This window comes from Mytilus californianus, unplaced genomic scaffold (assembly GCF_021869535.1).
Source record: "Mytilus californianus isolate M0D057914Y unplaced genomic scaffold, xbMytCali1.0.p SCAF_8, whole genome shotgun sequence".
Taxonomy (NCBI): domain Eukaryota; kingdom Metazoa; phylum Mollusca; class Bivalvia; order Mytilida; family Mytilidae; genus Mytilus; species Mytilus californianus.
The window spans coordinates 45,214,171-45,286,259 of record NW_026262734.1 but is presented as its reverse complement, the minus strand read 5'-3'; the positions used below and the strand labels follow the sequence as shown (position 1 = coordinate 45,286,259).

The 72,089-nt window shown below is 32.3% G+C and overlaps 2 protein-coding genes across 7 annotated transcripts in view; one reads left to right on the top strand and one right to left on the bottom strand.

Moving 5' to 3' along the window:
- Positions 1-19,395, top strand: part of LOC127711603 (uncharacterized) — a 29,847-nt gene extending 10,452 nt beyond the window's left edge. The window contains exons 4-7 of one of the 2 annotated variants that reach the window (XR_007986804.1): positions 5,261-5,326; positions 6,172-6,258; positions 7,961-8,022; positions 18,246-19,395. Coding sequence is in view for 1 of the 2 variants with exons in the window: in XM_052217704.1 (XP_052073664.1) it covers positions 5,261-5,326; positions 6,172-6,258; positions 18,246-18,269 (177 nt within the window). In the remaining variant the exon portion in view is untranslated. The remainder of the gene's footprint in view (positions 1-5,260; positions 5,327-6,171; positions 6,259-7,960; positions 8,023-18,245) is intronic. The other variant, XM_052217704.1, reaches the window with a different exon arrangement.
- Positions 19,396-35,007: 15,612 nt separating this feature from the next.
- On the bottom strand, positions 35,008-68,114 carry LOC127712709 (thiamine biosynthesis multifunctional protein ThiED-like). 5 transcript variants are annotated; one of them, XM_052219308.1, is made up of 6 exons: positions 67,889-68,114; positions 49,839-49,989; positions 39,448-39,676; positions 37,495-37,621; positions 36,618-36,810; positions 35,008-35,288 (listed from the first exon to the last, which is right to left on the bottom strand). In XM_052219308.1, the coding sequence occupies exons 3-6, from the start codon at positions 39,644-39,646 to the stop codon at positions 35,100-35,102; spliced, it is 708 nt and encodes a 235-aa protein (XP_052075268.1). In that variant the 5' UTR covers positions 39,647-39,676; positions 49,839-49,989; positions 67,889-68,114; the 3' UTR covers positions 35,008-35,099. The 5 variants fall into 5 exon arrangements, with proteins under 5 accessions (XP_052075268.1, XP_052075269.1, XP_052075270.1 ...); XM_052219309.1 differs by lacking the exons at positions 39,448-39,676; positions 49,839-49,989 and adding an exon at positions 65,176-65,404 and having other exon boundaries at positions 67,889-68,112; XM_052219310.1 differs by lacking the exon at positions 39,448-39,676 and having other exon boundaries at positions 67,889-68,111.
- Between the last annotated feature and the right edge of the window lie 3,975 nt (positions 68,115-72,089).

Sequence of the window (72,089 nt, the reverse complement as noted above, 5' to 3'; positions counted from 1 at the left end):
AAATTTTAGTCAGTTATTAAGTTTTCTTAAAACAAACTTAGCGACTTAGAGGTGTATCAACAAGTATTCGCAATAGCTCCTCTTGATAATTTGTAAGAGTGGTTTCGACTACTCTAAGCTGCACATTCACCTGTTAATAATTGATTAAAATTGCGTTGTTACTGTATGCACAACTTAGACGAGGTGTAACACAGCAAGAGTTCACAAGAAGATTGTTCAGGGATCGAATAAATCCATTGGATTTTATGACAAACTCGGCGCAGAAGATAAAATATAGTATGAATTAGTTTTACGATTATTTTTTTAAATCTAGAATAAAAATGAAGATGCAGATACAGATAATCAAGATTTTTACGAGCTTATTATAGAAAAAAATGATAATCAAGATATTATAAATATTCTTAATCGAGGTATTTCGGAAGAGGAAATTTTATCAGCCGTTAAAAAATTAAGCAATGGCAACGTACATAACCACGTTACAGTTATAAGAAAAACTACAACTAGATGTAAAGCAAAATGTTTTTTATTTTATTTTGGCAGTCTATGAAAAAGTTCTGAAGTCAAAACGTAGAACTTGAGCATTGTCTTTTATTAATCGATGTAAATTCATTTTTAATTCATTGTCCTTTAAATTATCGTTGTTTTCAAAAATTTGAGTGATGAGATAAAATAAATTATCTTCCCTCGTATTAGCTAATCAAAATCTTGCATTTTTACGTGCAGCTTAATAAATGAAATTGTTTAACTTAGTTTTTAATTCAGGTATAATACATAATTCATGGTTAATTGGTGTAATATAGATAGGGATTATAACAGGGAGGATTTCGTAAAGTCTACTCTGTTTAAGACAGTATTTTTTATCATGCTCTTGTTTAACTTAATTTGTTATCGAGTAGAAACATTATTTTGGTCATTCGTTGATTTTAAAAGTGCCTTGACACGTTTTATCGTTCATTAAAATATTTGTATGATTCATTTAAGGCGATTTTAATCTTTTTGCGAGGAACCTAACACGGGGACGCCGGAAAATGATTAAGAACTAGTAAATTGAAAACTATTACGCTGCAAATTAAGGGGAAATAAAACCGATCTACGAACAACCTGAGGTAGCTTTGATATACACTCTTTGAATGATCTTATCTTCTCCTTAATTCAATACTTACGATCACTTTTAATAGAATTTCTTGTATCCGGCCCGGCCGGGGCCGGTATCATGAATTCATCGTAGTGCTTAAGATTATCTTAAGAACATATTACATGCTGAGATATATCTTGAAGTAATCTTAGAATGATTAACAGTCATTAAAATTCATGTTGGACTCGCAACCCTAAGAGTACTCTTTATCCTTCTCGGAACGCTCTTTTAGTTTAAATCTTATCGATTGGGTATCTATAATAATTAAGTTAAAATTGTCTTTGATTACTCTTAAATTTTTCTAAATGTATCAGCATTCTTTTTTACAGAAAAACCTAACAGAATATTCTACAAGTGGTCTGGGGCAACCCTATCTCTCTCTTAACTGATGGAATGTCGCTTTCAATCTTCTTAAAACGTGCGTTTAAGAGAGCAAAAAGAGTTATCCTGAAGGATTTTTAGATATTTAACAAATCCATTTAATTAAATATACGACTTAATCGGATAGCATTGTGTTCTGCTAAATAGCTGTTAGCATTGTTTCCAATTCATCTTTGTAAGAATTGGCTTTTCTTATAAAAATAAGGAGATATAGTATAATTGCCAATGAGACAACTATCTACCAAGTTCAAATGAAATGGATGTAAGCAATTAAAAGCCATTCGTACGGCCTTCAACAATGCGACATGAAAAATATCAAACAATTCAATCCAGAAAACAAAAAGCCTTATGAATAACAACGAAGTACAAATATGACAGACATGAACCAACGACAACCACTGAACTATAGGTTCCTGACTTGGCACAGGCACATAACGGATGTGACAGGGTTAAACATGTTTGTGAGCACTCAATCATCCCCTAACCTAGGACAGTGGAGTTACAACGCAACATAAGAACAAACTATAAAAATCAATACAAACTAGTCAGATCGGTACAAAGCAGAAAAAAAATACATCTAACAAAAAAGGCAACCGCACGTGGCAGAGTATGTATACATCGATAACAATTAAAACAACGAAAACAACACAATGTACAGATCTGAGAGTACTCGCAGTTACTGGCAGCTAGGCCAAAGCCATTAACAACTTATAAAAAAAAATGCATCTAAGACAAAAGTATCAATCGCACCACATTCAACATCCAATGGATTTAGTGTAAAGACGGTTTTAGCAGTCAGAGTAAAACATGACTTTGTACAATGCCAAAATGTAGGTATCGACAGATTTTAGTACCGTGAAAGTGCGATATGTCTATAACAAAAATATTTAGTATGGCTTTAATGTACTGATTCAAAATTTAATATTTATACCAATACAAAAAAAAGGCTTTAACTGTTTGTGGTAATTAAATCTATGACTTAATAATTTACTAATAACACATAGATTACGATTAGATCCAAAACGTCAGACACGGGCATACCGAACGAGTTGGGATATATAAACACAGCAATACGGTGCCAAAGGAATATCTCCGTTCAAAAAAAGGAGAAGGAAAAAACATGTCCCTTGTTTTCTTCGGAACCGTTTAGAGCACTACTAACTATCATTTTTGTTTTAATTCAATAAATATTCCTTCAATAAAAAAAAATAAGGAGATAGTGTATGTATGGCAATAAGACAAATATTTACAAAAATTCAAATAAAATGGATACAAGCAATACGGCCTTCAACAATGAAAAAACTCATACTGAATTGTCGGCTATAAAAGCTCCGAAATGAAAAATATGAAACAATTTAATTGAATAAAGTAACGGCCTAATTTATAACAAAACAACTTATGAAAAACACATTTGACGGACATGAACAAACGACACCTATATATATGGGGAGAAAAAAAAACCCCCACAACTATTCAATTACAGGTTTGAGACAGGCAAATTTATAATGTGGCGAGGTTAAAATGCTTGAAGCCGCAAACCCTCCCCTAACCTCGGACAGCGGTGTGACAGTTAAACATAAAATTAGAAAAAACTACTAAAATCAAGTATTTTATTTTAGTATGTTTTTCGATCGTTCTATTTAACAGACAGATGACTTTTACTAATGATTTTCCTGTGAATTCTAATATTTTCTTCAAAAATCAAAGGCGGTCACTTCGGAAGAGTCGTTAAAGTGCTACCTTAACTCACATTCGTAAGTGTATACTAAGATAGCCGTAAAATTGTGAAGAGTAACCTACGAAGGGATTGGAGATACGCTCTTAGCACCATCATAACGTGCTCGTAAAGCGTTCGTAAGTTTTCTCTAATATAAAACTTTACATAGGTTTTCATGATACTGACCCCAGGATAAAAGAATTGACAAGGTAACAATAAAAATTCATAAGACATGTTAGATATTGAAAAAAAAAAATTAGTATAAAAGAAATTTTAATTGATAGCTAAACTTTTAATCTAAATATAAATTGACAAGGATGTATAAATATTTCATTATTTGTCATTCCATTTAGTGCTGGTTATTTAATGTCTAAGGTAATTAATTAAAGGTCACATATTATTTTTGATATTCAAATGTTTATTTAAGTTATTTTGCAATTGAAAAAGGAAACAACATATAATAAATTTCATACTTTTGAAGCATTTTTATAAATTTATCTTTAACAGGAACGCAAAATCCGAATATTTGAAAATATATGTAAAAGGACTGAAACAGTTGAAGCGCTATATTGATTAAAAAAATGACATAAAATAATGATCTCAGGTCAATGTTGGCAACAAATAATATTTAACATTTATAATTACAAACTTAAAAGAAACAAAACAAATGTAAGTGTCATGTCGTTAGTTCTTTTGACAGTTATGGTCCCTTAATACTGCGAAGTTATGGTAAAAGGTACTCACAATAAGTTTGCATTACATGAAATGGTTATTGAACCTATCACAATTTCGTTGATACATGATATCTTCTAACAATGAAGCTATTTAACCAAGCATTTCAAGTTATAAAAGATAAAATCATCCCTTTGAAATTTTACCGACGCCATCACTTAGTCTAGTTGGTTGGCCGTCATGCAATATCTTTCGCACATATACAGATGGCGACGGGTATATCGTCCCATTTTTCTCTTTTCCTCGATTATGACATCATCGAAGGATTCTTATCATCGGGCGTGTACTTGCATCAGCATCACGACGGAAGCACATATGTAGCGGAAACTGCTTACCCTACCGAAGAACCTGATTTGAGTCTTTTTTTTGTTGCTCAGTCCTTAATTTCCTATGTAGTGTTTTGGTGCTTGTTGGTCTCCTCGTTGTGTATCATTGTTTGTCAAGCCATTGTCAATAATCTTCAACTTATGAGATTCGAATGACCCCTTTATATCTTTTAACTCGTTTTTTTCTTCTCTTGGAAATACCTCTTGGTATATGTCCAGTCTTTCTTATGAGAGCTTCGTTTCACCTGATATTTATACATTAGGAATAGTAATTTGCAGAAATTACACCAAGATAGCTTATTACAAAGAATATTGTAACACGTTATTTAAATATATTATAGAAGATTATCCTCTGAATCTTCTGGTTTAGCTAATTATATAAAAGACTAACATATCGAGGAACCCTATTTTGTTAAGTTGTACCATCTCAGGTAGTTGTTAAGGTTTAATACCACCATTAATTTTCCCCTATTAGTCTTTGTTAAAATTTGCACGTTTCAAAAAATTGTGCAGAATTTATATTTGTTTCAAATAAAAAAATACTTGGTATGAGTAAATTTTAATCCTGTCCAGTACTATAGACAAAATTTCACATTACATTTCATTGCATATAAGAAAATAACCACCACTGGAAGTTAACCAATCAAATTTGCATTCCTATTTTCCATGTGTACAAGCTTTAGTAACCATGTAAAGTTTCTAAAATATTCTTTAGAACCACCAAAAAAAAAATAATAGTGCTTTGAAACACTCAAGATATATGTTTATGCGTCAGAAATTTTTTAATGCAATGAAATGTAGGATTAATTTCCTACAACAAATTAAAAGGAATATTTTGTTCGACCCTTTTTCGTATGCAACCGGATGTGACGTACTATTTTGGTGGTATTACACCTTAACAACACTTGATAATGTAAAGAGTTTAGTATTTGTGTAACCAAACAATTTACTAATTTTTATGTCTCGTAGAAACTTCAAAATCAAATGGACATTTTGAACAGAGAGCTTAAGGACCAACATAAAAGAAGTGACGAGGTAACCGTTAGACGTCATATGTTTTATTTTCTTATTATAAAAAAAATGTAAGGACCACTTTAATATCATTGAGTCTTGATTTAAAATCAGTAGAACTCGTCTACGAAACTTCTTTTGGTAGTGATTTACAAATTATTATGTTGTTCATGTTAAAATGTATATTAATGGTATTGCTTAATACTTTAACAGCTGTCAAGAAATCAGTGTAGCAGCTTTGTATATTTTTTTTGAGAAATACAGGAATCATGTATTGTTGGATGTTGTTCTTTCTCTCAACCTTAAAAGAGACATTATGTTATGTCTTAATGCTGCCGAAAGCGAAAATTGTTACGATGCCTTTATTTCATTATTTTGTTTTCAATTTTTGCTTTCTATTTTAGATGTTTTAGAATTTTTCCTTGGTATTCTTGCATTGACAAAAATACTTGTATTCGGATGATTACGGTCGTTTAAGAGATTAAATGAATTTGATATATATCTATATTTTTTTAGAACAATGGGGAATAAACTCGGTCTTCACTCGAAAAAAAAAACACACAATCGTAATCGGACATTTTACATACCGTATTAAATATGCGACAGTCCAATTGGTGGACGGATGAATCGGTGGCCGCACTCATAACACGTTTGACACACACAATCCAGTGATTTGAACATTTGACATCGAACAATATTTTAGATCACTCATAGATAATGCATCGGTCCGTCAAATGGTAATCACTAGCATTTCAAGTACAATCAAATGTGATTTAATGAAAATTATTTATACAAAAATCCCAGGGTATTTTAAAAGAGATATTTTGTTGCATATGTATAATAAAAATGTTATTTCATTTCAAATAAAGATGTTGAAGATGATCAAAGAAAATATGAAGATAAACCATGAAAATATGAAGATAAACCACAAAACTATGAAAGAGATAAAATCTATGGTTTGTAATTTTCGTGTTTGAGCAAACACTCATAAAAGGGATTCACTACCTAACTATTTGCTATTTGTGTACGTAGACTATTGTTTCAAATTTATTTTTACGACGTAGTTCAGTTTCATATGTTGTGTTCTAATTTCTAACAGTTTTTGTTTTACCCTAAATATCAACATTAGTCTTGTTCGGTAAACTATGATGGGTAGATGTGTATATTCATTACGCAGTCGTTGTATGACGACTATGTTAAGGTGAGAGGTACGTAAATGAACGCCTCTAACGGAAAACGGGAAAATTTGCGTTCTTTGTTATGAGAGTTATCTCCCTTACACCAGAAAAATATCGGTTACCCACTTGAATTTTCGATTTTTCTTTGTATTTTCAAAAATTCTACGTGTATACAATTCCTTTAAAAAAATCTCTGGACAAACCATTTACGTACCTGTTACCTTAAACTATAATTGATGGTTACAATACCTGAGCTTCTTAGAACCATAACATGTTTAAATCAAAGTAACTTCAGAAACCACTAAACGTCTTTGGATTTAACATCAAATTAATACAGTTCTAAACAGTAAATAGAAAGAAGAGGCAACTATTATCTATAAGCCCAATGATTGCTGAAACATTTGCTTTAGACGTTCAGTTTGATATTAGTAAATATAGTTGTAAACAAACTACGTCCTTTTTGGAGATATAATTAATTTTCATAAGTCTTTCGGGTTCTCTAAAACTACTGGTTCCCAGATATGACTCCTATAGTTAATCGTGTAGAGAACACAATAGGAAATTTTACAAATATAAGTCGTTGAGCTAGCGGTCAAAATCAATTCACAAGAGGACTAAAAGAAAACGAACGGGTATAATCAATTTTTACTGTGAGCTTTAATTGAAATTAAATGATCAAAGCATATGAATATTTACAAATCTGCAAAGAAACTCTTAATGACTTGACGTTGCTAAAATTGTACATGTGAACTTTTCCCCAATGTCCCCTACAAGTAAAAAGGCCAAATGGCACAGTTTGAGATATCCTACATTTGTCCTATGAGAAATGTCATTATATATATTACACAGGACTTTATTCCACTTTTAAATTTCTTGAATATAAGTAAAACAGCAAAAAATAACGTGCCATATAGCTTTGAAAAAAGTATATGCTTGTTACAACAAAATATCAACTACAGCGTAGATGATATGAACATATCGTTTTGTGAGATTGTTTTCAATATTTCATTTTACTAGATATAAGAAGATGTGGTATGAGTGCCAATGAGACAACTCTCCTTGACTCACACCGCACAGCAAGCTATAAAGGGCCCCAAAAATTACAAGTGTAAATCAATTCAAACGGGAAAACCAACGGTCTAATCTATATTAAAAACGAGAAACTCTTATGAGATTCCTAATATATATGTGTCACGCACGTTCAATTTTGACAATTTTCTGATATCACACTATCATAAGCAATGTCGTTTCTGTTCTAAAGTGACAAAAGAGTAATCCTGATATTCATTTGTAAAAAACATAAACATTTCGTTTTGTACGTATTGTACTATTTTAGGCTACAAACTACTCAATCGAGTGACGCTAGTTAATCACATTCCTTAATGGCAAACATGTTGATATAATGTTAATAAAAGCGAATTACAAATCAGGTTTGTTTCCAGAATTTAATTAAATGAAAGGCATCAATTTATTGCTACAGATAAAGGCACAGTTCAAGCGCAACACGGAACAAGGTCAGCCTGCATCAACTCAATTTTAAAAGTGAGATATTGTTAGCCTTTATGATGATGAACCGCGCATACATGCCATTTACAAGATACTATAAACAAAAACAAAAAAACAGTAAAATAACAATAAAATACCGAACTCCGAGGAAAATTCAAAACGGAAAGTCCCCAATCAAATGGCAAAATCAAAAGCTCAAACTCATCAAACGAATGGAAAACAGCTGTCATATTCCTTACTTGGTACAGGAATTTTCTTATGTAGAACATGGTGGATTAAAACCTGGTTTATAAATTAACTGTTTACAAAACTTTGAATTTTTGAAATACTAAGGCTTTTCTACTTCAGGAAACGATTACCTTAGCTATATTTGGCAAAACATTTAGGAATTTTTGGTCCTCAATGCTCTTCAACTTCGTACTTTATTTGGCCTTTTAAACTTTTTAGATTCGAGCGTAACTGATGAGTCTTTTGTAGACGAAACGCGCGTCTGGTGCAAATATAAAAATTTAATCCTGGTATCTATGATGAGTTTATTAATAGCTAAACCTCTCACTTGTATGACAGCCGCATAAAATTCCATTATAATGACAACGATTTGTGAACAAAACAAATAAACATACTATACGTAATACATCGTGTTACAGCCATAGATTCAGACGTTGAAAAAAACATCAAACTCTAAAGATATATGTTATATAGATTAGGAAGCCAAGAGTACTAATGTGGTTACCATTGCAGACGCGTTTAGTCGTTAATGTCATAAGAGCTTTAGGTTAATCATTAAATTATTTATTATAAAATGCTTTAATTGGTAACTTTAGATCTACATTTTTTTCGAAAATTGATTTCTTAACCAGGAATTCCCGATTCAAACTTTATAAAATTATTATCTAAGCTTGAAGTAGTAAGGGGTTTTGCATAACGTATTTGATATAACCAATCTGAAAAAAAATGTTTATCATGTTTATTGCATATAAGTAGCATGGCCAATCAGATATGTAAAAAACAATTGATCGAATAGCTTTTAAAAAAGTTCTCAAATTAAAAGGCAACATAAAAAACAATTTTAAGGACTTTCAATGATTTTCGAAATACAAGGATTTAGCATCATACAGTATTGTCAAATACAGGCATTAAATTATTTATCAAAAAAACATTTCATTTACATCAATTGTTTGTAAATACAAATCTTACATATGATTTATTTCTTAGGAAATTGATAATGAATATAGTACATGACTAGTGACATTCTTCGTATGAAACCAATTAAATCAGTTTTGCGCCATTACATGTGATATGATATCATTTAAAAACTGATCGCTTTTTCTTCTCTACTAATAAATCATCGGTACGTATTTAACAAATCCTTCCCTTTTTCACGACCAAATGTTTCATATTTAATTAGTAACACTTATTCCAGACAAAGGATAATTAAAATCGATATATAAACAGGAACGACATAAATAAAAAGAAACAAACACTTACAAATCAACAACACATCAATCTAAGGAACTTGCAACGCAAACCCTTTCAATAGAACAATGGTTAAAAATAGAGAATAAATTTGAGGGAATAAAAAATTGTAACGTAAATTATAAAATATACATATGGTAAGAAAGACACTATGCAACACTAATTAGTATGTTTATGACGGTGAACACGTAATTCTTGATATATTTCATTTGATGATATCTTAACTGAAACAATAAAAAATGATGAATTTAGACAAATGGAAAAACGTCCGTTGTCATACATGTATGTGACACAGGTATCCAACCAAAAAACTAAATAATTAAAACTCTATAGTTCGTTAGAAGATGTGACTTTGGCTCTACCATAAGAAAATACAGGTCTAATTACTGGAAGAATGAAAAGAAGATATCATCATTCATTACATTTTTTCTCTGTGAATAGATAATGTCCTCTCACTAAATAGTTAAAATTGTGTTACTAACTTTATTGTATCCATCGTTTTTTTGTTGTTGTTTTTTTTGTTTTAATTTATCATATTTAATGAAAACTGTACATTTGTTATTTATAAAACATCTAGTACCCCTACCTTATCCCGGCCTCGTTAACATTAGTAAATAACATATTTATACAGCTGTTAGTATTTGCTAGTAATATACATACAATTTTCCATACTTAAAAATTATATACCATGTCAGTAATATCAAAAAGAAGCTTACCATTAAGATTATCAAACATATAATTATCTTATATAACAAATGCACAATTAAAAGTTGTTTTGGTTGTTTTGGTTATTTATTGCACAGATGAACTATGTAGTATATAAGAGCCAATATAGTATATGACAATTCTATTTGTACTAATTTATGTACACATATACATTGTAAAAAATAACTGATCATTTACTGAAAAGAATGGCAAAAGCATTCCAACTTTTGTCTAAAATATCTTCTCTTTTATCTTTAACAGCAATTAATTTTTCAGTGCTGTATTTTACTTTGCACTGCCTGCAATGTTAACGCTTTCTTAAAATTTTTGCAGTTGAAAATATATATTGTTTTATTTGCAAATAAATAAAATTTTGAGCATTCCCCCTAAATGATTTTGTAATATCCCCAAACAGATTTTTTTTTAATGGTAAATGGAACACTTATACCATTAGACAAAAACCAAGAGTCAATTTCATTAATGAATGTTTGAACAATCTCACAATTCCAAAAGCTGACAAAAAATCTTTGGACTCTTTTTTTAATTCAGTAATGAAGATAGTTGATATACGTATACTACATTTTAAAGAACATTTCACTCTTAACAACAACCATAAAAATCCTATTTCTCGTATCAAACATAAACTAAAAGAACTAGTCAAGGAATTTGTTTTTGTCCCGGCTGATAAAGCTGCTAATAATATCATTATAGTTTGACGTAAATTTTACATTGAGGTTCTGCAAAAGGAAATCACCAATTCACCAACATTCCAACTGACTTCATTTTCAGAAAACGATATCTGTAACAAAATAAACTATTAGCTACTTCTTTACAAGCAGAACCAAATACAATGAAAGTCCCAACTATGTACTGGCTTCCGAAGCTACACAAATCACCTTACAAATATAGATTTATTGCGTCTTCAAGTCATTGTTCCACTACTAAATTGTCTATTCTACTTACTTGTACACTTGGTACAATCAAAAACCTGATAATAAATTGTTCAAATAAGGCCTTTGAAAATAGTGGAATTAACTACTTTTGGAGTGTCAAAAACTCGTTGGAAGTACTTGATGAATTGCATGCATATATTGGTGATTTTGAATCTGTTCAAAGTTTTGATTTTTCTACCCTATATACCACTTTGCCTCATATTCTTATTAAGGAAAAATTCACACACCTAATTAAATGGGCATTTAAAAAGTCGTAATGCGAATACATATGTTCAAACTCTTTTAGGTCATTGTTTAGTAGCAACAAACAAAAGAGCTATGTCAATTGGACATGCTTTGATACTATATCTGCTCTTGAATTTTTACTTGATAACATTTTTGTTCGCTTTGGAGATTCCGTATATCGTCAAGTTATCGGAATTCCAATGGGAACTAACTGTTCACCACTTATTGCGGACCTGTTTTTGTATTGTTATGAGTTACAATTTATGACTAAAATCAGCAAAGACCCATCAAAACAACATCTGATACAAAAATTTAACAATACTTTTAGATATTTGGATGATATATTGGCTCTCAATAATGACGACTTCAGTATGTATACTAAAGAAATTTATCCAGTTGAACTTACTTTAAATAAAGCTAATACTAACAATGACCACTGTCCTTTCCTCGATCTTGATATCTATATCATTAACGGGAAGCTAAATACAAAAATTTATGATAAAAGAGATGATTTTTCATTTCCTATCGTTAATTATCCATTTTTAGATGGTGACGTTCCCTTGTCACCATCTTATGGTGTTTATTTATCCCAACTTGTCCGATTCGCTCGTGTATGTAACAACGTATTAAATTTTAGCGAGAGAAATGTATGTATTACTGAAAAATTATTACACCAGGGTTTTCGATATCATAAACTAGTCAAAACATTTACTAAATTTTATCATCGGTATAAGGACATCATTCGTAAATATAACTCAACATGCAGACATCTTATACGTTCGGGTATTTCACATCCAATCTTTTATGGTAATATTCTTTATCAAGCACAAAAATGTCAGTATTCACCTCAAAAGCTAACAAAACCTTTAAACAGACTTATTTAGAAGGGATATAGTTACGATACTGTTGTCAGGTCATTAAAGATTGCATATTTTGGCTTTAATATTGATTCACTTATAGGGTCTTTGCATCGGAATTAAACATATTCATTCTAAAACCAGTTGTTGGCATGACACGGGTTATGTTCTTCTCATATATTTTATGATGGTATAATACTAAACCACTAACAGGAGGGATTGTGCCTGATATTCATATGATGAAGACATAATGTTTCAATCAGTTTAATTGAGGTCTGGAGCTGGCATGTCAGTAACTGCTAGTAGTCTGTTGTTATTTATGTATTATTGTCATTTTGTTTATTTTCTTGTGTTTCCTATTCTGACATCGGACTCGGACTTCTCTTAAACTGAGTTTTACTGTGCGTACTGTTGTACGTTTGTTTTTTCTACATTGGCTAGAGGTATAGGGGGAGGGTTGAGATCTCAAAAAACATGTTTAACCCCGCCGCATTTTTGCGCCTGTCCCAAGTCAGGAGCCTCTGGCCTTTGTTAGTCTTGTATCATTTTTAATTTTAGTTTCTTGTGTATAATTTGGAGTTTAGTATGACGTCCATTATCACTGAACTAGTATACATATTTGTTTAGGGGCCAGCTGAAGGACGCCTCCGGGTGCGGGAGTTTCTCGCTGCATTGAATACCCATTGGTGGCCTTCGGCTGTTGTCTGCTCTATGGTCGGGTTGTTGTCTCTTTGACACATTCCCCATTTTCATTCTCAATTTTAATAGTTTCTACTTCTTCTTGGCAAAAAGTACAATTTGGATTGTCAGTGACATTAATTTTATTCAAAAATTTATTTGTACCTAAATATGCTAATTTATTCTATATTGTAACCACTGCAGTTTGGTATTTATTGTGACTATAAAAGGTAATTTGAAAATTAATCTCCATTCTTTTTCATCTGAATTTAAAATTTGATTCCATTTTTTCTGACCCGTTGAAACTATATTATTTCTAATTAATAGTGAATACATGTCTTTAGTTCCCCTTGAGCTTTTAAAAAAAATCTTGGCAAATGAAGGAATAAATGGAGTGACTAGTTTATAATTTTCAAAAACATAGCCCTTTCTTTCATTTTTTACAGCAGAAATTATGCTGTTATATTTCATAACGTTTTTTGTCAATTTTGAATGTTGCTTCTAACTGTTCCAAACTGAGAATTTTCCAGCATCTGATACACTGTCATTAATAAAAAGTATACCTTTATTAAACCAGTTTTTGTAAAATACAGGTTTATTTTCTATTTATGTACAATTATTCATCCACAGTCGGCTTGACAAAAAAATATTCCCACGTATTGTTTTCTTCTTTATCAACAATAATGTCCCATGCATGGAATACATCATGCCAAAATTTATTTTTCATATTTCCTTTGATGTGTGACAGATAACCATTTCCAAGTTTAAATAATTTTTCTTGATTTATTATGGAAAATAAAACATTTCTCCATTTATTGTCAGATTGAAAAAGTTTTCTAACCCATGTAGATTTGAGGGCTGTGATAAAGGAGCTTAGGTTGATCATTTTCAATCCACCTTCACTGTAATCCTTTTGCAATAGCTCTTTCTTGACTCTATGAATAGGTGATTTCCAAATAAATGTAAAAATAAGCTTATTAATCTTTTTAACAAGTTCTTGATTTGGATTTGGCAATGTAATTATAAGGTGATTAAGGACAGGTAAAATCAGAGTTTTCACAACTGCAATTTTACCTATTACTGTAAGATTTCTTAATTTGATTTTTTATCTGCAAAATCCTCTCATTATAATTAATGTTAATAATTTTCTCAAGATCAACATCGGAATTACTACCCAATAACTTAAAAGATGTTGTACCCCAGGATAAATTTCTGTTTGGACAAAGTTTATCACTACAATATTTTTTACTCACAATCCAAACTACCTGTGTTTTAGAAAAGTTTATTTTTAGCCCTGAAAGTTTTGCATACCAATTTAATTCATTTAAAGTTTCATTTAAGGATTGTTCACTTCCATCTAAAATAAGTGAGGTATCAACTGCAAACTGTGATAACTTATGTTCTATCCTAGTCACAGTTATACCAGTAATATTTCTATTCCCCCGTATCCGAATTGCCAGAATTTCTGCACAAAGTATAAAAACGTACGGTGATAAGGTGTCCCCTTGTCTACAGCCACGTCCTATTTGAAAAAAGTTTGAAAGATTTCCCCCCTGAATGACTGTAGATGAGATATTATTATAAAATACCTTAACCCAGTTAACAATAGATTCACCAAATTGAAAAATTGCAATACTGATACCAGAAAGTCCCAAGATAGAGAATCAAATGCTTTTTCAAAATCAATTAAAAGCAATAAACCTGGAATGTTATGTTCTTCTGTATATTGTAAAAGATCATAAATCAATCTAATGTTATCCCCAATATAAAGTCCACTGATGAAGCCAGTTTGATCTAAATCAATCAGTTTGTTTAAAACTTTTTTAAATCTACTAGCAATAACCCCTGAACCAATTTTGTATACAGTATTCAGCAAGGAGACATGTCTCCAATTTTTGAGTAAATGTCTTGGTTTATTGTCTTTTGGTAAGCATGTAATGATTCCCTGCCTTTGGGTCACTGATAAGTGTCCTAAATTTGACCCATAATTTAAAGATTTAACAACAAAAGATTTCAAGTCTTTCCAGAAAAACTTAAAAAATTCTGTTGAAAAACCATCTGACCCTGGTGATTTATTATTATTCATTTTCTGTAAAGTAATGCTGGCTTCATTTATAGTTATCTCCCCTTCTAAATTCAACTGTTCATCCACTGATAATTTACTAAAATTTAAATCTTTCAAGTCTCTTCCTAAATCACTCAGTTTACACCCATTGCCATATTTATCTCTATTTTTGTATAAATTTTCATAAAAGTCTTTTGTCTCCTTTAAAATATCAAATTGGTTTGTAATAATTTTCCCGTTATCCTTTTCTACTTTGAGAATTATTTTGCTTGTAAATTTTTTGATTCAAGACCACAAAAATACTTTGTAGATTTTCACCTTCTTCAATCCACTGAACTCTAGAGCGTATAAATTCCCCCCTAATCTTTTCTTTTCTTATACTTTCTAATTCTTGTTTTTTAATTTCTAAGCTCCGTACTAAATTTTCTTCTAGTGCAGGTTCTAATATTGCAATATCACATAATAAATCTTTTTCTTTTTTATCCCTTTGTTTTTTCTTGTAGCTTGAATAAGAGATGGTTTTACCTCTAATTTCTAACAACAAAGTTTCAAGAAACAACTGACTATTTACAGTTAAATGAAGATCATCATTACAAATCTCATGTATATTTTCAAAATTATAAACCAATGCACCATACTGTTTTTTAACATCTGAAATCTTATCTTTAATAACATTTATGTATTCAATATCATAAAGTAATGAATTATTGAATTTTCATAGACCTTTACCTCGAACAAGAGGATTAAATTCAAATTCTAAAACTACCATGGAATGATCTGAACGATAACTCAGTTCAATTTTACAATTTCTTAAGTTTGTCAACATACAGTCTGGAATAAGAAAAAAGTCAAGACGTGCTTGTTTGAATGGTGATTTTTTTCTCCAAGTGTATCTGTGTAGATCAGGAAACAGTTCTTTGAAAGGGTCCACAAGGGACCAGTGATCTATAATTTCAAGAACTTTATCTCTGGCATTGGGATTATTAACATGTAAATAATTACAGTAATCAATACATGGATCTAATACTAAATTGAAGTCACCACAAAGTATGTAACTTTCATTTCCAAAATCTTCAATAACATTCATAATCTGATCATAAAAACCAGGACTATCAACATTAGGTCCATATAATGACAAAAGTTTAAGTTTCTGTTTATCTATTATAACATCTAATGCTAAGTAATTGCCATTCAAGTCTTTTTTCTCTTTTAGCACTTCAAATTCAAAATTATCATTAAACAAGATTGATACGCCTCTTGAATTAGAGGAAAAAGAAGAAGAAAAAACATACAAAACCCCACATGGATCTGACAGCATTCTCAATTTCAGTAGTAAAATGCGTATCTTGTAAGCAGTAAATATTATAATTTTTTTGTTTTCAGTAAATTAAACACATCTTTTCTTTTTACACTATCCCGCAAACCCTGGCAATTTACTGTTAACAGTTTCAGAGACCCCATAATAAGGTAAATACATTTACACTATGCATGTACATACTAATATTCACAAAATATTGAAAACACAAATTCATCAGGCAAACAAACAAATGCTTTTGAAAACTGTCTTTAAATAAATGTTGAAATACTGAATAAAAACATAAATACAAAACTAAGATAACTCGCATCATTTTATACTTGAAGTAAAGTACAATTTTTGCAAATTCTAGAGTTCTTACTTCCTTTTTTTTTAATTTATACATGTACAAAGTTAACTTTTTCAAATTTTTCTTAAATTTACATCTAATAATTGTCAGAAATATTTTTACCACAAGAGTTTATGCCCAGACCTTAATTGTCTGAGTCGAAAGTTGATGTCTTCATACCTTCCAAAATTTATCTGTGCACCACTTTCTGTTCTACCATATACACCCCAATTAAAATACCAAACCTGTTTAAAATGATTGCTCTTCTCTAGCCGATGAATAAGCTCCATATTTCTTTGTGTGACATCGTTTTAATGAAGAAATAAAGTATATAACAGATACACTAATGTCTGCTTCATATCTTTTTCATGTAAAATTGACAATATGGATCAGGTGCCAAATTAACTCTTCCAATGCAAATATGATTTCAATTTTTAATTTGGCAAACTTTCCAGTTCTCGGTAGCAACATTCCGTCATCATCTGCAGATGATCACCTTGTTGATATGACATTGCAGAATTTGCGTTTCCTAAGATGATGTTTTTTAATGAAGATAAAGTATAATATGAATAAAAAAAATTATGAGGTAAACGTAAATGAGACAGCAATCCAACAAATACAAATATCAAAATGATTGTAATAGAACAACATACAGTCTTAAATAATGGGCAGTTGTCGATAGGAACATCAAACGATTTAACTAGGGATCTAAATAGTGAAGGAGAAATCGTCCCGTCGAAAGTTATACGGACATCGTCCCGATTTGGTTGACCATGATGGAATATCTGTGTTACCAATGGCCACGAATATATAATATTTGTCGTTGCCAAAATTCCGTCTTCTTTTCCTCAATAATGACACCATCACTGAATTTATCATTTCAATGAACAACACGAAAGTGTCACTAGGAAAACAAGAACTGCACACCCTTCTTGGAGTTCTGAGTTTATCCCCGGTTTTAACTGTGACCCAATCTAAAGTTTTAACTGTGTTTTTTTTAATGACTAGTTGTCTTTCGTCGTTTTATTTTTGTCATTGAATGGTCAGTTTGTTTTTAACTATGGTTTACCCTATTGGTATCTTCTTTCTTTCTTGTAAGCAGTTAATCCTCTTTTAAATAATAACCATGATCGTTAATGCAACCAAAAGAATATCATATCATTTTTAAATATTTTATCCATGCACATTCACATAAACTTTGAAATCCCAGTAACAGGTTATACAGATAATACATATTCTGAATGATATTTCGTTGAGTGTTTTGCAGATCAACCATTATAACGTAAATATAAAGTAAAGGGAAGATTCAATCATTTCTTTTTAATTGAATTCCAAAAGGAATATAAAATAAACTGTGATTGTCCATGATTTCCTCTTTAGGAAATCTCGTTATAGTATATGTTTGGCAACAAAATAAGGTGTCAATTTCTAGTTATTTTATCAAACAGTTTATGAAAAGTAATTTAAACAAAAAGCGTTTATTGTTTTATACTTTTGTCTTCGAGAAAAACAGTTAGTTCGTCAAGACAGGTAAATATTACTTAAGTGATAAGAACAGTGAGGTCTTTAAAGTACCGAAAGAAAAAGAAAAATATTTAATGGTTGTATAATAATAAATACATTAATGATAATAATAGCAAACGCATTTTTTCTGTAGAATTCAAAGTTGTGTGATAAATGAAAACAAAGAAGAAATGAAACCACAAGTTGTATCATACATTGTATAAAGTTATTTTATATGTTATCAAATTATATTTATAGCATGTATCTAATTTGTATTTTTGTTTTTATGTCTTTTTAAGTATTTTGAAATCGTGTGATGAACTCTACAAAGCATTTATTAACAATAAACTATTTTATCTTATTTTTTATAATTTATTTATCTATTTACTTTTTATTTATTCATCTATTTATACATTTTTATGGAAAGGGGGTGGGGTATTTTTTTATGGCGGGAGAGATGGGCTATGTAGGTTGATCATTTGTCTTTATGGTTTATTTTCACTTCATTTTGAAATGACTTTTAGATACAGTGGTAACAAGTGTCTAATTAATCAACGTATTAATAAATATATATTTTTTGGTATTTATATTTTAATCGTATTTAGTAAGATTCGTTAAAGTATATGTTTTGGTAACAAGTAACATGTTAATTTCTATCACATTTTTTAAATAATTCTAAAATGTTATAAACACACAAAACATTTTATGTTTGATGCGTTGTCTGTAAAAACAACAGTCTATGCGTTTAAACAGGTTAAACAGATGTATTGGTTAATTTGACAGTGTGGTATTTAAAGTAGGAAAGGATTAAGGGTTTTATTAATGTATGATTCTGCATTATATCCTACATTAATCTCAAAGAGACATTGTTGGCAAGTAATGGTGTTTAAATAGAGTCATCGAAACATTTCCCAACTTTTAATAGAACACAATTTGTTTTTTCTGTAACCAAAATATCTCTACGGGAACGTTATGTCATATTTCAACAAAATCAAAATTAACCATGATGTAGATATCAGATTTTAATAAATGATAATGACCAACGAACTACAACGTATCATATCAACACTGTTGAAAATTAAATTAAAATTTAGAATTGTTATAATAATAGTAACTATATTTAGAATATTAATAATATTAATAATAATGATAATCGCAAATACATTTTTCTTAAGAATATAATTTAGTTTCAAAGATGAGTATATGTTGTATATATGTTGAATCTAATATCTTGTCTTGAATTATTACATAAGTATATCAACTAATATGTTTATCATTTACTGAATATATCTAGATGTGAATTATATTTAGTTTCTTTTTCTGATCACACTTTTGTGCATTTATTTGCAATACATAATTTCATTGTTCACCTGTTTGAAAAATCTACTAAACTCTTTTTGTTTACATTTTAATATATATAAAAAAAATATATTGACACATAAATTACCACTGAAAATTGAGGATTCATTGGGTAGGTTTAGGCAACAGTTATTATGTTCAAATCTCATAAAATGATTAAGAAGACAAATTAATGAAACCAACAAAAAGTAATGGGATCAAAACAGATGCGTCGATATAAAGATATGTTGATAGGGAATAAAATTTAGCCTTGTGATAGGTCAAATACGGATCACTCCAAGGGCGGATGCATGAGTTCTAAACATGCAGAGTGCATGCCAACCTTTCTTCACGAGGCATAACATTTAACGTCCCTATTCTGATCGTATTCGGCTGCAAATTTATATATACAGCACAGCCACACGGACGCCTAACTTTGGCACTGGTCTTATTGGTAGTCGGTGGAAAATTAAGGAATGACCATACGTCTGTACTCTAGTCAACCCTTTGGGTAACAATTTTAATACAAGTATCACTTCAAAATTCATTTCATGACTATCATTGTGGACAACAATAGTTTATAGATATTCAAATCTGATCAATCGATTAAGACGTAAAATCAAGGCAGCAAACAAAATCGACAGGCTAAGCGTCTCATATAATGCATGCATCACCCGGCATGCGAATCCACATTTTATCAAAATGTCACAATCAGTAAAATTACAGACTAGACAACTATTGAAGTGTCTAAAGATCTCATATTGCGAAAACATGTTGCTAGTGAGTTGTGACACAGATATGTCGTATCGGTCAACTAATTCGTGATGGTGACCGTAACACTTATGTTGTGGCGATATCAGTCCTTCTTCCTCATAAATAATCAGATTTGTCATAAATACTAGTTTGAAGTTGTCCATCTGAGTTGATATCTAGGGAAAAAAACAAGATATGAAGCAGAGCTACTAGGTTCTTTTGATTCTTAAATTTCTGAATTTCTGTGATAAATGAGATACAAGCACTCGCTAAAATATGGTATTTAGGTGACAGGACATGATCGCTCTGAAAATGAAATTTAAACACTTTTGAAGATATTATTTATGTTTGTATTTCTGTAGATTTTATATGAATTCTGCTTCATATACGTACAAACACAAGTCTCCCGGCCTGTAAGGGTTCATAATAATACCAATAAAATACCGACTGGATGTTGAAATATCAATCCACTAAACTCAACAAATAAAGGTGTATTTGTTTTGGAAATAAGTGTGTTCTTCACCCTTTTTATAAAATATTTTGCTGGAAACGATTTGAGAGCTGGTTGGAAGCAAGGGACAGCGAGAGGTGGAAGTCAGTGTGTGAATTTTAAGAAACACTTTAGCGAAAATGGAAATAATACCTTCGATACTCCAGACTTTTGTCGACTAACACATCGCAATATTTGTTGTTAAAATACATGGACACTCAATTGGACATGAAAACTGGTTTATTTCATATACAAGAGATCTAATTCATAATGGTTTGTCAATCATTCTCGAATCATGGTCGCATTTTTGTCTTTCGCCGGAATTTTAAAAATTTTCTCAATGGGAATATATAAATCTATTTTGTTTGTGTTATCATTTATATAAGAATTGATTATGTTTCTTAAGGTTTGGCTAAATTTTTCTATCAGACCAATTGATGATGGTTGATAAGGAGTCTATTTCGTTTGATAGATATCATGGAGCCTACATTAGTGAAATGAAATTAATCTATTGATCTGTATGGATTTCCAGCGGAATTACAAACTGTTGAAATCTCGTTAACGATTTTCTCGGCAATGTTATGCGCATATTGATTAGGTAATAGAAAGGCTTCCATCCATCCGGTAAAAGAATCCCCGATCACTAAAATAAATATGTTGTCCGCTCTGACTTAGGAAATGGTACCATATCATTCAAGCCTACTCTGCCCATAAGAAGCCCAACACGATAGTTCTGTAGAGCTTCATGACTCTTTTTTGATTTCCGTAATTTACATCAGGAAAGGGCACTGTCTGATATGTTGATTTATAATCACCATGATTTTGTACCAATTAAAATATTCTTTTATCTGCATTTTAGTCCGTTTAATACCAAAATGCGTAATTCTTAGTTCTTTGAATGGTAGGTAATTGACGATTTCCGAGCAATTTTTTTATATAAAATGTTAATTATTGCACGAACATCAGTACAACTGATAACGATTTTTTTTAGGGTATTGAAATTAAGATTTACTCAAAATTAAACACGATAATTTCAAACCTTAAAGCTGATACAGCCATGAAAAAATTTGAAATAATTTAAACAAATAGCAAAGGTGTGAAAATACTGAAACTGTAAAACTAAAAACTACATCAGCTATCACAAGTAAGGAATAAATGCTACAGCAACAATTCAAATATCGAAACTAGAAGCAAACGAATTCTTTGCACAGTTTTTCACTACAAAATTGTGATTTACAACCGAAACTAAATACGCTTTGAAAAGTTTTGAAATAAAAAATAATGCTCAGAAGAGTGGAAAAAGGAGGGGGCAAACCAAAAAAAAAAAGAAATGCTTTGAAAGTATAAATACGCGTGAAACGCAACACAATGGACAATGTAAGAGATTTAGTGCAAAATACGCTTAAAATGTCTCGAAATCTAAGAGGACACAACCAATTCAAAAGTCAAAGCAACTTTAGTAAAATAACAGAGTTCCAATGTCCCCCGCGTTGCACATATTTTATCATGGAGCAATATAAAAAAAAAGACTTTTATTTTTTTGTTGTTCTTTAAAACAATTTATAAATAAAGAGCGTGCGCGGGGGACAAAAAAGTTTTTTTTATTGTATACTAAATATTTCAAACAGACCATAAAGGGCATTACTTATAGTATACTATAAGTTTTATAAAACAATGTATCCGTGAGAGCGCTAACGAGGCCATTTTTCATAGATTTAAGGGTCATAACTCTTTTAAAAAAAGTCGATCGTCCACCATAATAGAACTTGTCAGAGATAGTGCCTATATTAATCTATAGTATAATTTTTTTATAAAAATCTGGCAAGAATTGTACCTGTGAGAGCGCTAACAAGACCGGGCGGACGGAAACACGAGCATACACACGGACAAACACACGGACGGACACATGGACGGACACACGAATGGACACACGGACGGACGGATGCCCGGTATTTCCATGTCCCCTGCAACGCGTTACACCGGAAACAACAAGATTTGAATTTAGATGAAATTTTCGAGAAGATTCGGATCAAAGATAGCAAAAACAAAAAAACTGAAAAATGCTCTGAAAAAGTTATTCACTTTCATATTAAATGACTTATGTGTTAATCCCAACGCTGTCAGAAAAAGAAAAAAAAAGCAATCAAAAATCATAATAAAACAACAACTTAAAAATGGATAATTATATATTTGTTTGTTCCATACTTTTACTGTATTCTTTAAAGTTTTAGGCCATTTGTCTCTATTTTTTATATCTTAGAATCTCATTATTCTCTTTTCTTTATTTTTTTTTCCATTTTTTCTATTCTTTATATGTATTGCCCATTATTCTCTATTCTGTAAACCCCCAATCCACACCCTCATAAATACGATTGATATTTTTCTACTGAGAGTTTCATGGGATCAAAACAATTTCAATATTGCATGTATTATATGTTTGTTGTCTCCTTTTTCATAGGTCTTAAATTAGTTGTACCAGGTAGTTTATTATTTGCTAAAAATTGATAAAAATCAATAATGATTAGTTCTCTGTTATAACTTAGATTAAAACTTTAAAATTACCTGTAACTGAAAGTATAATTCCAAATGAACAACAAATTATGCTGATATGGTCAATTATCGGAGACCTTTCATTTATTTGCTCCTTCTCTCTGTGGCAGTTAAGACACTACCGATGTCCTTCTGTCTCTTTTGTAATTTTTGTCCACAAAATGCGCGGTACAATCTTGAAATAGAGATTACTTATCTGGCAGGAGTCGTCATTCTATAAAAACTGCAGTTTAATCACTCTATTTGAAATAATATGCGTCTTCAAGGTCAAAAGAATAAGTAACTTCTTGTGCTTTGGTTAAAAATTGACGTGTCATAATCAGTAAGTAGTCAAATTTAAAAGAAATAGTCATATCTAATGAAGTAAAACAATACCATCAATGATTATTTGTCAGCAGACACTTTGATATCTAATTTAAAAATTCTAGAATGCTTACTTAGTGGAAATAACTTATAGGGGCATGCGATTACCATGAATGTGTTTATTTAGTTATAGTTCATATTCTCCTGAAAAGTATAGATAAAAATTTGTTACAGTATTTATTATCAAATTTACAATTAACTGAATATGTTTTTCACTTCACTTTTCAACTTATCTTTCCTGTCCGCTTCCTCTGCAGCCTACCTCAAGGGTGACTGGGGAATATAAATATGGTCAGTCTGGTTGTGTTCCGACCGGCAGTAAAAAAAAAACCCTCGCCGAATAAGGCGTCCGTTTGACTGTACGGGATGTACAAGTACGCACCCACGTCCGATCAGAAAGGGGACGATAAATCTCCGATACCTCATGTAGAGAGAGTGTCACGCTCTTTTCACGTTAAGAACCCTTGCAACAACTGTTTGAGGGGTCCGTAGGTGGCCTGTTGCAAGGCAAAACTTTTGTCCCTATCCAATATACCCTCATGTTCCAGCGGCAGTCCAAATTCCCCCAACCTTCATGCCGGACGGCCTCGATTACAGGACCTACCTATTGTATTTATTATGAATTTGTTCTCGTCCTGAACATGCATGACATATTCAATCGTTTCTCAACAGTCTCAATACCTTCACCTGTTGACTGTCTTTCTTTCTGACACAACCTTAAAAAGTATGAGCTAATTTGCTCTCCGGATGAATATTCATGTCGAGTGAAGTTTCTGAATTTTTCTTCTGCTGCAATATTGTGTTTGCTATTGTTGAATTAATCAACCATTCATTTCTTTTGACGATCATTGACCTTTGTTAGAGCCTTTGAATATGATAAAGTCCATTCCAAATCTAGCTCAATTTCATCTCAATGTGTACAACTACACTACAGATTAACAAAGGCTGTTTTTTGAGGAAATACACATTGCATTTTAATGCGTATAGTATTTGGTTTGTCCATATGTGTATGCCCGCGAAAACACGCCGCTGGTGAGTTGATACACCGACTCATCGCATCGGTCAACCATTATTGTTGTTGATCTCAAAAACATTAGTGCAAAATTAAGGTGATTCACTTTCATTTGTATCATATTAGTTTGAATAAATCAAATTAACCAAAAAAAATCTCAAAAATCTGAATGACAATTGATTTTACTTGAACAATTGGTGTACTTGCACTAAGAGTATGAACAACATTTGTTGACAGTATATTATAAAAATTCTGCAGTCAAATTATTATGACCTCTTCAAATATATTTTGAATTCTATTCAAACAGAGAAGGCTCAAAGACAAATACAAGTTTTTGTTAGTCATTCTAACATCATAAACAAATTTTGAAATTCAAAATTGAGGGTTTTTTTAAACCGTGCATTATTACTTGCAAAATCACAATTTTTTTAAGACTGTTGAACATGATAAATACTTGTATTATGTAGATAATTATCATTACAAATTACTGCATTACCCTCACCTTTCTAATAATTATGCAAGTTCTCAATTCTCAGGTCAAAAATGTTAAATACATATTTTTTACCTGTAGATGTTAGAACATTCACATGGAAAACAAAATGAAATTATGTTATTTACAAAATATGCAAAGTATACATTTAAACTTTAACATAAAACCACCTACTGAAACAAACAACACTATTTTCAACGTTAAAGGATTAACTACGATTTTGACAACAAATTAAAATACAATTTTCTTTGTTTCAAACATTCATGAAAGCGGAATTGCGAAATAATATTTCGCTATTAGCAGTCAGTTTTATTTAATGTCGTCAAAATAAGCTCAAAACATCGTTAATTCATAATTGGCTTGCAAGTCAATAATTCTACTCATTTAAAGACGTAATCATTCGAAATTCAATTGAACATTAGCAAGAGTTGGGTCACGCATGTGTAAAGCATGTTCAGTTATTAAAAAGATAAGAATGTCAACATTGGAAAGTGAAACTAGGGAGCTACGGGGAAGATTCATTTTGTTGACTGATTCTTATTCAGGTAAAACGATGATTTACATATTTTTAAATCATTGACATGAAATCAAACAGACCTAGAAAAAACCGACGTTATACGATTGCTCGTGTCTGTCGGTGTACATGTATTAGATACACCTTGAGGGCGTAAGCTCGAATGGGTGTGTCAGATTTACACCAAGATATTATTGTCAATGCAAAATGATAGTTTACAATAATTTAGAATGGTGTCTTTCAGCGATTTGATCATATGTTATTGAAAAGCATGATAAATGCAGGGTATCCAATTTCAGTTAACGATATCTTGGTGAAGTTATTTATGTTAATGCTTATATCGAATCAAATGACAATCGGCATCCTTTGGAGGTCATCTTGATGGTTACTGAAATTGCGTTTATTGCTGTTCCATTATAATGAGTCCATGAATTGCAAACTGCTCCAAAATGTGAATGGAAAATAGAAATATGGTCACACTTGGTCTTCGTCCGACAGGCAGTAAAATCCTTGCCAAAGTTGGGCGTCCGTTTGGCTGTGCGGGATGCATACAAACGCAGCCAAGCCCGGTCAAAAAAGGGAACTTTAAATCCGATGCCTCGTGTGTAGAAAGTGCCACACTATGTACGTTTAGAACCCTTGCAACAATTCCTTAAGGGGTCCGTAGGTGACCTGTTGCACGGCTATATTGCTGTCCCTACCCAATATACCCTCATTTTCCAGTGGCAGTCCGAATGTCTGAAGAGATCAAGTTAGCAATAAATACAATAGGTAGGTACTATAAGAGGGATCGTCCAGGATGTCCTGGACGATCCCTCTTATAGTACCTACCTATTGTATTTATTGCTAACTTGATCTCTTCCTAAACATGCATGAAATATTTTCCACTGGAAGTTTAGCAACCAACAATCAATCAATCAATCATTGTAAATTGTTTCTGTGGGAGTTTTTATAATTTGAATATGTTCCAGAACATATGGGTATTTGGACCATACGCGTATGGTAATGACCATATGCTTATATACTCATATGGTCCAACCATACGCGTATGGTCCGGGTATTTAAGGCGATAAACGTTGAAAATATAACCCTTCAAGGTGTCACGAATGAAGTGTTTTTAAAATGAAATTTTGACTTATTTAATCATATTTTAATTTATTGTTATATAAATAATGAAGTAAAGTGAATTTTACTTACAAATTAAAATTATAATAAATGTATTTTTACATGGTCATTATCAAAATACTTACGAAACGAAATATGTCGACTTCGAAATATATCTTCAAGACATATCTAAATGAATCGTTAAACAAGAAGCCAACATTACTATTTAACTCACAGGCTCTTGGGGGCATTATACCTTCTTTTTTATATTTATTTTTTTTATTTTGGTGTGTTATTTTGTTTTTAGTAAATTCAAATTTCTTAAATATTTCATTTTTTGTTAGTAATTTAATGTGTTCTAGCTCGCTCCTATTCATTCGATCCTACAATAATAATAGATGATACGTGCTGTCCTTCTATTCTTATGTGGAAACTAAGTTTGAGGGACAGCATGAATTTCATACTGTTATTGTAAGATCGTATAAATAGGAACAAGAAAATAACAATTAAGTGAAAACAAGTTAAAATTAGAAGAAATTAAAAAAAAAAAAAACAATCTAAACACCGGAAAGGAAGATTCATGTCCTAAACGCCAGAGGTCATTCGTCACAACTCGGCCGATTCCGAACCTTCATAGAAGGAGAGTAGCGGATTCACCCTAGGATTGCCGATTGCGCCAGAGGTTTCACTTACATATGAAAAGGTTGACATGATTAATGCGCATTAAATTGACTTTAGCGAAGATATCAAGACAATATGTCAATGATAAAGGATTTCAGTTAGAATGTCAAAGATACAGGATTTAATGTATGCTGATTTTGGTTTGGAGAGCGAGATGTGCGTTCCTGCGAAGGAAGTAAGAATCCATTAGAGAAACACCTATATGGTCTAAATGCTCATTTGTCCGGCATGTTTATAACCAAATGAGTATTTACTCATATGGTCCGACCATACGCGTATGATCGGACCATATGAGTATACGCAGATGGTCATGACCATACGCGTATGGTTCAAATACTCATATGGTCCGGAAAAGATCTGCGCTTTAGTACGTTATAAATCAAACATGAGAACTGTTGTCAATTCGGGAAACACGAATTTGACAGCTAACGCCCTTTCAAACAGATTATACAATATACCCAATAAAACTTATCTAAGTCAAACTTAAATTCTGGAACTGTTAAAAATAGTTATTAAGTCAGTTTCTATTTATTACCTTTATTTTTCTGTTCCTAATCGATTGATGAGATTAAACATCGGTAAACTACTGTCGCTTTAATTGATCAAAACAATGGGCAATATGCCAAAATATTAAAAATCTTAATGACTGTTTTTTTACCTGAACCAATGTCAAATGCTCTCCACAGTCTATACCATATACAAAGTTGTATAATTGAGAAATGGCAGGACTGTTACTTTTCTTCACAGAAACGTTCAAAACGATGTCGTTTGTTTGTCCATTCAATTGCCTAAATACAAAATAAAATAAGGAAAATAGTTACAAACGTTGGTTTTATATAGTTTGTTTTTTAGAACAAAAATTTCATGCTTCAGTATATGAGGCAGTATTTTCAGAATATGGTTGTTTTTGGTGGTGTTTCGGGTATTGACTTATTCACATCAACCTATGGTACAACTGATATAGCACTAACTTTACTTTCCTATAATTATTACATTTATTAAGTTGTATGGTGAATAAATTATTGTAATTTCCAAGTAAAATAATTACTAACAATTCAGTAAAGTAAAATAGATCATAATTTCACGTGCAATTCAGTTTTATTGAAACACACGATCTTGTCCTGTTTTAAAGTTACAAAACTATCTAGGCTTGCTAACGCAGACAATATAAAGTCATGTAAAGATACAAAACTAGAACATAACGTTTTAGATTTTAAAAATGACTGTATAAATGTGCATTGTGCAAAAAAAGTTTAAGATGTATCCAGTGCCTCTACAATGAAGATTTTAGATTTTAATTGCAAAGGGGGACGAAAGATACCAGAGGGACAGTCAAACTCATAGATCGAAAACAAACTTACAACGCCATAGCCAAAAATAAAAAGACAAACATCGTGTTGCTTATGCAAACATATATTGACCTGTGGTCCACTATTTAAATAGTTAGAGAGACAAATTGATATATTTCTTCTTCAAGAACACTGGTTATATGACTGTCAACGCAATATCCTTCAAGAACTACATAATGATTTCACTGGAACGGTTAAAGCATTTGATTGATGGAAAAAGAATCTTGATAAACTTGCTACAACCTTACCAATTGGAAATTAGAGAATACAATGTATTGAGTTGTCTAAAAAACAATATATATAATTGTATATATATATGTATCTTCCCTTTAAATCTGCGGATAATCATCTAAATAACATTTACGAATTTATTGACCAACTACATGAAATCATGGAGGTTTATAATGCCACTCACAAGATTATTATTTGGGAGATTTTTCAATTAAAATATTTTTAATAAAAATAATTCTAATAGAAAAAAGTATATACTTAACTTTATGTCTGATCACAACAATTTGACAACCACAGAAGTAGGAATAACCTATGCACATGCAAGCGGCAACTCATCTCCAGATATAGATTACATACTCTTTCATGAAAAATGTAGAGACTGTATAATACAGCTAAAGTAGAACCCCAGTGTAGACAGTTACTATATGATTTGCATAATTAACGTAATGCCTTTATTATCTAGTCTCGATAACAGGCAGTAGAAAAAAATCTAATTTCTAAAAATAAAACTTCATATAAGTAGCTTGCATGGGCACACACGGTCGTAGAATCATTTAATTTTGTATTCAAAGAACGTATAAGTCCTTACCGCCGAACGATTTTAATAATTTAAATATATTCGGGAGTGTATTCATTGTAGTGGTGGTGGAAACTTTTATAGATACATATATATATATAAATATATATATATATATATATATATATATATACAAGTCTAAATTGAAAACGACGTTCAAACCTATCATTGCGTTGGATAAAAACCGCAATTTTTATACGTGTGCATGCAAAACAAATTTCTTGGTAGAGGGGTCTAAATACAGCACAAACAACATTTTCCAATAAACCAAAAGAGTGAAAAAGTATATTTCAACAAAACGCATTTGACTAACAGGTCGAACAACTGATGTTCTTAAACCCTGCTGACTGCCATTGGCGATTGCCAAATAAACGGATCACAAGATGTAACAAAATGGATCTTTAAAAATTAATAATCTAATACCAAACAGAAAACAATAAACTTGCGGAAAAGATGGTATACCGCAAACAAAAGGTGCAAAGGTTTTTGTACACCATATCCGGATTTCGACAATTAATGTCTCTTCAGTGATGTTAGGGATCGAAACAGTATTTGGAAGGCCATAAAATTTACCTCAATTTAGGATAGACTCTTGAATTTTAAAGAGTCGAAATAGGATGAACGGATCATATAAACCCGAAGGAAAATATAATACAAGCCCAAACGAAAAAATATAAACAAGTCATATATACATGTATATATATCAAGTGGTGATAGCCGTATAACATATTGATATTGTGTATTTACATTATCCGCCGAGTGTTTGGGGGTGTGCCATGTTTTGAAAAAAATCGTTTACAGATTACAGATAGTTGAAAAGAGGAAAAGAAATATAAAGGTTCATAGAAAACAATATCAATAAATTTAGTTGGCTGTTGAGCCTGGTATGCCAGCTAGCTTATTTTGTTGCTCTACAATACTATTAACAGATAAAATAAGCTAATATGTCTTAAATTTTAAACAAATTAATGTTATTCAGAATGAGCTTTGTATACAGTTAAAAAAGCAATTAAAACTGTTAAACGTGTTATATGACTAATAGACATTTGCAGAAACTAGGTCTATACCTAGGATTATACTTAGACTGACGATTACAGTTGACGAAAGACAAGGGGTAATCTCAAAATTTAAAAAAAGCAACAATAGAGATACACAGTCTAGCCAAATGATTTTTTTTGGGGTTATGTATATAAATCTTTTCGACGACACACTAATGCAGCGCAAATGGTCATGACAGATTTGAATCGCTGTATTGGATGTCACCTAAAAATCCTCATAATTTTATATTTTTTTAATTCTCCGATGGCGTGTTCAACGTTTATTCTATGGTTTGTTATAAGTCTATTTAATTGTCTTCACTTCCTCTACATATTCTGGGGTTTTTCGAACAATCTGTTGTCTTACATGTATGACGTGTCAATATTGTATGTCTGTTTGGATATATTTTATCGCCCACCAAAAACAGCAGAGAACCATACGCGTTTCCCGAAAAACACAGTACATCTTTTTATGTTATAATTCCAAAATTGTGTCTTACCTTAATTTAGTATAGAAAAATAAAAAAAAAATCGTTAAGAGGGTACTCTACAAACGGTGTACTTGAAAATCACGGGAAATGGTATAAGCAAGTTACACAATTTAAATATTAAACCCGCCGCAGGGCAGTGCTTTTGAAATATTAATGTCCTTCGTTTTCACAATTACATCTTTGTATCCGCAACTGCTCCCTAACCGAATTAAATAGTGTGATTTTTTCAACAATTTCTTCTCGTCTGACATACCTTTGCACCTTTAATCCCTTTTAATCAACGGTTTGATTTTGCAGATAAAATTTGTGTGACCGTCATAAGTGCACCATATCGTACAATTTCAGGAAAACTGTACCTGTCTCGGATCATGAGTTACTGATCTTGCTTCGAGCAGTCCAGCCCCACCTATGTTCATGGTAGAGTGTTATCGACACCGTGAAAAAAAAACTCGTCCATACTCAAATGACTCCCAAGATCTCTATAAAAGCAAACAACTCAGAATCCGGTAGTCATTTTTTACCTGCGTCGCTGAAGGCGAAAGCAGGTCTAGTAACCGCTCGACCCTGTCTGTCCGTCCATCCGTGCGTCCATCCGTGCGTCCATCCGTCCGTTCATCAGTGCGAAAGACCTTTGGTAGAAAACTTTCCTCAAAATATTTTTTCTTGGTTTCTATTGAAGGGAATGATTTTATATTTAGTCTGTAGCTTAATAATTACGAGTTGCAGCGTGTAAGCTATTTTTACATCTGTCGTGCAGCCAATCTCCGGCGCAAAGTTCTTATCCGTTCCGTTCCATACTACGTAACACTACACAAATATTAAGTGTAGTATGGCGGAGCATGTACGGAACGGATATGAACTCTGCGCCGGAAATTGCCGTGCAGCTACTTCCTGTTTGCAGATAGTTTGAAATTTGATAATTTTCACTGCACAAGAAAAATTTCGTTGCTTGTATTAAAAGGTATGATTTCATATTTGGTCTGCAGCTTCATAATGATAAGAAGTAGCATGTATGCAATTTTTACATCAACCATGCAGCCGCTACATGTTTTCCAGTAGTTTAAAATTTTACAATACTCATTGTAAAATGAGAATTCTCGTCAAATTTTTCTTGCCTTCAATGAACGGGAATGATCAGGTATGCTTCAGTAAACCTCCAACGTCAATAAATAACATTCAGCGACGCAGGGACAGACCCGGTATTTAATTTGAAAAGATAGATTGTAAAATTCCAACTATTTTAGTACACCTATTTTACATTCCAACAGAGTCTGACGAATAGTTTAAATTATATATTCAACACAAAGATGTTCATTGATAGTAGTGTTTTTTTTTCGTATATTTTTGATTTTTTTTAAACCAAAAAAGTGGACAAAAGTATTTGACCAATTCAATAAAAAAATAAAAAATAATAAAAATATACCGAACGGCAAGTTTAATGCCATGAAGAATAAACAGTTCTTAAACACCCACCCGCTGTATCCCCTCATTCTCTTTTAAAAAATGGAAAAAGTATGTCTTAGCATAGAAATTTAACATTGTAAACATGCTCCTGAATTGATCGCCCAGTTCTTAACACCAAGTCTTGCTGAAAATAATTTTGAAATGTCTTGACCTAGCCAACGTCAATTGCGATTTTTTTTTCTTCATGTCGCGTGTACAATTTATTAAATTGTGTTTTTTCCATTCTATCATACGCCGTACATTTACAGCATGTTCAACCTGGGTAACACCATGTGCAATAATTAATGAGTAAACATTACTACTTATATTTCTTTAAAATCCCCGTTGTTCAGATGTATGAAATTATCATACGAGTTAGACTTTTTTTTAGAACGACGGTTTATAATTACACTTTGAGACGACCCAAGATATAAATGCTACCTGTAAGTGTAATCGTTATCCTAATCGTAGGTGTATGACAGTTTCCGCAAATGTCTATTTACATGACTTTTAGTTTACCCTTGTTTACCTCTGTTGCATCTTCAAAAAAATGATGTTGAACACTAATATACAGTATTTGTCTTTGTAAAGTGTCTGCTTGATTCTATATCTCTTTTCAAATCTCGAATGTTGTATCGTCAGTTGAAGATTCATTTTGTGATCTTACTATGTTATCTCTCAAAAGTTCTACCTCTCCAGGACATACAGTGAATAATATGCACACATGCCGTGGGTTCACTGGCATCTCACAGGGGTTAAACTTTTACAGGAATTTCTTCTGGTACTTAGGCCTAAGAAGAAATTCAGTACTTTCATTTTAGAAAGCTTAAACACTGATGCCTCTTATACATGGCTGTCTTGACTGTACTAATGAGTAGACAGTGCATCAATTGTCTCCTACTGTACAGACTGAAATTATATTCATGTGAACAGAAGATATTAATAAATTACAAAAGTAAAACAAAAAATATTTATCTGAAAGAACATATCATGGCAAACCATAGGAGCATAATTGAACTGATGCCATACAACTTTCTCTCTGAAAAAAAACGGATTTTGGATAGCCAATTATCCGGATACCTATGCTGAGGTAATTTCTCAAATCCAACGAGAATTCTCAAGAGGATATGAAGGCAAAGATCGAGGTACTCAAGATTATCAACAGAGTAGGAAACAACAATAATGCAGGAAGATTGGATACTTGGTTGGAAATGCCCCAAAGAAATGGTTAAGAGAACACAAAAGGAGGAAGTTGAGCAAGAACCAACAATCCCTAAACGAGACCAACTATTTATGAGGGATTGGCTTTACAACAACTTACGTTAGGATTAAGAGACTCAACTTCCATATTCAAACTGGATCTTGGTGTATCAATCAACCTGAAAGACAATGTCCTGAATGATCACAAGATTCGGCAGCTTTGATTAGAAGAATGACTGCACTTGTAAATGTAAAATACATTGGTGTGCATTCCTTCTCTACCACGATAGACGGGGAGTTGAGGTCAGTCATAACAGCAGGAGTGGCTAGAAAAATTTATCACCGAGAAGTATATTGCAGGCATCAAAACTGATGAATTATTTCTAGGAAAACAACAACCAACAACCAGTCCAAATCCATTATCGCCTTCAACATCAGGAATATTGTTAGAGGATGACAGCGAGGAGAATGAGGAACAAGAAGAAAATAAGAAAGTAACCAATCCGGAGAAAAATAAGAAGACAGACATTGAAGGACAGAGATATTGCTTTTTCGAGTGTTGATCAATTTTAAAAGAAGTATGCCGTTATAATATATATTCAAATAAGTAAATAAGTAAATACCAGGCCAAACGTTACAACAAAATGAAATTTACAACATTTTCAGCAATTTTTCATCTTTGGCAATAGTTTAAAAGTTCCTTTCTTTCTTTCTTTCTCACGCCTGACTCGCGTTTCGTCTACTAAAGTCTCATTGGTGACGCTCCAATAAAACAAGTTAAAAGGCAAAATAAAGTACGAAGTTAAGGAATATTGAGGACCCAAAATTACCAAAGGTTTTGTTAAATACAGTTAAGGCAATTTATTCCTGGTGTAGAAAATCTTTAGTATTTCGAAGAAATGAAAAGGAATTCACCATAAGTCTGTCACTCAAGTATATTATACATACACAAAGTACTACCTTTACTTATTTTTGCAAGCTTATGTGCAAATAATGTTTTGTTAATGTGAAGCGGAAACAAACAACCCTTTGTACAAACCAGGAAAACTGACACTTAATGAAAGTAATCTAATTTTAACATGTGATGTTTGATATAAATTCATAACAAACAATGTTTTTATATTGACAATTACATAGTTAAAAACATAGGAATGTGAAAAAGTTACTATTTTCCTTGACAACTATTGTACTTTTCTCGATGACATTATATTTTTTTCTTAACACTAATTATTTGTATATTAAACACCTTTTTAGCATTAACCACCCAACATATGCAATAAAAAGCAACGTATATTATACCCTAAAGTCTTTATTGTATAATTTGATTTGAAATTTCTTTGCATTCTTTTTCGTTACATAATGAGTAAAAACCCAGCTAAATGTCTTCATATCGGTACTGAACCAAAAAAGCCAGCTTCTCCATTCATGCATTTGGAATAGATACTCAGAGCTTTCTTTTCATCTATTTCCTGCTTTGAGAAAGCAGCATTCACACGGACCTCCAACTTCTTATATCCTTCAGAAGAAGGATTAAAATTTGAATTGACCCAGTCAGTGTATGCCCCAAAATCATCCTACAAATAAAAAGAAAGTATAAAATGTAATGCATGATTTTGATAATGTTTAAATGATATTTTGATAATATAGGAAACATTATCATGTGATACGACATTCCACATTAAATTGTTATAATGATAAAATTTAATAGTATATTTTATCGTAAGTAATAATTACAATGTAAACATAGAAAGCCTTTTTTTCTTTTCATAAGGCAGTATAATTCAATGTAAATTGGCGGATGTAGAAAAAAATAAAGAAAATCATTATTTAATGACATAACTATGTACGCGTACATCGATAGTGTATGATAGAAACAATGGAAGCGATTTTTAAGAGCAGTAAATGGGGAAAAACCCATTAAAATTCAAGTATGCATTTTCAATTCGATAACTCTGAAAGGAGGAAAATAAATTATTCCAATATAAGATAATTTCTGGATGCATAATATTATACACATGAAGCAATAGGACATCATCAAATTATTGAAGAAAAGATTTTTCAATCAGCCCTTATGATACTTTAACACTATTTATAGCAACAAGATCAAGGAGCAAAGTCATGTCTATTGTTATAAAAAAGTCTCTACTATGTCAAAGATGAATTTTGTTTTTTACCTAAAAAGGGTTTTAGTATAAACAAATTTGCAAAGTGTTATTTTCAAATTGACTATATATCAACTTTAAAGCAACCAATATCGGCTATTTATACCGTTTATCACAATCTGTTTAAAATAATAAGAATCTTTCTGCGTCTTTTCTTCTTTCAAAAAACTTATTTTCGATAAAGAAATATTCCAGACTATCGCATTATAATTGATACTTATTTCATACATATAATATAATAATTGATTTGTATGATGTTTTCTCTAGAAGTTTCTTTTCGGTGGATTAAATTTTCTAGATATAAACTTAAGCACCAAAGAATGACAGAGAGTTCACGTATACGTTAAAATATGTCATATGAATAAAAGGAGATGTAGGGTATACGCGAATCAGTTTATTTAAGGTGGTACCCAACACCTTGACTAAAATTAATTTGGCTCGTTTAATTTTCATAAAATTTTGACATAATGTTTACTTTGACCCTTTGACAAAAATATAAAAACTTCAAAGAATTTGAACCAACCACTTTATCAGAAAAATTTCGTTGGTTATATAGCAGTTTGACAAACACTAATTTTGATCATTGAGAAGCGTAATATTTCCTTAACAAAACAACGTGATTAAAACGTTTAGCTGATTTTTACAGAGTTATCTCCCTGTAGTGTTAGGTACCACCTTAATATAGAAATAAAAATGAAAAAGTAAACTGTAAATTTAATAGTAGGAATACACTTTACATACCTTTGCTGCAGTCAGTTGTTGTCCAAGCCATGGCCACAAACGTGCACATGGAATCAATGCCACTAACATGTAATATGCATCATCCTTAGATGCCACATCCGCCACAGTATCAACATATTCTTGACATTCTTTTCCCAAGTAGATGGCCTCTCCATCTCTTATATGCCATTTGTCAAATAAATCTTCGTAATAGCTGTAATAAAAGCGATTTTAAAGGAAGCTTGCCATGCCACTAAGAATATGACAAGTTGCAGTATAAACAAGTAAACATGGATATGAAAATAATAGAATTTTCGTGAATTTAAAATTGAGTGGGATACCTTAAAACTTAACAAATGTTTGCATTTTTTAAAACATTAAATAAAAGCCATCACCTGTACTAAGTGAAATGAGACCTTTTGCTCTAAAATTAGGTAACAAATTTACATGAGCAACACGACGGGTGCCACTTGTTGAGACCACCCCGGTATTTGATTAGGTTCGTCTTGCTCAGTCTTTTGTTTTCTGTGTTGTGTTTTGTGTACTGTTGTTTGTCTTTTGGTCGTGTTTCTTATTTGGCCATGGCGTTTTCAGTTTGTTTTCGACTTAAGAGTGTGAATATCCCTTCGTTATCTTTCATTTCTCTCTTTTACAAAGTAATGAGATACGAAAGGGCAATTTAAAGTTTATTTGTATTTGGCTCAAAACAGGACAGAAATGTTTGACAAAGTCCTGTGTTCAACCTGTTTTTAAGCATCGTGAAAATATTATATTTAAAAAAAATATATATTATATATAAAATAATTGTTCCATATTTGCTTAAAAAATCAGACTAATAGCAAAGTAATAATTTTTTATGAAAAGTTAAAGCTAAAGTTAAGCATAAATATAATAATACCTTTTGTAATCACTCGATTCATGTTCTAAAAATATTTTTAATGGACTCATTTCTGCTCGTTTCGCAGCCACTGAAAGAGATTCGTGTGCTTTTAGGCAATAAACTGCATCTTGCACCATGTAAGCCCCTAAAAAGAAATTACACTTAAAACAAAAGAAGAAAACAAAACATTGACAATTGTAAATTCCCATGACAAAGACCACAACTTTCAGTTATAAGAGGGCATTTCATGAAGATATACACAAAATGTTTATGTCATAGAGTATTCGAATCCCTAAAACCTAAAATATGTATAAACCTGCATATACTCGTTTTCTATGTTTGTTTGCTTTTTTTTTCAATACATCTTTCTATTTAGCATTGTTGTTCTAGATTCGTTTTGTTCTTATTATGTCATTTTTGTGTAGGATTATTGCGCATAATATACTCATTTGGGATATATCTTGTGCAAGGCATTGAGGTCTCCTGTCAACAGGATTTTGGTACGCCAGACACGCGTTACGTCTATATAAGACTCATTAGTTACGCTCGAATTAAACTCAGACGTAAGGCCAAATCGAATGAAATAATGAAGAGCAATAAAAACCGAAATTCTGAAAAAGGTGTGAAAAAAACTATCAAGGCAATATATGCCTGGAGTAGAGAAACCTTAATGTTTCCGATAGTTCAACATCTTATAAACAGTAAATTTACAGAAAATTATCATTATTTCATGTCAACACAAAAGTACTGATTGCTATGCTGATGATACCCCGTGACTAAACATCTACCACCAGTGACATCGTCCCAGTAGTTGCTAAAACTGTTCAAAGATGCCCGGTTTATAATTTTTGGAACGCCAGACACTTCGGTCTACATAAAAAAATCAGTTATCTAATATTAAAACTGCAAAAAGCATTGATTTATGATTTATATTTCCTGAAAATCCATCATAGCAAAATCAGCAATAAAATTACGATACGTGTTGCTTGCATACGTATACGTGATAGCTGGAAATTTTGTATATGTCCAGTGTGCAGATTTTACCATTTATGATTGAACAGCAAATCAGGCAAAATTTGATGTCCGTATACAACTTTGGTCTCAACCTGCAAAATCCTGCTAATTTCAGTGAGGAATGCTAGGTAAATTTCAGGAAAAAAGAATTTAATTCAGTGAATCAGAACATTGTCTTCACTCATACTTACCATAAAATTTCAAAATATTTTTGTTAGCATATGCATAACCAGAATTTCCCCTCTTATTGGTCAAATATGTTATTTTGTTAAATAACAAAGAACGAACAACATTCGATGTGTTTCTTTTTTAGTGCTCTTCTAGTTCTATCTGTCATGTTGCGCATGGCAAGTGAAGGTCAGTAATAAGTCAGATTCGGTGATAACATGAACGACAAATAGAGGACGGGATTGTAGTAACGACAGTAAGAACATACCCATGAGTATCTCTGAAATAGATATCCAATTACTATCCAATAATGCTGACGTTCGTTAAACTTTCTTAGAGATGACCCTGTACGTTACCAAAAGTAAACATTGGTGCAATAGCTTCCTTAAAAAAGGCTTATACTAGATATGAACACAGACGTTTATTTGCATGATCTATTACAAATATGAAAAGAAATATCCCTTTTTTGTATTAGATTACTGCGAATTAAATAATTTCCCGAGAACAAGCCGGTGTCCTCCTGCACGTAAACCCTTGCAAAGTGAACTGTCCCATTGAACAAATACAGTAGCCATTTTCACTACGTAACCTTAGATCTAAAAAGTTGTTTTATTTGTACGTCATAAAAAGGCATAATTAACTTATGATATGTTTAAGTTCCAAGATTTTGTGAGAATGGTACCCACTCCATATTGTTATTACATCACATGTCAGGAAATACACCGTGCGTTACTCGAATTAAATATACATAACACTCTAAAAATTTCCTGCGCCAGAGGTTTACCTTACCAAAAGATGTTGGATGTAGCATTCCATCTTTAACACCTTGAACAAAGTTGGTGTTTAATGCTTTCATCCTTGTGTCTTTAGTTTCTGTCCACAACCATTCACAGAAATCGTAATCATTACATGGTTTGTCGGAAAGTGTACATTGTAGAAGTTTACCGACAGCACCGTCACTGACACACCTTGGACTGGCTTTCCACATGACTTAGCACAATAGCGTTGATCGGCGAAACTGAATGGATTGTGGAAAATATACAATTAGACGATGTATAACTCAGATATTTTGATATTAGAATGGTAAAAACCAAAAACTACATATTCAATATGTTAACGCTCCATTTTTTTTTTCTAAACACTTAAACATGTTAAAGTGTTGAGGCAATCGGTAATAAATAGACTACGGAACTTTCTAAACCTCATTAAGTAATCCAAAATTGTATCAATTCTCCATATGAATCAATACTGTTTATTTTTTTCAAAGATTGTTAGAAAATTGGCATACCAGTTTAAAAAAATCATATGTGTCAATTGCCTAGTATTTTTAAGATTTAAACAATTCTCTTAAAAATGTGGAAAAAAAAGTTTGAAATTCCTTTAAAAATTACAAAATCACAAAACGGCACTCCAAACTTACATAAGTTGTACAGATTCAAAGAGAAATTACATATCATCAACATTATGCTCTGTTGCACAGCCTTAATAAGAAATTTGTGCAAAAACTATAGGAATTTCCTTTATGTCATTTACCTGACAACATTTGTTTCATTTCGTAAATTTTCTTCAAAACACGGATGTGATTTGTTCTTCAATAAATTTGCATAATTGTTCTTTCAATCTAATATATTTATATTGATAATAATAATTTCATTCCACTTTCATCACAATATGTCAATAAGAATAGCAACTGATTTCGGATAAACATTTTCGCAAACAATACGTTAGAAAATAGTATAATGAATATGCGCTAAAAAATACAACATGAAATTGACATGAAGTTCGGGATCGATTTCCCGACGAAATGTATGAGAAATATCAGGTAAATTTAGTGCATGTTTTTTCAGAAAAATGTAGAATTAGAATAACAATTTTTGATGATCAAACAAAGCACTCGATCGCCTCCTCCACCTCCCCCACACACAAGTATTTATCCCTCATTCGTTATTACTATATATATATAAAAATATTAATTTTCGCGAACCATTTAGGTCACGGAAATTCCATTTTTTGCCATCAGTAAGGCGAGTTGTACAAATGATGTGAATACACAGAACCCCGATCCAATTCATCTTTTGCTAAAAATATTTATCGTTTTCTGTTTTATATCTCCTAACATCATTCCATTTTTCTCTAATTTCGATTAAAATATGCCAAAACCTGCAGTAAAAATAGATGTATGCCCCAAATAAACATTCCCCGATTGGTTGAAATACTATGGCGTCAAAGTAAAGCAACGAAAGCCTCGATGTAAAGCAACGCAAGCCTCGATGTAAAGCACACGCTTCCCAAGAGTAAGGAGAGTTGTACAAATAATGTGAATTCACAGACCCCCGATCCAATGTATCTTTTGCTAAAAGTGTTCATCATTTTCTGTTCTGTATTTACCAACAACATTCCATTTTTCTATAATCCCGATTTAAACATGTCGAAACCTGCAGTAAAAATAGATGTATGCCCCAAGTAAACATTCCCCGATTGGTTGAAAAGCTGTGGCCTCGATCTAAAGCAACGCAAGCACACGCAAAAATTTCCGTTGAAATGTTGAACTTCGACCCCGAGCCGATTCACATAGAGATTTTCTTGCGCTCAAATGTAATTCTAAGTGAAGTATACTGGTAAAGTAAAATTATGTTCTTTTACAGAAATATTTACACATTTTATTATTAATGTATTGTCATGCTTCTGCATATTTACGCTGAGCTTTAGTTAAATATAATTCTATACAAATTTTGTTACGTCAAGCATTAAGAGTAAGAATATATTTCGCGCCAAAACCAGAAAATAATCTGTGTCACCAAATAAGTTTATCAGCATCTTTCTGAAATTTTCCAACAGAAAATAGCGTTAATTATAGAGAAATTTTGGTGAGTATTACTTATTAATGTTAAGGTTCTCCAGAGGTGGTTCTCTACACCTTCTTGGCGGTCAATTTAATCCCATTTATCAATTATCCCCGATGGCGATGACATCCAGTCGATATTGTGTCATGAGTGAAAATCTTATCTATTTGATGAAATAACTTCTTCATTAACTGTACAATGTAATATTTTTGTAGTTTTTGATAACCGTGTACATTCCCATTGCATGTCCGCAAGATAAATGGGTTATGCATTTGTGAATTGTGTAAGTACAGTTAATATTGTGTGATAAAAATTTGTGACGGTCAGTGCGTGATCACGTGACATTATTATTTGTAAACAAACGGGCTCCCCATGTAACACGTGTCGGAACTATCCATATAAGGTGCAATCAATCTTTTATTTCACTATTTGATGATATTTTTGTGTCTGTTTGTAGATTTTGCAGATCAGATAATCGACAGATGTCATAGTGTAGTTTCATAGGTAAAAAAGTATCATGATCGTTCCTGTTCAGTAGTTGTGAATTTTTTTTTATAGAATTAGAAGGTAATTCTACATTAGTCATTATTTGAATTAAGTCTGAAAAAAATGACTCAACTCTCTGTGTAATTTTCCCCAATTTTTGAAACATGCATAATTTAAAGAGCATTTGCTTCCCTTGAACCCTCCCCCCCTTACAAATTGCCCAAAACTCATACTCATAGTCCGAGATTACTCTGGTGTTCAACATCTGTTTTTGCGATTCCGGCATTTTAACTCTTTATTTTCAAATTGAACACACTCGGCCATTCAGCTTATTTGCATCATAAATGAACGAGGTGTTAGATTATGTTTTCCTATTGAATAAGGGTCATTTTCATAAATCAGCTCTCATACATGTAATGCATTGTAAATTACTTTTCTGTTGGTCATGTCACAATCTTTTAAAGTTAAAGTAAAAATGCCAGTATTGATGTGTCGATGTGAAAACTGTCCAAATATGAGAAAAAAGCGGGTGGCAGGTCGATTAAACTTACTTTAATGAAGAGAAAAATGAACTAATTGAGCTCGATTTATATAGATTATGTTTTCCTATGGAATATGGGTCATTTGTATAAATCAGTTTCCATAATGTTGGTCATGTGACATTCTTATAAAGTGAAAGTTAAAATGAGGGTGGTAATGGGGGTACCTTCATGACGAATAACGGTAAAAAATCCTGCCAAATGACGTTAACGGTAATTTTTGGTGCATGACAATAAAATACTTTCTTCAAGACGATAAAAAAATAGACAGATTTTGACGAAACACGTTAATTTTTCCCAAAAAATAATGGTAACGATAATTATTTGAGACCTCTGACGAATCACGATAAGGATAAGTTGACGAATCACGGTAAAATGTTAACCAATTTGATGCTAACGGTAACCGAAAATGACTGTTTGACGCCTGACGGTAAAAGGCATTCATACCATCTAAAATGACAGTATTGATGGGTCAATGTGAAAACTGTCCAAATATGAGAAGATAACGGGTGGCAGGTTGATCAAACTTACTTAAATAAAGAGAAAAATGAATAAATTGAGGCTTGATTTATATGAATCCAGTCGCCTCCACTTCGGACAGGCAAATATCATCTATCTGATATGGGACCAGCTGAAGTCCCACTGCCCTAGCTTGTGTCGCAAAACAGTCGTTGGAGGTTAGAGTAATCTCCGACTACAAAACTCAATTCCAATGACAAAAATGCCCTAATCTTAAATTGAAAGCATTGGAAAAGTAAACTGTAAACTATAATTTTGACAATGACCACAATTTGTTTTAGTTCAATGTACATGTAATAATATGCGGGATAATACATGAACTTAATACTGCCTCAAGGTTATACAGGTTTGTCAATGTAAAAATAAAATAATTTGTTTGCTAACTTAGGGAGCTACCATTTGATTTTTTAGGGGGGTCTAGGATGAAATTTGAAAAAAAGGCAGGATGAGACAATATGAAAAAAAAGGCAGGATGACAATTTATGTAAACAAGTCGGGATAAACTAATAGAAAAAAAGGCAGGACAAAAAAGAGTGAAAAATAAAAAGGCAGGACAGATAACATCTCGAACTAAAAAAAAATGCAGGAAAATTTTTTTTCATCCTAGCCCCCCCCCCCCTTTTTCCCCCATAAAAATGGAAAGGAAGCTCCCTTATAGTGTTTCCTTCAGAGGGTGTTGGCCTGGAATGGTACCCTGCAGTTTTCATACGCCTGTTCATGAGAAATATTATGGTATGCCTTTGTCCGTCTGTCTGCCCTGATCTGTCTGTTTCTAGCATGTTGTTCACTAACTCAGTAATATTTTCACCAATTTGCATGAAACTCTGGTGAATTGATTATATCTACTGACGTGAGCTCCCTTTTAGATTTTTAGGAATTTTATAATATACATTTTCAAAATGTGAGGTTTTATTCATTAAAAAAGGGGGATTTTCGTGTTAACGCCCATTAACTCTAAAAATGCTTTGTTCACCAACTCTTCAACGCTTTCACCAATTTGCATGAAACTGTTGTGAATTGATTATTTTATAAATTTTAGGTTTCCCGTTTCAGAGTTATATGGGATTGTATTTATGTATTGATGTGAGCTCCCTTTAGATTGTTTTGGAATTTTAGAATTTACATTATCCAGTTACAATGTAAGGGGTTTTGTTCATTCAAAAAGGGGGATTTCCATGTTTTCGGACATTAACTGGAAAATGCTTTAAGCAGTTGTTATTTGTCATGAAACTTTGGTTAATTGTTTATATATATCTATTGATGCAAGCTCCCTTTCAATTTAATAAATTGTGGAATTTTATTCGTGAAAAAGGATGGCTTTCCCAGTTTGTAGATTAAATTAAAAAGTTTGTACATGCACTTCTCTGGCATGTTTCAGTAAATGTGTAAATTATAACTGACATAACTAACTTTGACAATGACCACATATTTTTAAGTTCAATGTACATGAAATATACAAGGTAATGCATGTATACTAGATACTGCTGCAAGGTTATACAGGGTTGTCAATGAAAAAGACCCTGTCATTTTTATACGCCTGTTTACGGGACGTACTATGGTATACCGTTGTCCGTCGTCAACATGCCGGACATTAACTCAAAACCGCTTTAACCAATTTGCATAATACTTTGGTGAATTGTTTATATCTATTGACATGAGCTCCCTTTCGTTTTTTATAAATTTCAGATTTTACGTTTCTGAGTTATGGGGTTTTATTCATTAAAAAAAGGGGGATTTTCCAGTTTTCAGACAATATAAGCTTTCACCAACTTGCAAGAAATTGTGGTGAATTGTTTATATCTATTGACATAGTTCCCTTTCGATTTTTATATATTTTAGATTTTACATTTCTGAGTTGCAGGGTTTTATTCATGAAAAAAGGGGGGATTTTCCAGTTTCGGACAAAAATCAAAAATGCTTTCAGCAGTTTGTATGAAACTTTGGTGAATTGTTTATATCTATATAGATGTGAGCTCCGTTTAAAATTTTATAAATTGTACATTTTACATTTCTGAGTTGTGGGGTTTTATTCATTGAAAAAAGGGGGATTTTCCAGTTTTCAGACAATAAAAGCTTTCACCAACTTGCAAGAAATTGTGGTGAATTGTTTATATCTATTGACATAATTCCCTTTCGATTTTTATATATTTTAGATTTTACATTTCTGAGTTGCATAGTTCCCTTTCGATTTTTATATATTTTAGATTTTACATTTCTGAGTTGCAGGGTTTTATTCATGAAAAAAGGGGGGATTTTCCAGTTTCGGACAAAAATCAAAAATGCTTTCAGCAGTTTGTATGAAACTTTGGTGAATTGTTTATATCTATATTGATGTAAGCTCCGTTTAAAATTTTATAAATTGTACATTTTACATTTCTGAGTTATGGGGTTTTATTCATTAAAAAAGGGGTGATTTTCCAGTTTTCGGACAATAGCTCAAAAATGCTGTCAGCAATTCTCATGAAACTTAAGTGAATATCTATTGATGCAAGCTCCCTTTACAGTTTCATAAATTTCTAATATGACTGGGAATTAATTGAACTTTATTTGTTTATAGTCTGACGACAGATTTACTAAGTATTGCGCAACAGCACAGTGTATTGCACAACAGCAAGAAATCTTTAATTTCATCACGTTCTAATGAAGTAACAAGCTTATTTTGCCGAAAGTTAGAATGATTTGATCTACAATTGAGTAACAAGTACCAGAAGTGATAAAAAAAATTGTCTTTATGAAAATAACATGCAACCAACTTTAAAATCAATGCTTTAACCTCCTAAAGAAAATAAATTGTTTACGTCTTTGAATTTCTTTACTTTCAAATGAAAAATTGCTGTTTCATCGACTTGGTAAATGTTGAATATTGCAGATGACGAAAGCGACTGAAAGTGAGTATCGTAAACAACAGGGCAACTAGATTTCGCTTTTGAAGGTCGGTCAAAGCGAAGTGGCGACAGGGAAAGCGACTTTGTCGCCCCAGTAGCATGGTAACGTGAGCCCTGCACAATGCGTATTACTTTAAAACACAGTCCTGTAATATTTTTTATTCTACTTTGAATATTGCCTGCTTATTTCAGCAACTATTCTTACAAAACAATCCTCTATTTATCCTAGGTGTTGCACTCAGTATTGTTGATTATATTTATATGTATATGTAGTAAAGTGAATGCAACCCCCTTTTTGAAGGTAAGTAACAGTTAACAAACTTTATCACTTAACAGTAGTTTAGAATGGTTTAAAAAAAGATCTAATAGACGTTACATGCATTATCCCTTCCTCTCAAAAAGTTTGCATGTGTTTTAAAGTGGTTATTTAGCAATGTAATTTTTTCCCTCAGTATTAACATTAATTTGGAAGTAAGTTAAAGGATTTCAGTTAACCAAATAATTTGGAAGTAAGTTAAAGGATTTCAGTTAACCAAAATTATTTTACGCCTAATTTATATAAACAAATCCCACGTCGATATATAACATGTACAACAATCAAACATCAACCCACGCCAAACTGGATGTAATTGAAAGACATCTAGAGGTCAATATACAGTCTCGACCAAAAGACAAAATGAGGAAAAATATAGCGAATTTTTGAGAATTATTATTGCATGTATCTTTGCAATATTTAAAATGCATAGTTTAAAATCTTTTGAGTTTTAGGTTCCACCTACCATTTTAGAAAACTGGGATTTCATTGCAGCTAGTCTATTAGATAACATTTTATAGTTTTGAATGTTTCTTCATCAGTTAACTAAAATTAGGTGGAGGTATGTTCTTATTTCTGACAGAGGGGTACTCAACCTATATCAATTTGTGCATGAAGGGATTGATAGTTGCTAGATACTGAATAATTTTACCACAAATTTGTGAACGTTTTAACCGATGCATATACTTAAAATATGTTAATAAAGTTCATGTCTTTTTCAGGACTTCTGATCCAACCATGTAGTATGGCATGTTTGTGAGATATGGTTTTGGCCAGTACATGTAGGATGTTCATGAAGGACCTGTAGTACAAAGTATATCACTGGATTGAGCTCATTGTCTAAGTGTATTATTAAAGTGCTTTGCTTTGAGCTCAGTTCATTGTTATGCAATTCATTCTTTGTGAAATAAAGATTTGACAGACAACTCTCATGTACAAGGAATTGTCAAAGTAGTATCCATTCTATGAACAATGTAAGTAATAGGGAGATAAAAGCATTTTATTTAGATTTTTTGTCCATTAGCCAAACTAAAAAAAAGAAGCACAAATTCACCAAACAATGCTACTGGCGCTACTAGCAATATGATGCTAGGTTCTTTTGTTACATTTTATTATGCCCCAGCCGTATCATAGGGGGCATTAAGTTTTACCCTTGTCCGTCTGTACGTACGTACGTCCCAAAATTGGTTTCCGTTCTCTAACTTTAGTTTGCCTCAACCAAATGTTATGAAACTTATACACAATGCTTATTACCACAAAACACAGATCAAGTTTGAATTTTGGTGGCGTCACTTTTACCGTTCTAGAGTTATGCCCCTTTACAAATGGAAAATTGCTGAATTTATCATTTCCATTCTCTAACTTTAGTTTGCCTCAACCAAATGTTATGAAACTTATACACAATGCTTATTACCACAAAACACAGATCCAGTATGAATTTTGGTTTTGTAACTTTTACCGTTCTAGAGTTATGCCCCTTTACAAATGGAAAAATTGCTGAATTTTTCGTTTCTGTTTTCTAACTTAAGTTTGCCTCAACCAACTGTTATGAAACTTATACACAATGCTTATTACCACAAAACACAGATCAAGTATGAATTTTGGTGGCGTCACTTTAACCATTCTAGAGTTATGCCCCTTAAGAAATGGAAAAATTTCAAAATTTTTATTTTCTTCTAAATATCAAGTAATTTTTTAATTGGAGTTATCTTCCTTTGTCCATGATTATAGTTGAATCAGCTACATTCAATGCTTTATACAATGCAATGTTTAATTTTGACTTCCACTGATAAAACACAAATCAAGTTGAATTTGGGTAGTGTCACTTTAATCATTATTGAGTTATGCCCCTTTATAAATTGAAAGATTGCAAAATTTTTAGTTTCCATTCTGTAACTTAAGTTTGCCCCAACCAAACATTATGAAACCTATACACAATATTCATTACCACAAAACTAAGATCAAGTACAAATTTTTTGTTTCCGTTTTCTAACTTTAGTTTGCCTCAATCAAATGTTATGAAACTTATACACAATGCTTATTACTACATAATACAGATTAAGTACGAAATTTGGTGGCAACACTTTTACCATTCTTGAGTTATGTCCCTTTATAAACATAAAAATTGCTGAATTTTTCGTTTCCGTTCTCTAACTTCCAAATGTTATAAAACTTATACACAACCGTTCTAGAGTTATAATTATTTATTGCGTGTTTACAAATAGAAATTGCTGAATTTTTAGTTTCTGTTCTCTACTTAAGTTAGCCTCAACCAAATGTTATGAGACTTGCACACAATGCTTATTACCACAAAACTAGGATCAAGTTCAAATTTAGGTAGCGTCACTTTTACCACTTCAGTTATGTCCCTTTATAACTATATGATATGCAAGTGGGGGCATCATCTGTGTCCACATGTGGACACTATCCACATTTATTTTTTTTTTTACATCTGTACTGCCTACTGGTGACTCAGTTCTGAGTGTAAATGGTCATTCAGTATGTTAAGAAAAAGATCAGAATTTATAAGGCCTATCTGGCCTAATCGATTTCTAAAATATATTTCATTGTACATGTTCAACATTTATCATTCATTTGTTTATTTCTTAATTTGTGTGAATTAACAGTAAATGTTAGTTACTACACTTTCATACCATAACAAAACTGCCTTACTGTATTGGTATCACTTATATTTGTATCCATATAACAAAAAAACTGAAAAGAGAATACTTTTGCAATAGCTTTTTCATATTGAATACTAAAACTTTTTAGATATTTAGACATATTAAGTAGATGTTCATAATACCCACTTGACATTTTATCATATGACTTCTGTAGTTAGTTATGAGTCTTTGAAGCATGCTCACAAAGGTTCTTTTGTTGATATCATTTTCATACTGGTCAAAACTTTTTTTTTGCTTTGACCAGCTTTGGAGGAGATATTTTCAAAGAATTAATAAAAAATAACACAGAAATTCACTTTCTAGCTCATCTAGCCCCAATCATCATGTCAGGCATTGTCATTACTGAAAAACATTAAATGTCTTCTAAACTGAGAAACAATTTCCACATTTAACCGAAATCTTTTACTTATGATACTGACAATCCCCCACAAAGTAATATAAATAGAACCATACAAATAGTAAGCAAATACATGTTCTCAGATACCATCTCCCATATAAAAAAAAATCACATTAAGAAAAAAATGAACCAATTGTGTGTTCCTCTCCTAGCTACAAAATGTATCCAAAATCAAAGATGTGGAACATATATATTCTATCATAATCATTTAGTAATTAATGCAATTAGTATCTGTTGAACATGAAAAACTAAATATTACACAAACAACACCCCTAATGCTCATGTTGGTTGTCATTGTGCAACACAGTTAATACATAGAAAACATAAAACATAGAACTCCTTTTGTCATATAAAACACTGTCAAACATCCAATCATACTGTCCACACTGATCTGTGTCCACACTTGTTATATAATAAATATAAATTGTACTATATCCATTAACATTTCATATTTTAAATGTTTAACTGAATACTTAGTACATGTACCTCTAACACACTAAATAAATATCCTTACCTTTTACTAAACAAGTTTACAGACTGGGAATATATTCCGATCCTTTTGTACGCATACACTTGTAGGAAATGAGACTCATATCCAACTTACGTAGGATTACTTTCGTTTTTCTAAGAAATATTATGACTCCTTCCGAAGAAATGTCAATTTTCTACAAAGTGATGTAAGCAAAATCCGTTAACAGGATTTATAAAAGTGTGTTTTAAGAGGATGTTTTGACGAGCTAAACATGAATACTTGAAAATGTCAAGGTCCAAATCTTCGTCATCTTATGGTTTATTGTACATGTATATATAAAACTCGGTTTTTAGTGATAAGTTATACTTCTTAGTCTAAAGGCTTACTATTCATTTTTAGACTTAGGAAAGAATTAGGCTGGAAAAAATAGGATATATTTTTTGAAGGAAAATAAGTCGTTAAAAGAATCGAATGTCCAGTTTCGTCCAATATGCTTGTTACTGTACAAGTTGTATCATCAGCTCAGTAGTCAGTACTTCGGTACTGACATGATTTATAACAAACCTTTCTAAAATTGTCCGTTTATAAATTTTGAAATTATAAAGAAACTAAGGTTTCAACTCCCTTTGGCAAAGTTGACCTTAGATGAATTTGACTATTTGTTTTATGTATTTTTGTCATATAGCGCTTCAACTGTTTCGGTATTTATACATCCCTCGGATTTCAAATGTTTGGCTTTGAACTTGAAGGTAAATCCAGAAAAGCGCTTCGGACGTATGAAATTATTAAACATGTTGTTTTCAATTTTTTGTAGCATTGCCCGTCTAGAAGTAGCATATCTATCACGTCGGTCTTTTGTGTACACTAAAACAGGTAGATGCAAGGAATTACAATAGAAAAAATATACATTTAAAAAAAAATAGAATATTGGTATGATTGCCAGGGATACATATACGGAATCATCCCCAAGGGTGACTGGGGAATAGAAGTATGGTCACCATTGGTCTTCCTCCGACCGGCAGTAAAACCCTTGCTAAAGTGGGGCGTCCGTTTGGCTGTGCGGGATGTACAAATTTGCAGCCACGTCCGGTCAGAATGGGGACGTTAAATCCGATGCCTCGTGTAAAGAGAGTGCCACGCTCTTTGTACGTTAAGAACCCTTCCAACAACTCTTTGAGGGGTCCGTAGCTGACCTGTTGCAAGGCTAAATTTCTGTCCCTATCCAATATACCCTCATTTCCCGTGGCACTCTAAATTTCACCGACCTTAATCCCGGACGCCCCTCTTACAGAACCTACCTATTGTATTTGTTGTTAATTTGTTCTGGTCCTGAATATGCATGAAATATTTGCCACTGGACGTTAAGCAACCAACAATCAATCAATCAATCATATACGGAATCACTATGCGTTCAATTTTTCTGTGTATAGATATAATTTAACATAGGATAATATGATAGCTATGAAATATAAAATACAATAAAATAATCATAGTAACAAACACACGTTTTAAATTAGCAAACACTCATAAGCAAATTTAGCGAAGACATTTTAAAAAGACACAGTGTCATGTAAATATCTAAAATTTGCAGAAGTGGATCGATGCAAATAACCAACTTTTCAAAACGTAGGCTTCTTTGTTTTATGAATTTAAAGACAACGGTTTTTTGGGATGGGAATATATGTATAAGCTTCGTGTCTTTGATGTCTTTTTCATAACTTATATATTGCACGCCCAAGTTCAGATCTCAGACACTCACCAACCTCAATCTTGCAAATAAAGTAGGTCATTCGGACCTGGAGTTTACGCTAATAAATGTAAATTGAGATTGGGGTCTAAATTGGGGCTTCAGATGCTATATGTTATCTAAAATTTGCAGAAGAGGATCAATGCAAATAACCAACTTTTCATACTGTAGGCTTCTTGGTATTAAGAGTTTGAAGAAGACAGTTTTTTTTTGGATGGGAATGTATGTATGAGCTTCGTGTCTATGATGACTTTTTCATAACTTATTTTGCACGCCCAAGATCAGATCCCAGACACTCACCTACTTTCAATCTTGCATATAACGTAGGTCATTCGGACCTGGAATTTACTAATTTTTTAATTAATTTAAATTGAGATTCAGGTCTTAATTCAGTCTTCAGATACTATATGTTATCTACAATCATAAGAATTCATGTACAAATGAATTTAGGAAAGTATATGAAGTCTTCTCCGTTTAACCTATTAAACAATAAATATATAACAGCATGCATACATTACATATCATTACAACATTTGTATAAATTGGACAGAAAATGTAAGCGGTGCAAAAGAAGAGGAAGAAAAAAAAAGATAGAACACAAAACATAACAACGAAAAAAAATAACTGTGTGTGGTCATGTTTAACTATCTAAACAATAAGGAATCTGTTCGACCTTCTAATAAACTCAAACACATGTTTAAAGATATTTTAATTTTTCTCCTGAGTAATAGTTGTATATTTAATGGACAGTTATTATGAGTTAAAATTTTCCAAAAAGCTTACTTCGTATTTCTGAATAAAATATACGTTTAAAAAAGAAATGATGCGAACCTGCGCGATACACACCGCAGCGGCTAGACGGATCAGAAATGATATTAACTCTATACATATCATAATTTTAAAAGTAAGCAGAACATCGAAGTTGGTTAAGAATAATATTGAGTTTGCGACTTCAAAACTCATATTGTTTCGGCATGTATTTATTAATATTGGGATTTAAGTTTTTTAGTTTCGTTTAAAGTTTTCCTATTGTTTCTGCTTCACGAGTTGAAGCATCAAGGCTATTCCGTGGACGTATAGTTGATGGTATAAATAATTTACTAGTTTATGCGAGTCTAACAGCAGGCAGTTTAGTTCAATTTTGTCAAAAAAAAGCGAAGAAACATCACTGATGAATTATTCACTTCCAAGTGAATAATTCGACCTCATTGAATCCGTATTCATGTGACCTTCAATTTAACCCCTTACCTAGAGATTGGTTACGCATGTATTAGACGTGTTCAGACATTTAAAGGAGAAGAATGTCAACATTGAAAGTGAAACAAAGGTGAACCATTTCGTTGACTGATTCGATCCACAAAACAATCATTCTTAAACAAGTAAAAACGATGATTAACTTATTTATTTAACCTGTAACATGAAATCAAACAGACCTAGAAAAATCCAATCCACGTGGTCGCAATCTATTTATATTCATGTTTATGTTGATATCGGGTTATGTGACCATCGGCAGTTTTCGGAAGTCATCTCGATGATTAATTAGGTGGTGTTTAGACTAAAATACACACGAAATGTTGATATATATATAATCGTCCATGCATGTTAATTGTTTATTTCAGACTTACTGTAATTTGGATATACGTATGTTATAAATCAAATATGAGAATTTGAGTCAAATTGGTGTACATGAATTTGACAGCTAATGCCCCTTTAACATCGTCAGAGAATTCTATATTTAGGACGACATCGGACGATATCCTTCCCGAACAGGTAGGGATGTAATTAAATGAACTTTAGAGCAAACGCCTACAGTTCAACCATGTATGATGACCATTGATGTTACCGATTCTTTATAGTGTTTTTGATATATTTATATATATGTAGGACCTGAATATACGAAGAATTAAAGACATGACATCCACTGAGGGTTGTGATGGATGGATAGATGGATGAATGGCTGTTTAACATCCAGTGGAAAATTAAATGCATCTCAGGACAAAGAACATGATAATGTGATATGAATATAAACTCTGATTTGTTCTAGACCGACATGCTGATCAAGAAATGTTTAACGTGCTTGTTCACAAGGTAACAATCGACAGGAAAACATGTCACCCTATCCGGATACATTAATCTGACTATGAGCCGATAGCCGCGTGCTCCGCAGAAAAGCAGCAAATACCAATTCTCAAGTCTTTGATTGGACCCCTCCCCCCTAAAGGTTCGAACCAACAACCTCCCTCATTCGAATTGTGATGTATGAAGAATCATATCTAACTACTTGTTTTATTTAACGTGGTATATGTGCACACTTAATAATTCACGTCGCTTGTTCTAAAAGAGTCAAGAGAAGGATCACCATGTGAGCAAACAAAGAGCTATACTAAGTTGCAAAACTTTTGAATTAAAAAATTGTGTTTTACAAAAGATTGAAGTAGTCATGTTTAATCTCTAGAGTTTGGGTAATACTTGTCTAGTATAAGGTATAAGGTATGGTTACATAAACTAAATAATATTTCACAAGAATGGTACCTACACCTCCATCAATAATTGGAATAATTTTATTTCTTGCAAGTTCAGCAGGATTGCCACAAAGCGAAGTTGCAATTGCAGAACAAGCAAAATCAAAAGGATATAGAACTGGATTAATAGGTAAAAACATTTCTCTAATTCTTAGCCAATTTATCCTTTTCTCGACCGGTTGATTATTTTTCTTAATCAACGTGTGGTTCGTTTGATCTCAGTTCTTCGTTGGTCATAATTCATTTATGACGTAAAACTTTCTTGCTTTCCTCTGAATTTCCTATTGTGACATCACATAAAAATGCGACCATGGTTGATGATGTCACATAAGAACACGTCTTTTTGCAGATCATTGAAAAGGAAAGATAAAGTTTGTCTACATATAACAAATAAATAAATCATTAGAGGAACAGGTTCCACCACCGAATCTCGTGAAATACGATACTCGACAAGCCTCGGGTGGAGAAATATCGTATCACATTCGATGCATTGGTAGAATCTATATAAACACACTAAATATGTTTTGTATTGAAATCAAGAATATATGTCAATAGGATACCATACCCCGCTCGCACTTGCATGTTCTGTGAACCATTAACTCTTCACCAAGTCTCTCATTTGGCATATAATTAAAAAGTTAACGAAATAAGGAACATGTGTACTTAGTTTCAAGTTTATTTGACCTTAACCAAAACTTTAACCTACCTTTAATTTTCAACCCACCTTAAACCAAAGCTTTAAACTATCATATTTCCATGTTCAGTGAATCGTAAAATCTGGGTCGAAACCTAATTTAGTATATATATTAAACAGTTAATTTCAAATGAGCATGTGTATTTAGTTTAAAGTTGTTTTGACCAAAAGCTACCCTGAACCAAAACTTTAACATACCTTAAACCAAAGCTTTTACCTAATACAGGACGGACAAACTATAAGGCGGACGACCGCAAAGACAGAATAACACGACCGTCAACTTTCGTAGATTGAGAATAAACAAATATTTGATAAAAAAAAATGCATATGCCTTGGCTTCTTGCAGACGGGATGTTGCATCTAATTTTTGCGGTTGTGTTACAACTATGTTTGCCATTGTCGTTTTAGTTTTTAGTTTTTTTGTTATTGTTTGTTTTCTAGTGGTGGTATACGTTAGAAAATACGACAAATACCAGTATATACTAAAAGGAAATTCACCAATACATTATCATGAAAGTCTACAGTATACCACGACGTACTACTGTAACCTATTATTTCTTATTTATTAAGTTATATATGTAACTTTTAGGTTTAAAATTTTTTTTTTAAAGTAAGATTGCAACTCCCTCAGGCAAAGTTGACCGTATATGGATCTGGCTATTAGGTCTTTTTTGGACATATAGCTCTTCAACAGTTTCGGTTCTTATACATCCTTCGGCTTATATTCCTGATGAAGGAAAATCCAGAGAAGCGCGGAAGCCTGAAAGTTATGATGTGTTGTTTTCATTTTCTTATGTGTAAATATAATTTCCTTCTTGTTATTGTGGCGGAAATTAACAAACCTTTGTACAAAACAAGAAAACTGACACTTTAAAAATATGTTATATAACAGTTCCCTGTAAAATTTTGTTCATAATACAGTCACCATGTCCGTTTTTATATTGTCAATTTCATAGTAATATACAAGCCCGTACCAAGTCAGGAATACGACAATTGTTATCTATTGTAATATACAAGCCCGTACCAAGTCAGGAATACGACAATTGTTATCTATTGTAATATACAAGCCCGTACCAAGTCAAGAATACGACAATTGTTATCTATTGTAATATACAAACCCATACCAAGTCAGGAATACGACAATTGTTATCTATTCGTTCCGTTGATTGGTATAGTCCAGCATTCGCTTGAGGTACAAGTCAAATCGACATCTATTCAAAATGGCACCTATTTAAAGTCATTTCGGCATTTGTTAATTCAACTAGCACCTTTTACCGTTTTCTTTCCTTTTTATTTGAGATAGTTTTTCGTTTTTTTATATATTTGTTTTTTGGCAGAACTTAAAATTTCAGAGGTTCATTTCGTTCATTGGTAAGACCTCAGCATATGTAATTAAGCAGTAGGAGTACACAATTAATCACTAGTTGGATTTTTGTTTGACGTTTACTCCATACTCTTTTAATAATGTTTTGATTTGTTAACACTTTAAAAACTTATGAACTTATATCAATTACAAACAATAACCCGTTTGTTGTTTTAACAATTTTCAGGAGGTTTTTGATCTTTTATGATTAAAAAAAAAAATTAAACAACGAAGCCATTACACCAGCTGTTGTTTAATCCACAGATGGGGATAAAAACTACATTAATCATTGTAATTTAAATTGTTTTTATCTGCATTGCCTGTCTACTTGTATAAAATGAATAATATTGACACCAATCTTATAACCCATGTGTACTAGTGATTTCCTGTTGTCACGAAATAGAGGTTCCTTTATAATATAAGTTCCAATAGGAACAGATATTATGGCCCCATTGTTTATAACATTGGAAACTTGCAAAACAAAATGTTAATTATGGGTGCCGAAATAACTACCTCGGGAGCCAGATGAACCAGGTCCCGATTTGGCTAGGTGTCGAATTGATTATAACAGGTGCCGATTTGACCAGGTGCCGATTGAACCAGGTGACGAAGTGACTATAATTCGCTGAATTGGCTACTTGTGTCAATTTCTTCATTCCAGTTATGTTTTTTATACCAATGAGTGGTACGATTTTCTATAGCCTCACTTTGGGTATATTTCGCAATCCAAATTTCCTAACACAAAGTCATAGTATAAACATGATAAATAACATGAATAATAAATTCAAGGTTTTCTAATCACTGAAATTTGTGACATACCGGAAGATAATGTGGTCATCATAGAATCGCAGAAAAAACATATCGACTTAATTATGCTTGTTAAATTACTCGAATTTCGCCGTTTCTGTATCTAATGCTTTCTGGATAATATTTTCAAAAGCGTACACCAAAACGCTGAGATTGGTTTAAAACTTTCTAAAAAATGATAATTGAACAAATGAAGTTACGTTATTTTCATTTTGGTGTACGAATAATGAGATTATTCATAGTCCTTTACATTCTGAAAAACCATAAACTTTTGTCCTGACCCAATCTTATACTTCGTCGGTAGGACTGTCGAGCAGTGAGCCAGAATCCCAGGCTAGAAAACCCGAATTTTGCAACAGAAAGTTTTGAATAAAACAAAATTATCGCCGTGTTTACCGGTAACGGAAATAAACAAATTCCGGAAATCGATAATTTTTGAAAATATAAAAAAAATCGGGGCGGGGTGATTCCAGAGGAGCGGGCGGGGATGAAAATCTATCAATTAATTTTAATTGGCCTATGTAAACAAACGTCTTTTTCCATTGACCATCTAACATTAGCGATAGTCATATAGAAACACACAAATTCTATTCCACCTTTATTATTTAATCTGATTTACAGTTTCTTTGTATTTTTCATCTTCATATGATGAGTAAAAAAAACAGCTGAATGTCTTCATATCGGTACAGAACCAAAAAAGCTAGCTTCGCCATTCATGCATTTGGAATAGATACTCAGAGCCTTCTTTTCATCTATTTCTTGCTTTGAAAAAGCAGCATTTACACGGACCTCCAACTTCTTATATCCTTCATAAGTAGGATCAAAATTTGAATTGACCCAGTCAGTGTATGCCCCAAAATTATGCTACAATTAAAAAAGAAAATATCATAGAAAGACTTCTTTTCTTTTCAGAAGGCAGTATAATTCATTGTGAATCGGCTGGTGCACAAAACATATAGAAATCATTTTCTAATGATATAACAATGTACGCGTACGTCTATAATGTATGCTAGAAACAATGTAAGAGATTTTTTCAAAAGCAGTAAAGGGGAAAAATCATTAAAATCCAAGTATGCATTTACAATTTGATAACTCTGAAGGTAGGAAAATAAATTATTCCAACATCATAGATAATTTCCATATGCATAATATTATTCAATTTTAGACAATAAGAATTTAACAAAACATTTAAAAAAAAAGTTGTCAATTTGCTCTAATGATTTATTTTACACTATTTATATCAGCATGACCCATTTATTTTTTTTTTATATCATAGGGTTTCGGTGTAAACAAATTTACAAAGTGTTATTTTCAAATTGACTATATATCAACTTTATAGCGACCAATACCAGCTACTTATACCGTTTATCACAATCTGTTTGGAATAATTAGAATCTTTCTGCGTCTGTTCTTCTTTCAAAAAACATATTTTCGACAAAAAAAAGGTTCTAGACTATCGCATTATATTAAATACTTATTTCATATATATAATAATTGATTTTGCATGATGTTTTCTCTGCAGAAAGATTTTTTACGGTGGATAAAATTTTCTTATGAATATACGCTTAAGTACAAAAGAATGAGGAGAGAGTTCACGTGTACGTTGAAATACGACTATAAAAAAAATGAGATGTAGAGTATACGTCAATCAGTTTATTTTATCTGCAAATTGGACATGAAAACGTAAACAGGAATCTTTATATTAGGAATAAACTGTAGATACCCTTGCTGCAGTCAATTGTTGTCCAAGCCATGGCCACAAACGTCCGCATGGAATCAATGCAACTAACATGTAATATGCATCATCCTTAGATGCCACATCCGCCACAGTATCAACATATTCTTGACATTCTTTTCCCAAATCGATGGCCTTTCCATCTCTTATATGCCATTTGTCAAATAAATCTTCGTAATAGCTGGAATAAAAGCGATTTTTAAGGTATCTTGCCATGTCACTAAGAATATGACAAGTTGCGGTATAAACACGTAAACTTGGTATAAAAATAATAGGAACTACGTGTATTTAAAATGGGGTGAAATATCTTAAAACTTGACAAATGTTTGCATTGTTTAAACATTTAATAAAAGCCATCAGCTATACTTAGTGAAATGAGACCTTTTGCTCTAAAGTTAGGTTACAAAGTTACATGCGCAACATGACGGGTGCCACATGTCGAGCAGGATCTGCTTACCCTTTCGGAGCACCTGAGAACACCCCGGTATTTGGTGCGGTTCGTCTTTTTCAGTCTTTAGTTTTAGATGTTGTGTTTTGTGTACTGTTGTTTGTCTTTGGGTCGTGTTTCTTATTTGGCCATGGCATTTTCAGTTTGTTTTCGACTTATGAGTTTGAATATCCCTTCGTTATCTTTCGTGTCCAATTTTTACAAAGAAAGGAGATACGAAGAGGCAATTTAAAAAAGTTAAATAGTCGACTGAAATCATCTTTTTGAAATAAACGACTTATTCAAAGTTTTACTGTGGACAAAAATCACTTTTTGATTGATGCAGTGGTTTTACAAGTTTCTTCGTTGATTGTTTGCTTTTACATCGCGTGAGCATAATCCAAAAATAAGAAGGAGCAATCGAAACATTAGCGATGTAGGTTCACATGGACAATACTTTGTGAAATTTCCAATCATAAATGTCTGGAGATTAATAGATAATATGTTGTTTTGATAGAAAACACCAAGTATGTTTTTTGAAGAGTGGCTTTATAATTGTATTTCAACTTTGATTGAGACCTACTTCATTTGAGTGAGAGAAAAAAACAAATCATCAAACATTGCCTTCATGGATATCAAAATATCAAACTTGGACAATATAATCACATGATATAATAAACATATCAATTACCCAAAGTTTTATAGCAATCGCCCCTTTTATTGTTGATCTTATTTTGTTTAACTTTCTGTCTTCAATAATAGTGGGGCCAGTTTGAAGTTATCGTAACGGTTTTATATATAAAAAAAATAATTGGAAGCAATTGTTATATTCAAGGATTTTTTTTATAATTTCTCATTGAATTTTATGTCAAGTTTTCTACATTTTAACAATACAGTGGCGTCCATATTTGATGGCAATTAGAAATTGTTTTCCTTGATTGTCCAAGTTTGACAATTTGATATCAATGAAAGCCATGTTTGATGATCATCGGTTTATAAAACTTCATAAAAAACTTTCATTAAGGTATTAGTTGCAGTTTGGCAGCAATTTGAACTTCACACAATTAAAATTTTGTTTATTTAAGATATATAATATTTTTTTTTCTATTTTAGTAATAGTGGTAGACATGTTTGAAGTCATAATTCGTGAGCCGCTTTATACATTGCCAATTCTCCCGAATAGTTTTTTGAATGATTTTTGTGCATATTTTTCGTTTCCGGGTCAGAGTAGTACCCATGTCTAAAATTGTTTGAGTAATCCACCATATTCCTGTAATGCTTAATAAAAAATGAAATATGTATCCAAATTTTGTAGCAATTCGCCCTTAACAATTTTTTTGTTAAATGGTGGTTGTTATCATCAGCCATAATTCTAAATAGGTATTCTCAAAATATCCAGAGAATGGTAAGAATTGGTCTACCACGAGATATTTTCCAAATTGATTATTGACTGTTTTTTCCCATAATTAGTGATTTTAGTACCATTGACTACAATATCAAATAATGGTTGGAACAACGATTCTAAACGGCCCTCAAATTAGTTTAATTTATCCAAACTTTGTTACCAATCGGCTAAATAACAAGCTGTTCAAACACATCTGGGTTCTGACGAAAATAGTGTCACTAGTGGAGCAGACATTGCTGACCCTTCTGGAAAATGTGAGTTATTTGGTGTGGTTCGATTTATTGTTTTTACTTTTTGTTTAGCTGTGTGTGGACTGATGTCAGTCTTATTCCTCGTTTTTATTTTTAGCAATGGAGTAAGTTATCTCCCCTTCGGTATCTTCGCCATCTTTATTATACACCCTTTCATTTAAAAAAACGACCAGAATATGGAATAAAGCAGGACAGTCAAAACCGACCAAGTTAATTTTCTTGATATTAGAATATGTCTAATTTTTTAATGAGTCCATTTCAATGTGTGCTTACATCATATATATATTTCAGAGAACCTAATATTAAGGATACGACCGATATTAGAAGTCCTGCTTCATATCTTGATGTTTTCCTCGACATTGACATAGGTGGGGAACTTCAAACTAGAATCAATGACGAACGTGATGATTTGAACGTTCCAATTGTCAACTTCCTTTTCCTTAGCAGTAAAATACCCTCTGCTCAATCGTATGGCGTTTACATTTCTCATTTAATTTGTTATGCTAGTGCATGTTCACACTATACGGACTTCTTTAATAGGGTGTGCTCCTAACAGAAAAACTGCTTTAACAGAGTTATGAGGAAGATTGACTTAAATCGACACAACATAAGTGTTACGGTCACCATCAAGAATTGGCCAATACGATGTATCAGTGTCCCAACTACAAAATGTAACTAGCGACATGTTTTTGTCTTCTTACCAGTAGAATCGTGTGTTCTGAAATTTTACCGATTGTATCCTATTCTCGATTGTGACATTTTGACTGAGTGTAAATTCGCATGACGGCAATGCATGCATAGCATGAGACGCATATAAAGGCTGTACAAAGTCAGTAATATGGCAGCTGTGTTCCATTCGTTTCGTTTGTTGATATAGTCTTAATTAGATTTTAATATGTTTTATGGACTTCCATCTTGTTGAATTAACCTTGGAATTCTGTATTTTTGTTAAAAATTGGTTATAATGTCGATGCATCCGGTCTCGCTCCTTTATGAGTTCATGCGATTCCCTCAGTTTTTGTTCATTGCCTTGATTTCCTTCTTCCTAATCGATTTACGAGATTTAAACATCGAAAACTACTGTCGGATTAATTTACAAGTATATCGATAAAGAGAAATGACATTTCAGACTAGTAGCAAAGTAATATTGTTTTATGGATAGTTTAAGCTAAAAATAAGCATACTTATAATAATACCTTTTGTAATCAGTCGATTCATGTTCTAAAAATATTTTTAATGGACCCATTTCTTCTCGTTTCGCAGCCACTGAAAGAGATTCCTGTGCTTTTTGGCAATAAACTGCATCTTGCACTGTGTAAGCCCCTAAACACAGAGAAATTACACTAACAGTAAAAGAGAAAAACAAAACATTGAAAATTTTGAATTCGTATAAACCGGTCTACATATACTTGCTGTCTATGTTTCTTTGCTGATATTTTCAATATTTTCTTTCAATTTAGCTTTGTTCTCCTAGATTCGTTTTATTTTTATTATCTCATTTTTGTAAAGGGTTATTGTTCATAAAATATGCATCTGTGATATATCTTGTGCAAGGCAATTGCAAATTGTCTCCTATCAACATGTAAATCTCAACTAAGATACCAGGCTAATAATATTTGGACGCCAGATGCGTGTTTCGTCGACATAAGAATCATCAGTGGCGCCAGAATCAAAACAGATGGAAGGCTAAATCACATAAAAAGAGGAAATGCATTAAAAACCGATAATTCCGCAAAATACCGCTAAGGGAATCTATGCCTGGGGGTAGAAAAACATTAATGTTTCCAATAATTTAACATTTTATAAACAGTAAACTGACAGAAAATGAACATATCAATGATATTTTATGTCAAAACAAAGGGACTGACTACTGTGCTGGTGATATCCATGGTGGTTGATTGACCCAGTAGTTGTAAAAAAACTTCAAAAATACCAGGCTCATAATTTTTGGTACGCCAGACGCGCGATTTTCGAAACCAGTTACCAATTTGTATAAATGAATAGTAAAAAAAAATCAATCATAATTCAATGAAATTTTGTAGATTTAGTATAAGAATATTACATCTGCAAAACTACATTAATGATTTATTTTTTTCTGAAAATTCATTTTAGCAAATTCATCCATTAAATCTGTTGTTTCGGATAACCAAGGTACGTGCATGCTTGTATAATAAACATAATACCTGAAAAGGAGTAGGTTCACGAAGGGTTAAAATTGGCCCTAAGATTTTGATGTTTTTTTAATCAGGCCAAAATAGTACAAATTTCACATAGAAATAGTTGTGATATTACTATCAATACAAAATAACTTCCTTTTGGCACATCACATTAAAAATGACGAAGTATTGAATCTTTAAGTATGCATTATTTGTGTTGTAACATCAGTTTTGGTTAAATTTTCAATAATTCTTAACAGTTTTTTGCATAATTTAGTTTGGCTGCCACCAATGATCTAGAAAGTTTTTGTGTCTATGGATTCATTATCACATTGGCAACTTTTGGCTACAGAACATTTTGGATCCTAGGTTGCGGCCAAGGGTTTCCTCTAGCTTTTAGTTACGAACAATGCACAAAATCATCGTATTTTGACAATATATCCAAAATGTGCTGATGCTGAAGCCAAGAATGTACTCTTATAAAGGAATTTATTTTAAAAAAGAAGTAATGCTTTTGAAATAGATCATTAAAAACCAAATTATCGAAATTTAAAAATTTTAAGATAAAGTTGAAATTCAAGGCCATATTTGGCCTAAAGTTAAACTTGTCCTTTGGGTGTTTGTCGAGTATATAATTATGCGGATTTTACAACTTATGAATGCACTACGAATCAGACAAATATGATGTACGCATGGAAATCTCGTCCCAACCTGCTGAATTCCGATAATTTCCATGAGGAATTTTAGGTCAATTTCAAGAAGAAGAAAACACCTTGTCTGCATTCATCCTTCATTTACCATGTAAATTTCTAAATATTTTTGTTGACATACAACTTTGATATATGAAATCAACAGTATTTTTCTATTTGATTTGTGTAATATGTTATTATAAGTGCCATAAATAAAGGCAACAATAGTATACCGGTGTTCAAAAGTCATAAATCGATCGAGGGAAAACAAATCCATAACCAAGAAGTTACACTCGATGTGTTTTTTTCATCAACAATAAGCAGTTATACATTACTTAACTATATATTTTTTCTATGGGGTACACATGAATTAAAACACCACAACTAATCCCTGCTATCAATGTGCATCATAACATATCAGGTTACAGGTGCTCCGTAAGGTTGGGCAGATACTGCTCTACTAGTTACACCCGTCATATTGTTCATGGCAGGTAAAGTTCGGTTTCAGTCGCATTATGCGATTACATAATCGAGGAATAGGGGACTGGATTGTGGCATCGATATTAAGAACATACCCGTAAGCATTTGTGACATAGGTATTCAATAACGATCAAATAATTATGGCGTTCGTTTAACTCTCGGAGAGATGACCTCAATTTTTCCAATATGATACCTTGGTGAAATAGCCTTCTTAAAACGGTTTAGAAATAGATATGCACACAGACATTTACTTTCATATTGTATAAACAAATGTGAAAAAAGCACACAGACATTTATTGTCATGTTGTATAAACAAATATGAAGACAACGATCTCCTCTTTGTTTAAGATGATTGCTTAGGAAACTAAACGTTTCCCCAAAATCAGAGGGTGCCAACCTGCACTTAAATCCTTACAGTAGTCATTTTCATCACGTAAACTACAGTCCTTGGATGGTGTAAACTTCCCACTAACACCATTCACCATTACATCATTCACCATAGAACATTACATCATACACCCTGTGCCATTACACCATACACGTTACACCTTTGCACCATACACCTTACACATTACACCATAATGCAATTTAATTTCAAAGAAAGCGTGCGACTACAAAATTATTCATTTATTTCAAAAAACGAATTTTGATCACAATATTGTAAATTAATGTATAAAATTAAAAATCAGTTCTTATCAATATTTTGCATAGTTTTAAATGTCGTACACCATTCATTCACACCATTCCCGATCGCACGTTACACCATTACACCATACACCATAGCACCATACACCTTCTACCATTGCACCATATGTCATACATCATTACCTCATACACGTTTTTTTGGGAAGTTTACACCATCCAAGGGCTGTAAGATCTAACCAGTTGTTTTACTTGTACGTCATAAAAAAGTATAATCAACATACGATATATTTTAGTCCCAAGATTTTGTGAAAATTGGTACCCACTTAATATTATAATTACATCATATGTAAGGTCCCTCTGAAAATACACCGTGCGTTAGTCGAATTAACTGAGCATAACACTTGATAAATTTCCGACGCCCGAAGCGCTTTTTAAATTGTTTGATTAAATTATCTTACCAAAAGACGTTGGATGGAGCATTCCACCTTTAACACCTTGAACAAAGTTGGTGTTTAATGCTTTCATCCTTGTGTCTTTAGTTTCTGTCCACAGCCTTTCACAGAAATCGTAATCATTACATGGTTTGTCGGAAAGTGTACACTGTAGAAGTTTACTGACGGCAGCGCCACTGACACACCTTGGACTGGCTTTCCACATGACTTATCACAATAAAGTTGCTTTGCGAAACTGGATGGAGTGTGTAATATTTACAATTAGATAATATTTAGCTAAACTGTTTTGATATTGGAATTGGAATTTAAATCCTGTTTTACGCTAGTTTAAAAATATCTGTATGTTTAAATGTTAAATTTGGGAAAAACCAACATTTACATATTCAGTACAAAATCAGTGTGTTATTAAAGCCCTCGTCACACTAGACCAAGACCATGAAGATCCCACTACGGTCAATAAAAAATAAGATCGCGGTGAGATCGCGGTGACATCGTGGTATGGTCGGCTTGAATATTCAATATTTCATAGTTTTCAAGTTCATACCGCGACCTTGCTATAATCCTGATAAGATCCTGCTACGATTCCGCTTCGAAAGTAACACGTTCTAGTTACGATCTTGTCACGCTCTTGCTATGTCTAATAAGACCTTACCACGACTTACACGATCTCCGTACGCTTCTACCAAGACCTTCCCGATCGCATTACGATCTCAATACGACTCCACTACGCTTCCAATAGGTTGTCACTACGCTCTAGAATTATATGGCTTCATCAAATAAGTTCTCAACTCAAATGCGTCGTCATCCACTCCAAGATGAAGTATGACATGTTCAGAGCGTCATTCGGTAAGGAATCTGTTTCTGTAAATCCAACAGTCTTATCTTCAAAACACTCCGTTAATTCTGCCGCGTTGCGTTGTAAACCTGGGCGTCCGACATGGAACCATATCCTCCTACATCTATCCATAAAAAATTGTAGTCTGTATCCACCAAGGAAACGAGCACTCATGAAAATAAACCATTATAGTTATGAAACAAGGATCCGCTTTTAGGCGGCCTTCTAATAGCAAATTGCTTTCCATCGAGTGCGCCACAAGCGTGTGGCACGTTTCATCTTCTCTGAAAATCGTTTGGTTCTGTTGGACAGGATATGACTTCATCTTTATATTCCTGTACAATTGCCTGGCAAACCTCAGGAATAAAAGTACTTATGGTATTGCGCGACTCTGAAATCGTAGTGAACGGTTGGATACCTATCGCCAGAAGTTTAGTGCCTTTCTGAATGGGGTGTCTATCTTTTGAATTCGAGGACTTACTCTGTTCAAAAGTTCATCAAACATTTCTGGAGGCATCCTAAAAAATCAAAGAATGACTGTTGATCCTCCATCCTTAATTCTTCCATAAGTCGGACGTAATGCCCAAACTGGAGTCTACTTTCAACAGAAAGCCAAGGGTGCACCCAACAGGACCTAAGCTGTCTAGTATGTCTTCTCCTACAAGTGTAGCCTGACCAGCCAAAATCGACACAGTGCAGCTGAATTAAAGATTACAGAAGTAGGTTTTGCTCATGTGTGTCCATGTTGAAACTACAGGTAGAAGTTATTGCATCCGTTTATTTTTATATCAACAGAATGAGGTGCAATTATCGTGGCTAGGACGTAGTAGTATCGTAGTAAGGCCGTACTAAGGATGACAAGCGCGTAGTAGCAGCGTACTTATATCGTAGTAAGGTCGCAGCGAAATCTTTTCCATTGGCTTCCCGATTGCACCACGATTTCCAATACAATGCTTCTACGCCCATCCCGATCTTACTACGTCCTAACTACGACCTTCCTACGCTTCAACTACGACAAGTGTTGGCCACGACTGCACTACGAATGTTTTGAGCATGTTCAAAGTTCGTCGGGACCTCCAAGATCATGAAGACCTTGGCACGTACTTACCACAACCACCACGATCTTACTACGACTTCCAAAATTTTTCATAATTTCTGAGGTTGTAGCGGAATCGTGGTCCTAGTGTGATGGGGGTATTAACACTATTTCTCTTTCTTCATGACACAATTTTGTTCATTTGGCAATTATTTTATAAATAGTAAAGGAAAATTTATGAGTTCAGTTAAAATTGTATCAATTCTCCAAATCAAAGAATGTAAGCAAAATCTGCATACTAGTTTCTGGAAAATAATCTGTGACAAATTGCATCCCATCGTTGAAATATGACCATCACCTCTTAAACAAACTGCAAGTTCATAAGTTTAAAATTCCTTCAAACAGTTTCAAAATAACAGAACTGCCATATAAACTGCAAACTTCCAAAAATACACAAGTAATTTGTTCTTCACGAAATTTGCATAATTGTTTTTTTTAATCTATAGTAATAACAATAAGGATAACAATTCAATTCTAATTTTGTTGCAATTAGCAAATATAAAAAAAACCTACTAAATTTTGACACGCATTTTCGCACAAAATACGTATAAAATAGTAAAATAAATAAGCGTTAAAAATTAACATGAAATTAATTTTAAGATTTCGGATAACATGTTTTGAATATCAAATAAATTGTTCTTGTTTAATAGTACTTCCCCCAACCCACCACACATACACACACATTATTATATTTCCCTTATGTTAAGATGAATTAAAACTCAAATGTCATTTTAATATGATTACCTGAATGTTAAATACACGTTAACAAACTAAATGTATGATCTTACCTACTGCCAAATAAGTTTACAAACTGCACACTCTTCCCTATCCTTTTACATGCATAAAGTGTAACGTGTAGGATATGAAACTCCTTTCCAATAAAGGGTTACTTTCATCTTCGAGGAAAAATTATGACTCCTTTAGTACAATTGTCAATTTTCCAGAAATACATGTAAACGAATTCCGTTTAAAGGGTTCATACAAGTGCATCTTAAACAGGATGTTTTGACGAGTTTAACGAGAATAATTGAAATGTCAAGGTTGAAATCTTCGTCATCTAATGATTTATTGTAAATATAAAGCTATATTGTTAGTGTTATGTTATACTGCTGATTAATTATTTTTAGACTGAGCGAAGAAAAATAGCCGAAAAATAATAGGAACTATTTCTTTTTATAGTAAAGAAGTCGTTAGAAGAATTGAGTGTCTAGCTTGCTATTGCATGAGTTGTAGCATTACCTATCGAGAAGTATCATACCTATAACTCTGTCTTTTGTGTAATTTTAAACAATTAATTGCAAGGACTTTACGCTCAAGCCAAAAAAAAAAATGAATACATGGATAAATAAACGGAATCTCTGCAATTTAAAATTTTCTAGCTCGGGAATAGATTATCTTAGCTGTAGTTGGTAAAATCTTCAGGAATTTTGAGTCCTCAGTTCTCTTTCAGCTTCGTACTTTATTTGACCTTTTAACTTATTTGATTTGAGCCACACTGAAGAGTCTTTTGTAGGCGAAACTCTCGTCTGACGTACAAAATTATAAGGCTGGTATCTTTAATGAGTTTTTATGAACGTGTCGCGCATCTTATCTATTGGACAAAATTGTCTTAATTATGAAAGGAATGCAGAATTTGCTTAAAAAAGTGTCAGTTCTCTATTTTTTCTTTCTTTTCGTTTTAATTAAAACTTACAAAATATGCATTCAATTCTTCTGTTAACAGACTAGTAAATAAGATAGCTATGACTGAAACATAAAATACCATAAAAAAAATAGAATATAAAATATAAAATACCATACAAAATGAAAACAACACTTTATAAATTGCATGTATATATTGCTTTTTTTCTGGATTTACCTTCATCAGGAACGACCAAAGCCGAATATTTGAAAGTTAAAATTTACCTAAAAACAGCCAAATGCATCTGAGGTCAATTTTGCCCGAGGGAGTTGTTACCCTAGTTTCTTTATATTTTCAAAATTTATAAACGAACAATAACAGAAAGTTTTGTTATAAATCATGTCAGTACCGAAGTACTGATTACTGAGCTGATGATACCTCGGGGAACTGATAGTCCACCAGCAGCGGTATCGACCTAGTGCTGTAAAAACTGAAAACATTTATAAATTATAAATTAGGCCGTTAGTTTTCTCAATTGAATTGTTTCATATTTTTCATGTCGGGGCCTTTTATAGCCGACTATACGGTATGGGTTTTTCTCATTGTTGGAGGTCATACGGTTGCCTATAATTGCTTACATCCACTTCATTTGAACTTTGATGGATAGTTGTCTAATTGGCAATCATACCACATCTCCTTATTTTTATAATTTATAAATGTCATGCGTACGAAGCGCTTTTCTGGATTTACCTTCATCAGGAACGCGTAAAGCCAAATATTTGAAAGGCCACGGATGTATAAGAACCGAAACAGTTCAAGAGCTGTATGACCAAAAAAAGGACCTGAAAAAGCCAAATCCATCCAAGGCCAACTTTGCCTGACGGAGATAAAACATTAGTGTCTTTATAATTTCAAAATTCATAAACGGACAATTTTAGAACGTTTTGGTTATAAATCATGTCAGTACCGAAGGACTGATAACACCGGGGACTGCGAGCATAAATAGTCATAGTATCATAGAACACAGAACACTTTAAATTTGCAAAACACTCATTAACAAATCTAGCGAGCTTATTTTAAAAAGACACAGTGACAAGGAAAATATCCAAAATGTGCAGAAGAGGATCTAATAAAAGCCAACTTTTTAAGCCGCATGCTTTTTGGCACTTTCAGTTTAAAAACAACGTGTTTTGGTGTGTTGTGTACAATCCTAAGGAGTTATTTTTCTGTCATGGGGATAAAATAAACATCGCATGGAGTGAAATTGAAATTATTCTTTTAGTATTGGCATATATAACTTTCTATGCCTATATCGTGTCTTGAATTCTATGTCTTCGTATATGCATGTTTCTCAATTCAGCCTTCAGATACTGTATGTTATCTTCAATCAAATAATTCATGTAAAGATACATCTAGAAAAGTATGGCACCCTGTATATAAAAAGGAGGCATAGTGGTATGTGGATTTCTTTGTCTTTTGTCTTTCGCATTTTGCCATGGGTTGTCAGTTTCTCTTCGACGTATGTGGTTTAATATCACTTTGTTATCTTCCGCATACTAGTACTTTTTAAGCTTAATAATACATTCATATAACAAAACTATATAGTTGGAAAAATGTAAACTTTTTAGGGGTAACTGTTAGGTCAACATCAAAAGTGTCAAGAGAAAAAGATATTTAATAGGTCAAAATGTTAAAGTAACAATGTCATAATTTTTTTATTATTAATCGCATGTGTAAGATATTGAATAAGTTTTTTTCAATGCATTAATGTACACGTATTTTACATGTTGCTGAATTGGACATATAACATTTAGATCGTTTATAAACTAGTTAAGTACTATTATCCGTCCACTGCTCAAATCCAAAAATAAGTGATTTAAATGGTCAGTAATTGTTATTATTTTGTAAACAAGATGAATTGCTGTCAAAATATAGGATAATGGTGTAAATCGGGTGTAGTATCTTAACAAGTAATAGTAAAAATCTTTTAACATCGTTCATGTTGTTATGTTTTGCATATTTATGTAGAGAATTGGATCATACTATAATTGTTGAATTAAGAAGCTGAAGTGAGTACTTTTTTATAATCAAGAAACATATGTGTATAAAATATTAGAAAATACAAGGAACAGCACAGGGGCGTAGCTACCTTCTTAATGAAGTGGAATCACAAACTAAAGGACGAGGGGCCTGGGGGCCACCTAAGGCCCCCAGTAGGTCCAGGGCAAAGCCCTGGTAGGGGGCCAGGGGGGCGAAGCCCCCGGAAGCTCCGCATATATAGCGTTTCAAAACAATCACAACCGAAATAAAACTTGGACATTTTTGTTGTGGTTTTTTTGTCAACTATTTGTTTAACTTCGAGTCGAATGAAGACTTAACATTGTCGTTTGCATTTTTTGTACGTGAAAGCTTTTAAAATCACGGAGATTTGTTCCATATGCTAGTATCTGTATTGAGCAAAGTAGATTTAAAAAGAACAAACAATAAACATAAACACAATACTATATGTGGAGTTTCTGTTAGCAAAAACATTATTGGATACCAAATACTTGGTGGACACATTCTCATATTTTTTGCTTAACATATGTATTTAGATGTTAAAAAATTTTGTGTGTAAACTCTACTAGAGAGAGATGGGAATTTCGAATTTTACGTAGTTAGGAATATTCGAAGTTGAAATTAATGAACTTTTTCAGAGGAAATGGTACTTTGATCACGATCTTTTTCATGATCTGCGTTTTTTAATTAGCCAGCTAATTAACAAATGCATATGCATTCGACCAGTTGTATGGCAATATCTAGATGATAACAGTGAAGATACGTGTAATAAAAGTTTGGTGTATCTTTCGAACAAGAATCAGCAGTTAATTATAAGTGTCCGACTCGGACAGAAAGTTCTTTTTAAAATTGAATGACCTAATAGTCCAGTAAAACGAGTTAGAATTAACAATTGATTTAAATACTTTTACAATCAACCATTCGTATAGGCGGCCCATATAGAAACGACTTCGAATTATCGAATCTATGTAACAGATTATTTTGTAAAATAAATAAAACCGTAATACATGTACTGGAAAATGTGTACTTTTTTTTATAATAACAGGAGTTCCAACTTCTCATCTACTAGTATACGTAAAATATTGATTGATTGAATTGTTATTAATGTCCGGTAGCAAATATTACATACACACAGGACGAGATACGTTGACGTGATGTGAAAATGAACTCTTCGTGTTGTCAAGACCTACATAATTAGTCAATTTTGAACTAGTTCACAAGGTAACAGTCATTATTCCCGGATCGATACGAGTTGAAGAGTCTTCATTCTAGTAAGATGTGTGCTTTGGGGCGAAGCGGAAAGTAATCAT

Bases quoted from the DNA above. Each gene is read 5' to 3' on its own strand.
- LOC127712709 (XM_052219311.1), bottom strand. From the start codon at position 65,374: ATGTGGAAAGCCAGTCCAAGGTGTGTCAGTGGCGCTGCCGTCAGTAAA. The intron at 58,846-61,931 runs GTATGCTTATTT...CTTTTATTCCAG, and splicing joins TACAAAAGGTATTATTATAA to CTATTACGAAGATTTATTTG. The intron at 57,794-58,652 runs GTATCTACAGTT...TTTTAATTGTAG, and splicing joins AACAATTGACTGCAGCAAGG to CATAATTTTGGGGCATACAC.